General features: G+C 34.3%; 5 protein-coding genes across 7 annotated transcripts; 3 read left to right on the top strand and 2 right to left on the bottom strand.

The window, feature by feature from the left end:
- Positions 1–4,262: 4,262 nt before the first annotated feature.
- On the top strand, positions 4,263–5,405 carry LOC120069430 (ethylene-responsive transcription factor ERF105). Its single transcript, XM_039021178.1, has one exon. It carries the CDS (start codon positions 4,343–4,345, stop codon positions 5,075–5,077), a length of 735 nt encoding a protein of 244 aa, XP_038877106.1. The 5' UTR covers positions 4,263–4,342; the 3' UTR covers positions 5,078–5,405.
- Positions 5,406–11,798: 6,393 nt separating this feature from the next.
- Positions 11,799–12,536, top strand: LOC120069431 (ethylene-responsive transcription factor ERF106). Its single transcript, XM_039021179.1, has one exon. It carries the CDS (start codon positions 11,836–11,838, stop codon positions 12,334–12,336), a length of 501 nt encoding a protein of 166 aa, XP_038877107.1. The 5' UTR covers positions 11,799–11,835; the 3' UTR covers positions 12,337–12,536.
- Positions 12,537–22,043: 9,507 nt separating this feature from the next.
- On the bottom strand, positions 22,044–27,264 carry LOC120069432 (lipid droplet phospholipase 1-like). 2 transcript variants are annotated; one of them, XM_039021180.1, is made up of 10 exons: positions 26,822–27,264; positions 26,432–26,499; positions 25,287–25,357; positions 24,967–25,206; positions 23,914–24,077; positions 23,777–23,832; positions 23,637–23,689; positions 23,435–23,534; positions 23,224–23,321; positions 22,044–22,548 (listed from the first exon to the last, which is right to left on the bottom strand). In XM_039021180.1, exons 1-10 carry the CDS (start codon positions 26,956–26,958, stop codon positions 22,477–22,479), a joined length of 1,059 nt encoding a protein of 352 aa, XP_038877108.1. In that variant the 5' UTR covers positions 26,959–27,264; the 3' UTR covers positions 22,044–22,476. The 2 variants fall into 2 exon arrangements, with proteins under 2 accessions (XP_038877108.1, XP_038877110.1); XM_039021182.1 differs by having other exon boundaries at positions 26,432–26,558; positions 26,822–26,961.
- A 2,404-nt stretch (positions 27,265–29,668) lies between these two features.
- Positions 29,669–36,325, bottom strand: LOC120069443 (WD repeat-containing protein WRAP73). Of its 2 annotated transcripts, none has more exons than XM_039021201.1 (6): positions 35,530–36,325; positions 34,094–34,582; positions 31,654–31,875; positions 31,494–31,566; positions 30,928–31,038; positions 29,669–30,412 (listed from the first exon to the last, which is right to left on the bottom strand). In XM_039021201.1, the coding sequence occupies exons 1-6, from the start codon at positions 35,644–35,646 to the stop codon at positions 30,045–30,047; spliced, it is 1,380 nt and encodes a 459-aa protein (XP_038877129.1). In that variant the 5' UTR covers positions 35,647–36,325; the 3' UTR covers positions 29,669–30,044. The 2 variants fall into 2 exon arrangements, with proteins under 2 accessions (XP_038877129.1, XP_038877130.1); XM_039021202.1 differs by having other exon boundaries at positions 30,928–31,035; positions 35,530–36,320.
- A 2,914-nt stretch (positions 36,326–39,239) lies between these two features.
- Positions 39,240–40,981, top strand: LOC120069440 (F-box protein At5g07610-like). The gene has a single exon (XM_039021199.1). The coding sequence runs from the start codon at positions 39,515–39,517 to the stop codon at positions 40,721–40,723; it is 1,209 nt and encodes a 402-aa protein (XP_038877127.1). The 5' UTR covers positions 39,240–39,514; the 3' UTR covers positions 40,724–40,981.
- Positions 40,982–53,917: the final 12,936 nt, after the last annotated feature.

Raw genomic sequence — 53,917 nt, 5'->3', positions numbered from 1 at the left:
TTTTATGTATAAAACTGACTATTTCGTTAATTGCTGACCTAGGTAACTTAATCTTAATCCTGAGCTAACTATGAACTCCTGTTCACTCGGAATTATCCTTAGATTTGCATAGGTGAGGGCAGCTCATTATCGTTGGCCCAATAAACCTCCCATTTTAGGGGTAAGATCAGGTGGATAGCTGGGAACATAGGGTGCAAGACAAAATTCACTCCTACCTGTTATAGGGATAGTAGATAGGTTGTTCCCTTTAGTACTGAATCCAGGTTTTGAACAAGGGCCCCACCTTCTCCTTGGCTCGAGAGGAGTTCGGTTTATAGGTTGGACCTTTAACCAATTGTTCATTAGAGGATCAGTGGAACTTAAGGAACAAGATGTAGTCTTGGGGGTAAAACAGTTTTTATGACCTAGCCGAGATTACGAACAACCTGTGAAGGATTAGTTTACTGATCATAGTTATATCATATGCACACAAATATATCTATAGTGAGGGGAGTGCAACTACGGGACTATAGAGGAATGACCCGTGAGTTAACGAATGTTGATTAGCTCCGTCTAAAGAGTTTAGTTAGCTAATCTCGGATCGTTGGAGCCCATGATCTATAGGTTCATTAGGTTCCCATACTAGCTCATATGGAATAAACTTAGAACAGTATGATAGAATAATTCGAATTGTTCGAATTAGGTGAAGAGAGAGAAACCGACAAGTATATGTGATATAATGGTCGATTTTTCAGTTTAAAGATACAGCTTTAATATTTAAATATGATTTAAATATCAAGAATATGAATACATTCATATTCGGAAGCCCGAAAATAATGGAAATGGTCAAAGATGTAAAAAGTCAAAGAGTTGACTTTTGACTTTGAAAAGTCAAACTTTGACCAACCTTATATTCAAATGTGATTTGAATTTCGAGAAAACGAATACGGATTCATGCTAGAGAGGTCCAAATTAGTCAACACGAAAAAAATCATAAAAAGTCAAAACGTTGACTTTTCGGTCAAAGTTTGACTTTGACAAAATGACTATTTTACCTTTTGACTAAAGCTGGTGGGAAAATCCAAACTTTTGTTGGATAATTCCACTAACAAGATAGTGGGCAAGGTGTTGGCTTATAGTAGAGACATTAAACCCACTTAGATAGTAGATTCTAGGTGTTGGGTTTTTATGAATTAGTTTCATGCAATTGTTGCATGACTTTTTTCTATAAATTTGGACTTTCAAATTGGATGAAAAAATTTTGCTATTTTTGCCAAAATTGTTTTCTAAATTTGGGCTGGAAAAATCACTATTTTTTTTAAGTGAAATTCAAGACCCAAACCCAACCCAAAATTTCATTTCTTTTTCCATCTCTTTCTTTCTCTCGAGTTCTTCATCCATCGGGTCCCATAACCCGATTTTGAGTCCAGAGGATAGTAGGTCAGCTCTAGTGGTGGTCCAGAAGAGTTCGAGTCGAGATTCAGCGAGGAAAAGCGTTTTTCAAGAGCTACAAAGTTTTTATTCTATCCCTATTAATTTATTGTTTTCCCTTCATTTGCATGCCAATTTCCTTTTAATTAGATCCATAGAGTGTAATTAGATCCTTATTCCGCTGCGTATATCTCGTTTTTCATCAATTATATGTTCGTATGTTGATGATATGCTCATCTTTGGAATAAACATAAAGATGATACATAATACCAAATTGTTATTGTCTTCCTATTTCGAAATGAAAGATTTAGGGGAAGCTGACGTAATACTTTGTGTGAAGATAAGAAAAACTGAAAAATGGTTTTTCTCTATGTCAATCACACTACATTGAAAAATTACTAAAGAAGTTTGAATATTTTGATGATCCTCCTATAAGAACTCCTCATGATGCTAGTATAAGTCTTAAGAAAAATAAAGATAATTATGTATCTTAGTATCAATATGCAAAGATTATAGGTAGTGTTATTTTTTTTTTTATGAACTATACTAGACCTGATATTGCATATGTTGTGAGTAGATTGAGTAGATATACACATAATTCTGATAAAGATCATTGGAGCACTCTTTGTCGTTTGTTAAGATATCTTAAGGGAACCATGAACTACTGTTTTCATTTTAATAAATTTCCTACTGTATTAAAAGATTATTGTGATGCAAACTGGGTATCTGATAATGACGAGGCCAATTCTACAAGTAGATATGTATTCTTACTTCGAGGAAGTGCAATATCATGGAAGTATGCAAAACAAACTTGCATAGCTATATCCATTATGGAATCTGAATTTATTGCTCTAGAACTAGCAAGACGAGGGGCTGAATGGATTAGAAGCCTATTAGGGGATGCACCATTGTGGGGGGCATCAACACCAGTCTCTGTGCACTGTGATTCACAAGCTGGCATAGGTCTTGCCAAGAATAGCGTATATAATGAAAAAAGGAGACATATATGTCTTAGACATGGAGCTGTGAAAAAATTGTTAAAGGAAGGAATTATTTCCTTGGAATTTGTGAGGTTTAAGAAAATTTTGGCTGGTCCTTTGACTAAAGGCCTAGCAAGGAAAATAATTTTAGAATCATAAGTAAACATGGGGCTTAAACTCTTATATGATTCTATAGTCCTTTGTCTAGGTGGTTTATTGTGATAGACTTGATGATCTATAGCCCTTTGTTTGGGTGGTTTGTTGCTGCAGAGTTGATGATCCATAGTCCGTTATGTGAGTGGTCCTAGGATGGACTTGATATATAATAATAACATCTTTTAATGATCCATAGCTCTTTCTTTGAGTGGTCCTGATGTGGACTTGATGGATAATGATGAAATCTTCATAGCTTAGTGTTGGAGTGGTTTGTCTTTGACAGATTTGATGAAGTTGGTCCTGACACGGACTAAATGACTAAGTCATCATAGCTTATTTTGAGTAGTTTTTCTCTAACAAACTTGATGAAGCATTTAAGGTGATAGTGAAGGTGTGACCACCTTCTATGAAAGAGTTTAAAGGTCTCTCTCTAAAACTTTCACGGTGATCTGAGATTTTTGTGTATGGTCATAATAAGCACACTTTATATTGTAGAATCGAGTGAAGGACTAAGAGTAAAACGTGTTGTGTGGGTCTCAACCAATATTATTGAAAGTTCAAGAGGTAATTCGCTCTCTCTAATAAGGTTGTTGCCCTACTTCACTATACATCAATTCAAATCATTAGACATTGATGTTTAATTTTGATCTCCGTTATTTCCTCAAAATAGTTTTTTCAAATAATCTTTTATATTGTTTACTTAACTTTTCTGTAACAATCATTTGGGGGGAATATTAGAAATGACTTTTAAACTTAGGCCCATAGGAAAAGTTAAAGGAGTGAAAAGTTTTATCCGACATGGATAGATTTAGAATTTCCTAGGGGTATAAATACCAAGGCACTCTGGATGAGAATCCAAAGGGTGTTGTTTGTGGAAGTATAACCTTTCACCACATGTGCAACTCGCTTTTTTTTTTATTATTATTATTAAATATTTTTATTAGTATTTTGTTGACCGTTCATTCATGTTTTTTTATCATTCGTTTGTGATCCTTTGTTTCAAACCGTTTGTGTCTTCTTTCCACTGCTATTTAACACAGATCAAACTTGAGAGAGGAGGCACAACAACTCAATTTCCTTCTTCTACTTTCTACTAGATTCTTCTTCAGTTTTGAGCATTCTTCTCATCGGTTCTAATTCATTTTCCGACGAGTGCACATCTGAATTTGGAAACTGTGTTAGCTTTGGGAAGCACCCGACATAGCGATTAACACATAGGTTGTGTCGTAATTATTCTCAAGAATATTTTTAAAAATTTTAAAAAATTAAAAGTATCTTTTACACAAATTATAAAGTTGGAAGGCATTTTTTATAATTTAATCATAAAATAAACACCCTTGTATTTCTTTTAAAATATTTTACTTATAATGTAACATGCGTCTACGTAACGAAGTCTATCTTCCTCAAATCTAAAAAAGTTCAAACAATTAATAATTAAAACAGTAGATTTTCTCACTTTTTTTAAAATTATAAATTAACTAGGAAATTAAATCATCCCATTGGACAAAAAAGTGAATTTCCATTTTCTTTTTCAACGGGGCAAAAAAAAAAAGAAAAAAGCCTAGAAGATCCACATCCCGTCGAAGTTTCCTCGAAATCATAAATCAATGGACCCCATATCAAAATTACGCTTTTACCCTTCAAACCCTTTCCTCTCCCTTTCGTCGAATCTCCTCAGAAACCCCCATTTTCAGATCCTTTATAAACTATCTTTCTTCACTCCCAATTTTCCACTCAAATTCTTAATCCAATCTTCTTCTTTCTTCTAATTCTTCATCGAACTTCATCACCCATTAATGAATTCAATGGATGACGCTTCCACTCTTGATCTGATCAGGCAACATCTTCTCAACGATTTCAACTCCATTGAAGCTTTTGCTTCAAATCTCAACCTCGAAAACAATAATGGAACAGAATCTCAAATCTCCGCCGCCCCTTCAAAGGTTGGTCCACGGCGGCCGTCGCTCAACGTAGCGATTCCACCTAAGAGCTACTCTGTCGAATCGGCTTCCGGGACGGCGATTGAGCCTAAATCCGATGTGGGTATGAACCGGCATTACAGAGGGGTGCGCCGACGGCCGTGGGGGAAGTTCGCAGCGGAGATTCGTGACCCCAATAAGCGTGGGGCTCGTGTTTGGCTTGGAACTTATGATACTGCCATTGAAGCTGCGAAAGCTTATGACAGAGCTGCTTTCAAGATGAGGGGAAGTAAAGCGATTTTGAATTTTCCTCTTGAGGCTGGGAAGGAGGTAGAGGAGCCGCTGTCGACGGTGGAGATTGGCCGGAAAAGGAGGAGGGAAAGTGATATTATGGAAATAGACAACAAGGCGGTGAAGAAAGAGGAGTCCTCGGAAACACAGGAGTCATTGGCAACAGAGGAGATCGGAGTTCCGGCGACCATTTGTCCGTTAACGCCGTCTTGTTGGGCGACGGTATGGGATAATGATGTGAAGGGGATTTTCAGCGTGCCGCCGTTGTCGCCGTTATCGCCTTATCCGTTAATGGGATATCCTCAATGCACAGTCATATAAAATATAAGTTTGTGAAAAATGAAAAATCGATGAATTTCGTAAAAAAAAAGAAAAAAAAATTCAAATCGGTAAACTTTGTGATGGTGAAGATGAGCCTTATCCAAGTTGACGAGAAGAATTTAAAATTAAAAAAAAGAAAAGAAAAGAAAAGAAAAAGAGCAATATATTTTGAAGGGGTTTGAAGTTTGGGAATTAATATGATTTGTTTGTTCATTTATTGAAATGTAAAATTTTGAATTTTCTTTATGGAAACCATCAAACATCATGGAGATGTGTTGAAAGGTCAAATGGTTATTATGAAAATTAGGTAATGAACTTATTTGGTCTATGACTTTGCTTAAGTTTATGCTATGATTTTGGTTGTTGCTTGGATTATCTTATAAGAATGTAACTAAATTGGTTAATAATGTTGTATTTAAAAATGATATAGAGTAATGAGTGGAACGATAATGTCTTTAGAAATAAAAAAATGCATTATATTTGAAATGCAAACAAAGTCTCACATCGACTAGAGAATGAAATGATCATAATTATACAAGTAAGAATAAGTGAGACCATTTGAGACCGTTAGGAACATTCTTGTAGCACATTCAAATGTATATAGAGAGTGAAGAATGCAAGTTCATAATTTTTACAATAAGGTATATTTTGATCAGAGTGATTAATTATGAAGTTTTTTTCCCCATTTTTTTCATATAGAATGTTAATTGAATAGCGTTAAATTTAATATGCGAGTATGACTTTTGATTAATCAAGGTAGTTAATTTCTATCTTACGTACAAGTGCAAAGAAGTATATACAACATATTTATTGGACTGCCTTGAATTTGTTAGATGAGTGCACTATATAAATTCTCTAACCCTAGAGTCGTCATTTGTTATGTATTTTGTAATCATTCTCTCCAATAAAATTGTTCTTCTTTTGTCCCATGAACGTAGTTAACAAACTGTTAGCAAACCATGGAAATATGTGTCGATTATCTATTCTTTTTATGTTTTCTGCATTATTTAATTGTCGATTTCGTAACACTATCTATGTGATGTATGACATATTTGGATTAATTTTCTAAATACTTTTAAATACTTTTTTTTCAGAAAAAAATACTTTTAATCAATTCAATCAAACTTGTATTATCTCGATCACTGCATTACTAATTTAGACATTAACCGGATAATTAAAAGCATAAGCTTAAGATAGATACTTACGTTAGGGCAGGATTGGTCAAATTGTCATGGTAAGAAGTAAAAAGTCTTAAATTGGATGTACGTGAACGTAAGTATGTAGGCGGCTTTCTCTAATCAAAGCTTATTACGTAAATTATCTTGGAAAATATTTAATTTGTTTATAAAATTACATTTTTAGCCCCCTTGGTTTTGACAATATAATAGTTACATTTACTAATTGAATTTTTAAAATATACTTTTTTAATTTTTTGAGTTTATAATAACTGAGATTTAATTAAACTATATGCCATAAATTAAAATGTGTATGATAAATCTATGTAGGGCTCGATCTCCTCTTCAATTTTAAAAATTTTCTTTTTATGTATAAAATATATGTTGCTTGTCGTCAATCCCAAATCTGAAGCATTGTGTCATAGAAATCGATCTAGCACGTACAGGGAGAAGAGCCTAACTACCCGTCTATCCACTTTTGCAAGTCCCTTGGAGAGCTATCACATTTATACCATCTTCCCAACCTTTCAACAACTCTCAAGTGTGAACATGCTTTAATTTGGGTCATGGATCTAGGTAGTATGGATCAATCCCAACATAAAATTGTGTGTGTATATATATATATTGAAAAATATTCTTTTGCTTTCGTGGTTGTTTAGCAGTATCCCTCCATTTAATCTTTGCAATATGGAGTTCAAATCTTCGTAAAAGTACGTTGTTGGTGTTAGATGATATGATACTAAATTTGCCTCTATCCATCAGTTTAAACCTTTGGATTAATCGATATTTTAATCTAGTATCAAAGCAGGTGGTCCAGTATGGCCTTGTATTCAAATCCTTGCAAACATTATTTCCTCCCAACTAATTAATATTGATTTCTCAATGATACTCAATTTCTCTCTAGAGCAGAAATGATACTCAATTTTATAACTTTCAAGAACAGATTATTTTATATATAATCAACGTAACTTTAAATCTTCTTTTTAAAAAAATATAAATTCATCCTTAAAACATCTGCAATATAAAATAAAAAAAATCAATTAGGTTTTGTACCTTCCAAAAAAAATTGAAACAATAATAATTTTTATTAGTTTTTTTTTAAAAAAATATTATTGTTCGACAAAAAATTTATGGATCCACCACTAGACAACATGAATTAATACAACGACCATGATGGACCCTACATGAAAATACTAGGTTAGTAGAGCATTGTATAGATACCCATAGTTTAGGGTTTGTTGCAAGTTGAGAGAGTTGCTTTGTGTCTTGTTGTTTGTCAACTTAACTTCTAAAACCAAAACCCTCACAACTTGCATGACATAGACATTGTCCCCAACAATAATATCCTTTTCATTTCTCTTACCTTTTTCTTCTTCTTTTGGTCCACTCCATACCCTACCTTTTCCCCCCCTTACTAATTCAATTTCACAATCTCTCTCTTTGATGGAAGTATATCCAAACCATCCTTTCTAATACCTAACTTTTTTGTGTATCATATTTCTATGATCAACCTATCCACTCTAGTGCTACTTTATAAACTTCCAATTTTATTATTACATTAATCATTTTCGGTTTTCATGCATTTGTGTCTCTTCCGTTCTTAAACAACAGAGTTTTATAAAGTTTAAGAATGTTGAATAATTCGGTCTCTGGCATATTCAAACAACTTTTTTTTTCTTCAAAATTAATGAATTCATTAGACATAAATTAGAAGTTTAATTTGTGTCTAATAGAACAGTAGAGTTGGTGAAGTTTGTAAAAAATTGAATAGTTTGAAGACTTACTGGACATAAAATAAAGTTCATAGACTAATTAGATCTAATATTTAAAATTTATGAACTTATTAAATATAACATTGAAAGTTCGAAGATGTGTTTGACACTTTCTAAGATTAAGAATCTACTTGATACAAATTTAAATGTTCAAAAACTAAATTTTGTAATTATGAGAAGTCGAAGAATCGAAATTTTAGTACATATTTCTATCCGTTGAGTTATGTTGGTACTAGACCACCAAAATTGGATTAAATTAGTGCTCTTTTTCGTTTTTCTATTAAAACAATATTTTAAAATCTAACCCAAGTTCATATTTTTCAACTTCACCAATATGACAGGTTAGATATTTTCATCATTAAAACAAAATGTCATATTCTTAAATAGTGGTGGAAATTTATTTACTTTACAGCCAAGGACAGGAATGTCTAGGTGAGTTTTAATTTAATTTTATTTTTTTAAAACTACTATTAAAGTAGAGAACAAAATTGAGCTTAATACAAAATAAAAATATCTTGGACACTCTTTGAATATATTTTCCTCCAAATTATTCAATAGGGGTCTTAATGGGATATATTTTGGATAACATTAAGTGAAATTTATTATAAGATGGGACTAGATTGACTTTTTCTTAGGAGACATAGGCCCCATAGAAAGTAAATACCCCATCAAATCAAATCCAATTGTTAGACCTCTGCAAAATGATGAAATGTAATGAAGGTAAAGACAACTATTAAGATTATATTAACTCCAATAAAAATGTAGATATTTCGTTTTGTGAAAATATTAATAGAAACATCAATAAATATTGATCTCGTTTGATATTTATGAGAAAGATTATAAGTATAAGAAGTTCATAAAATATATTTCAATTCACTAACAAATAAAGATCTTATCATGCTAAAAGATTCAAATCTAGTTCTATCTCTAGAAATTGGACCAATATTTTCCTTATTGATTGGGTGATTTAGTGGTTAAATATTTTGTTCATAATAAATATATTCAAATCAACGTTAGTGATATTTTTGTCATACTTTTTCGATAATTTTTTCGTAATATAATAGAAATATCGATTCATCTTTGATATAATATTGAAAATCATCATTAAAATGAGAGAAGTCAAAAAGGATGATGGAGATATTAAGATGAAAGAGATAAGGTTGAAGTGGTATTTTTGTCTAATTACACACCAAGTTTTGGGGTGGAAGACGTGTGCTGCTGCTTGTAAATGCAGTGGATATTTGATATTAAATAATATGAGCAACTTGGCTTGTTATTAATGGAAGGTGAGTCCCACGTTTTGGACAACTTTTGTCTTGCAGTGATTTCCCAATCTTTTAAAAACAATATATTTACAAATCACACTGTTTGGAAGTTTGTATTTTGGTGATATGAGTAAACTAGCTAGAAGCTATATGAGTTCTTTTTAAGAAAAATATATATACTTCGGGAGTTGTATCATTTGAAATTTGAAATTTTTTTGTTCTGTCTAGATTTTAGCATCAACAATATATATCAATAGAAGTTACTTGTCATTCAAAATTAAACAAGTGATTTTAAACTTTTAGGAACTATTTGGGATACTGAGATGATATAAGATGTAAGAAGTTTTGATGTCTGGGGAGTTTTGATCGAGTATGAGTGAATATGTTCAAGCATTGAGATGATATACAATACACGGAAAGAAAATGACGGTGAGATACAAAACACGTTCCGAAAATGGGTCCACAAACAATTAAAGTCGGTGAGATGGGATAATAGGCCTCCAAACACTGAGCTGATATAGGATGTAGGGATATAGTCTTAATGTGTCTTTTGTTGAACTATATTCGAGAATAAAGCCTTGAGTACTTGAACATATCACGTCATGGTCTATGTAATTTCTATTCTATAACATGTTCCAAACTTTATGTAAGATGATCGGTTGAGAAATGATCCATACATTATCACGTAACTTCATTAGATTTGTATTTCTAGATTAGTTAGGCTTGCCTCTTCACCACCTAATTTTATGACCTCAACATGAGTCAGCCTAGCTACCACCTTGTTCTATGATCTCATGACCTAAAAACAAGTGGATTAAATCAAAATATTTCATTATCTATCTCACAAATTAATTTTTTAGGCCTTAGCTCATCAACTTTATTTGAGTAGATTGAGATACTCATCACCTCAACTCTTCGTGTAAGCTATCACTTGAAAAAAATTATTGAATACGACAAATCCAATGTAACAACCTCATGATGATTGATGGATGAAAAAAAAAAATTGAAAATCAATCTTACATCTAATAATTACTTTATAAAATTTGAAATATTTCTTCATAATTTCTCTTTCATCTATTTAATAATGAAAGATCCTTTCATGACCACGTTTTCAAATAATTTCTCATGTGACTTGATCTACTATAGGAGACTCAATGGAAGTCACAATATTTCATTATTGAGGACAACCCTCAATGGAAGCCACACCTCTTGGCTCAACTCTCACCATCTCATTGCTTCACTTTCTATACTACTTTTCCACCATTTCAAAAAAGGGTCACAAAAATCAAATATACAAACTCGAGAGTCATCAAATAATTTTTTTTTTTTTTTTTTTTTTTTGAAACATAGACTTAATAATAACTTTATTGAATAATTTGTAGTTTTTTTAAATTAAGCATGTTTTCTCTCCATTTCTTATAATGATTTACATTTTTTTTAAGTACAGTAGTTGAATACTTAACTAAATTCCAAAAATAAAAATAATTTTTTAAAAATTACTTTTTATAGTTCTCAAAATTTGTTTTGTTTTTTAATTATTTGTAAAAAATAGATAACAAAAGAATAAATTTGAAAGTGAAAATAGTGGCTACATATTTAATTTTTTTTAAAAAAATAACAAAATGATTATCAAATATAACCTAAACTTTTAATTTCATATTTTTAATAGGTATCACAAATTTCAATTTCATGTCCCTATTCAAGTTAAAAGGAGTAAATAAATACTAAATTAAAATGTAAAACTTTATTGGACTCAAGCTAATGATTTTATTAAATACAATCCTCAAATACTAAACTTAATACTTTAACTCATAAACATATTCACCCATTCTATATTTTAACATTTTTATATTTTTATCGACAAAATTCTTATCAATAAAAAAATTTCAAAAAAATTTATATTTTATAGCAAAAATTCTAAAAGTTCTTTGTATTTTTTGAATTTTTTCTATAAAATATAAATATTTTTTATTTAAAAAAAGGCCCCTTTTTAATAAAAAATGTGAGAATATAGATTTTTTTTAATGTCTGTGTCAACTTATACACAACTCAACTAATCTTAGGAGACGATCTGTATAACTCTACAGTATTTTCGTATCAAAGAAACTCGTAAGATAATAAATCTTGAATCTAGAACTTCTCTTTTGTCAACATCATGCTCCCTGTTTACCATTATATCAACTCAGGATGGTTGAGAATATAGAGATTTAAACTTTCAACTTCAATGAAAAGAATCCTACCTCGTATATTAATTATAATCAAAACAAACTTAATTCAAGAAACATATAATATGTGTTAGTCACCAAGAGATCCATTACGTCTCCTACCATTGTAGTAACAAAAATCGTACTATATTTAAACATCTCTATGATAGCTAACCAAAATACAAAAACGTGTTCCAAATTCCAAATTTACCCTTTTTTAATGTGAACTAATGGGATTCCGTGTAAACGTGTCCATAGACCCCATTGTAATTTCCATTTCCCTCCACTATAAATCCTTCCCAAACCCTTCCCCAATTTTTCAATCTCACAAAAAAGGAAAAAATGGAACTACCAGAAGAAGAAGAAGACGATTTCTCGCCATTAAAGCTCATTCAACAACATCTTCTCCAAGACTCTGATTCCTTCTTCACATTCCTGGATTTCGAAATCCACTCACCGCCGCCGATCAAACTCGAATTCGAAGGTTTCGAGTACTTGAAACCGTCGGAAGAGGAAGAGCCTCCGATTCAGAGTCCGAAGAGCCAGCCGGAACAACAGTCGCCGCGATCGACTACAAGTTCCGACGGCGGGAGGCGTTACAGAGGGGTTCGGCGGCGGCCCTGGGGGAAGTTCGCGGCGGAGATTCGAGATCCGAGTAGGAAAGGGAGTAGGGTTTGGTTGGGGACTTTTGATTCGGATGTCGATGCGGCTAGGGCTTACGATTCTGCTGCTTTTAAGATAAGAGGAAGAAAGGCTAAGTTAAATTTTCCTTTGGATGCCGGAAAGTCTGACCCGCCGCCGGGGAATGGCCGGAGGAAGAGACGAGAGATTACAGTTAATTGAAGAAGGTGAAAAAAATATATAAATATCGTTGAGAATTTCAAAATTTAATCACTAGGAAAAAAGAGTAACACTAAATCTTTGGCCAATGTTCATGTGGGCTAACAGCCTTATTTTTAATATGAGTATGCATTTGTATAAAAATGGTATGTTAAATTACAATTTTTTTTTGTTTGATTTAATTTTAATTTTAAATTTTTCAAGTGGATATCTAAGCTAATTGCAAGGTTAATATTTTTAGGATAATAACAACTGTATGGTATTATTTTAAAAAAATTACAAATATAATAAATTTTATTAGTTATTGCTAATAGACTCTTACCAATAATATAATATAATTTATTATTGTTAGATTTTTAAATTTTGTTATATTTATAATTTTTTCTTTTTTTTTTACATTATGCTAATATTTTTTAATTTGATTATATATTTGCAACTGTAATATCCATTAATTATCGATTTTAATATCAAAAGTTTGATTCAGATATTTGAAACAAATACTCCACATGGTTGAACGAGAAAGAAATAGAGGTCTCTAATCCCTTACCCATTTTTTTTTCCTTTTTAAAAGCCTTACCCATTGACTAAAAATACCAAGGAAAAACAAAAGTCTAAATTTGGTCCCCCTTGTTTTATTCACCCAAAAATTCAGTCATTCATCTCTATTTTTACATTGCAATTTAACACTAAAACAAATCATTCATGCAAAAAGTAAAATTAAAAAAAAAATGATCAATTTTTATACTTTTAATTTTATCAAAATATATCTCAAACGAAATAAATGTTCTAATTTTACCCACAAACTTTAAATGTGTTACTATTTTAACCTTCGAATATTTTTTCAGGTAAAACATCACTAAAAAGAATATTCTCATATATTTTCAATAAATTATAAAACATATGTGTGATGCAAAATTAATAAAATTTTAAAGAAAAACGTCATTGGAGTTGGCCTAAAAAATGTCAATACAATTAAATTCGAGTTGAATTTTGTAAATTTTGACAAAGTCATTCTATGATTCATTTGTATATTAATAAAATGAGTTCAAATTTTAAATCTGAGGAACAGAACAGGAAAAAGAAAAACAAACCAAAAAAAAAAAAAAAAACAAATTTATCGACATGAAATTCAATTAGATCTCCATAATTCTATTTGTAACTTTGCATTTTTCTGGTTTGTTTAAATTACACTGAAATTTTTCAAAATCATATATTTGAGTAATTTAGGTTTAAAATAAATTAGCGACGAACACGAGTGAAATTAGCCTGTCGAAATAGGCTTTAGTTGTGATATCCCCAACGATAACGATATTTGAAATGTCCATAATGACATTTGTAATATCATTTATTATCTGAAGAGGGAATTTGAAACTCACCACAACCAAAGGTATTAATGAGGAGCATTATTAGATAATTATTATATTTGAGTTTAATATTTGTTTAAATGTTAATTTGAATTAATTAGCATTTTATAATTAATTAGTTAGAGATGGATTTTCCTTAGTTGGTTATGGATTTAGTCTAATACCTCTCACTTGCTACATCAATTGCTGGCAATAATATTTCATCGGAAATTTGAATTACATGCCTGAAGCCTATCGTTTTTGTCAAAGCATTGCATTCACCATTGGCATGGAGCTTGACCCATTGATAACTTGTAGAAATACAAGTTATTGTTTTCTCAAAATTGAAATAATTAGGATTATTAATTATGTAAACACACTCTTGTTAAAGGAAAACGTATGAAATTTTATATATGTGATAAACTCATACAAAAGTATCATCATAAGTGAAAAATTACTTCATTAACATACTTTAATGCAGGAATCAGAAAAATTTACTAAGTGTTGCGGATAATGCCAATGCAAGAGGTATTCGTCCAAACTACTCGACGCATGGAAGATACGTTTGGTTTGTGCAATCTACGTCAAATCATCAGCTTCTAGGCATGGGCATCTGACTGACGGCGTTTGATTGAAGCAGAATGACAGATGACTGTCTCAGTGTATGGAATTTAATGCAATCACATCACAAAGTGACTAAATGATTACCTATATAAAGGGAAGGTACCTGCAAGAGAAAGAGTTAGACAGTTAGACAGTAGACAGTTAGCAAGTAGTTAGTCATTCTTCACCTCTATCATCCAAAGAATAAGAGGGATGAACACCATTTTCCATCGTTGATAACGAGGTGCTGCCAGAGAGAAGCTTGAGAGAGACATTTCCTTCAACTCTTCAACCAAGTTGGCCACAATAAGCATTAAAAACAAGCCAAAGAAGATAAGAGATTGAACTTTGCGATTTGACTACTTCCTTTTTCTTGGCACTCTCATTTACCATTCCACTTGATTGAACTAAGATTGTTTGTATCATAATTCAATCTCATTTTCGACTATTCTTCACATCTTCATCTATTTATTTTCTAAGTTATTTGTGCTTGTGAACTTTCTGACTTGATGAATGCATAAAGCTTATGCTTGAATTCATCTGATCAGTTGATTGAAGTGAAAAAGCAGTTAAGTCACTCAAGAGAGTGGTTAATTGTTGAATACATCAAACTAGGGCGTGAAGTGATTTTAAAGAGAAAATTTTTCAAGTCTTTTGTCTGATTTTTGTAACTAACGCACGCACCCTAGAGATAGGATTAAGTGTCTCATTTGCATCGAGAGATGTTGAACATGAATTAAAAAACAGATTTCCAACGCATCACACATACACTTAGATTTTAGCAGACATCTGTACCATCTCCATATATATTGTCATTGTGCTCATATAGGCTTATTGTTCCCACTAGGAAATCAACGCATACCATCTACGCTTAAGTCATTCATCCACGAATCCTTTTTCCCTCTTTGAACTTTTGTATCCTTACATGCCAACATTTAGTGTAAATATACAACGCCTATCAAATAATTAGGAAACCTCTGTAAAGGTTTAAAGACCAACTCTGCGTTAGTATACTCTAGAGTTCCTGCGTTCAACCCTGGGCTTACCAGGACACTTAGGTTAGATTTATACTTGGGTTTATCTTAAGAAGACTTGTATGCACTAGCAAGATGCACACACACATAACTCTATCAACATTCAATGCATAGAGTTCTTGATCATCGTTCATCATCATTCATCATCATTCATCTACATCATTATAAACATGATCGAGAATTAAAGAGCGAACAAGTTTTTGGCACAGTTGTTGAGGATTCTAGCAACGTAGCTAACCAAAATTTGGATATTGTGTATTTTTGCAAAAACTTTCAGTCGAAGGTGTATCAAAAGTTATGCCTGGACTTGTAAATGTTTTATGAGCGGAGAGAACACTCCTGAACTTAGATACGATCACGAGATTGAAAGAACTTTCGGACAGAGAAATAAATCAAATTGACATCAAAGTTTAAGGGAACAACAAATGGCAAACGACCAGAATAATCAAAATTTGGCTCAACAGCTCGATAATGTTGCAATAAATCAAATCCTTATGGTGAACAACACGCGTCCAATGCGTGAATATGCATCACCAATGTTGTATGATTTTTTGCCTGGGATCATTTATCCAACGCTTGATGGGACCAGACTTGAAATGAAATTTGTCATGTTATAAAGGTTACAGACTGCAGGACAGTTTGGCAGAGCCTGCGGCGAAAACCCTCATGCTCACATAAAACACTTCCTGGAAACTTGTAATTCATTCGTGATTCTTGGAATCATGTCCAAAGCAATCAGATTATCCTTGTTTCCATATTTACTCTAAGATGACGCCAAACAATGGGCAAGCTCCTTGGAGCCAGGCGAAATAACAACATGGGACAAGTTAGTAGAGAAGTTCATGCAAAAATACTTCCCTCCCATAGTCAATGCAAGGAGGCGTCGGGAGATTATGAACTTTGAGCAAGGAGAATCTGAAACACTCAGTGACGCATGGGAGAGGTTCAAAAGATTAGTAAAAAATTGTCCTACGAATTGCCGCTAACTGTACTGATAAAGTCCTTCTTTGGAGGATTGAATAGACCATCCCAGATGGCAACAAACGCAGCCGCCGCAGGCGGCATTATGGAAAAATCTTATAATGAGGCCAAGGAAATTTGGGATAGGATTTCCAAACACAACATGGATTGGGTTGATGATGCTTATGACTCTAGAACAGACAATAGGAGGCGACAACAGAATGTGATCAATACCAACACATTAGCTACACTTTCAGCACAAGTGGCCGTAATGACAAACTTACTGAAAATTTTATCTATGAACAATGTAGCCCAAACATAGAGTGTGCAACAAATCGACGCATTTGGACAACCCATGATAAGTTGTATGGGTTGCGGAGAGCCGCAAATCTAGAACGATTGCCCTTAAAATCTGCAATCAGTCTGTTTCGTAAAGAATAATCCATTCTCCAATATATATAAGCCTGGATGGAAAAATAATCCAAATTTTTCTTGGGATGATCACCAACATGATCCACATCATTCTGAAACGCACCAGCAACATAGGCAAAGGCCACCGCCTGGATTCCAGCCCATGCAACAACAATCACAACATAAATCTTTTAACTAAGGTGGCAATGGGGGAGTTTGTTGGGGTTGATGCCCTAAATCTCGTGTTTCATTTACTTTTATTTTTATTTATTTTTTCTGCAAATTTAATAGGTTATTTACATATTCTTCCTCAGTATTGAAATTGGTTAGTTTGAGATGTTCAAATGTTGTGTATATATTTTACTGTAACTTTTCAAGATTTTACTATTATTTCATTTCTTTTTTTGTGATTTCTATATTTTTTTTATGTATATTGAGGTATATATTCTGTATACATTGTTCAATTTGTGTATTCTATTATTTTTTTTTATGTATACTAAGATATATACTAATTTTGTTGTTATATTTGTTTGTATACTGATATGTATATATGATATATGTATTATTTTAAAAATATGTTTGTATATATGATTTTTATATACTTCCTTTTATAGGAACTATTTCTATTCAAATTTTACATACTGAGGTATATATTGAATTTTTTGTTATATTTGTTTGTATACTAATATATATATAATTTTAAAAATTTGTTTGTATATATGATTTTTTATGTACTTCCTTTTATAGGAAATCCTATTGTTCAAATTTTATATACTGAGGTATATACTGATTGAAGGAACCAGTGAAAGTCCGCAGCGGAAGCGGAGATCGATCCCAAATTCCAATTTTTACAAAATAATCAATTTTACATAAACATACAGAAAAATATTATGCATTTAACTAAAATTACAACATGCTAATAGAAATTGAGAAAATGAGATTAGGAGAACTAACCCTTGAAGATCTAATCTTCTTCGTGTGATTCCTCTTCTCCATAATCGATTAACTGCAACATGCTCAAAACTCTAATTGGCCACTACCACGAAAGTTTCCTATGTATTCTCTAAGATGAGAATCCAAGGAGTTATATGGGCTCTTAGTTTTTTGAAGAGAGGGGGATTGAGAAGAGAATTGAGAAGGTGAGAGTTCTTTTTTGAAAAACCAAATTTTTGCAGAGATCGTTCTCTATATTCTCTACCTCTCAATTTTGTGAAGAAGAAAGCAACCAATAACCACTACCACCACTCACATAGTGAGCCGAGAGAAATTAGGGGAGGGAAGTTATTTATCTCCCATTAATTCAAATTAAATTATAACAAAATAAATTAATTTCAATTTATATATATATATATATATATAATAACTACCTTAATATATATATATATATAACTATAGATTATATGACATTAATTATATAATCTATGATTTAATATTGTATCACATATAATATAACCTATAGTTTTACTTCTTCCATCAATGGTATTTAATATAAATCCCCATTTATATTAAATATAATTATATGAATCCAATTCACGTAATCAATATTTGAATTATATTTCAAATATTCATTTCTTTTCAAATAAACTTTAGTATAATGTATCAAATACATTATAGTAATTATATCATATATAATTAAATTAAATTAATTATATCACATATAATTAATTCCTTAAATTAATTTGAATAATTCATAGTAATCTAAAACTGATTCTTATTTAATCCCTATTGAACTAAAGAGGGGATCTCATGGATCTATAACTTGAAGCTCTAATGGTACTTGAATAATTAATTAAACTCCTTTAATTAATTATTCAACATCCACTAATTGTCGGGCACTCCACTAAAGAACAACAACTGCACTCTTTGCACCTAGGCAATAATGCGATGACCCTTCATAAATTACTCGTAAGTACAACTAGGCCGAAATTACCGTTTTGCTCATGTAGTTACTTTTAACTCTTTAAGTATCATTGATCCCTCTAATGAACAATAAATCATAGTCCAACTATGACCAAACCCCTCTCGGGCCAGGAGAGGGGATGGCGTCACATTGTTCAAGCCCCAAAATCAACCCTTAAAGGAACAATTTATCTAATTTCTCCGACATTAAGGAAGGAGTGAATTTCATCTTATGTAGCTGTGTTCCCAACTCCCCAATTAGACGAATCTCCAAAATGGTGGGCTTGTTGAGTTGGCGATCTAACCACTTTCACCTATACAAATCAAAGGACCGCCTTTATAGGTAGGAGTTCACGACTCACTCAGGATTCAGGCCATGTCACCTATGGTCATCCTGGTGAAATGTAAGTCTCAATTATGAATGGTGTTATATAATGAGACTAGTCATTTCGTGGTCCGGACTTACAAACTCCTTTGTATAGAATACCTCCACTCACATTTCTCCACATGAATGATCGGGATCATATCATTTGTAGAACTTTACAACAATTGTAACGACTACAAAGCGGGTTGTACTCTTAATGTCACCAGAATAAGATATTAAGCCTTATCCATCTACTACAAACTATTTAGGTCATCACTTAAACATGATCCACTTGTATGTCTCTACATACATGTTTAAGTTACATATGATAATCTTGGATGTTAGTTTATTGGTTTGTGGGTTTAATGCTACTAAATGTCAAGTAAAACATCTCATATTTTATTAAAGAAATAAAATGTTTGTACAATACAATTAAAAATTATAGGACCCTCGAGATTTAGGGCATCAACCCCAACAATATTGATTTTGTTGTTATTTTTGTTTGTATACTTATATATATATATATGATTGACGAATTATTTTAAAAATTAGTTTTCAATTATGATTTTTTATGTTCTGCCTTGTATAGGAAATCTTACTATTCAAAATTTATATACTGAGGTATATATTGAATTTTATTGTTATAATTGTTGCTATACTGAGATATATCTATGATATAGAAGTTTTTTAAATAATCATTTTGCATTTATGATTTATTATGTACCACATTTTATAGCTACTCTTATTGTTCCAATTTTACGGTTGTTTCAACGAGAGAGATAATTACATTAATTATAAAGCAGCTAAAATAGATTTTCATCATCAAATGTCCTTTGACAGTTAGTAGTCGACAAGATAAATACTCTAGGCAGTCATGGTAACTTTGAGATATTTGCGCGTGTTCGATCAAAGGATTTTATGAAGAAGGATTTGAAACTTAGAGAAGATAATGACGTTAAATGATTGTTCTGCCTGATTTCCATTGGTGTTGAAAATTTTTGCTCATTGATTAATGTTTTTTCAAATAACCTATCAATAGTCTTGAATAATATATTTCCCAATGAAGCTATGAGTAATATTAATGATGATGAAGGTTGTTATTACGAAACAATTGATTTGTCAAAGATTTCCCCTAATTTCCAAGTTAAGATTTATGATATGTTTCCTTTCAAAGATGTGTTGTTGAATGTTATGCGAGCTATATGAAACTATTAAATCAAATAAGCAAGTTTTGGTACTAAGTTGTCTTGTCAATAAATGTAAATGGTCGCTTCGTACTCATTCAATTGGAGATGATGGGAATTCTACATGGATAATTACAAGTTTTGATCATGAGCATTATGCTCTTTGGATATTGTGTTGACTGGCCATAGACAAGCATCATTTTCTGTTATTAAGGAGTGCATCAAGAAGATTAGTATTGATGATAGTCATTTAATCACGCCTAAGACTATAATGAATTATATTCAAATTGAGCATGGATTGGACATAACTTACGAAAAGGCTTGGCATGTTCAAGAAGCTTCTGAGAATGAAATTCGAGATTATACAATTGTTTGTCCAGTTTATTAACAATAAACATCGGTAATTATTTCGTTTATATATCATAATATGTTATGGAATTAAACATCAGTACATATTCGTCTATTCCTTTGTATATAGAAAATAAACATTTATACAGTATGTAGCAAATAAGCAACAAAACAATTCTACTATCACTTACATAGTATATAGCAAATAAACTTCAGAACAGTCCTATGATATTAAAAAGTCTTTTATATTTTTTTTTATCATATTCATTTGTGAATTTATTTAATAGAGAGGTACAAAACAATATGTTTACTATTCAAATGTCTATATATAGTTAACAAACATCAGTCGATATATCTCCTGAATTAACTTATGTATATATTTCGTCAAATATCAGTCTATACAAACATGTTGAGATGATGTATTAATAAACATGAGTTGGCAAACAACAAATATTCCACATTATCTATATCTACTTCAGGAAAAGTTTTTGTCTGTGCAGTTTATTATCAATAAACATCAGTATATTTTATTTCGTTTATATATCCTAATAAACATTTGTATAGTACATAGCAAATAGGCAACAGAACAATCCTATGATAATCTACTAGTAGTTTATGAAGTATAAAGTATATGGCAAATATAGACCAGTGCAAAATTCCCATTATTCGAATATCATAGAGAAGTAGTTATATTCCATAGTATATAGTAATATCATAGAAGGATATACCGTTTTAAGTTTTCTTCATAGAAAGTAAAATTTATGTACAATAAAGATATCTCTTTTGATATGGAATATACCGTTGATAGGAAATATGTTATACATTGAAGTTGATTGCTTCGTCTCCCTAATTTGGTCGTCAATTGCAGTAAGTCCCCGCTTTTGTTTCTATCAATAGTGGAGATTCAAAGTAAACCTCCGTTGGTTGTCAATAGTCTCAGCAAAAGATGGACACGTTGGCCATCGATTCTCTGTTGGCTTACTGGTTGAACGTTGGTAGCCGAATGAAGAACGAAAGAGAATGGTTGCCAAATAAAGAAGAAAAACCCTCGTTTGTGATATCAATTCAAAATAAACCTTTGTCGGGATTCAATAACCAATGTTAAAGATAACCCTTGGCCTTGTCATTGATCGTTGGTCGCTGAACAAAGAAGAAGGAAGAAGCCCTGGTCTGTCGTTGGAACCCTCGTATGTCGTCGATTGAAACTAAAATGGGGGGAGGAGAGAAAGTGAAAAGATGTGGAGGAGAAGTTTCATCGGAAATAGGAAATTTTTGGAAAAAAAAAAGAAGATTAAAATCATTAAGGATGTGTGTGTCTTTAGAATACAAACCCCCAACTGATATGTCAAATATTGGACGAAAGGAATATATACTATCACACTACTAAAACTGCCCTCTCTATCTAATACGTATGATTCAAGTCTCACCAATTGTAAAATAATTAATGAAAAAATGTTGATTAAAAAAATAACAATTAATGAAAAAATTAAACATTTTTATTACAACAAATATGGGGAACAGATATGGGGTAAGGGAATTTCAACCCCTGGCTACGAGGAAAAGATTTCATGCCAATTATACTTATTGTTGGCAAAAACTAGAATTGAAATAAATAAATAAATTTCTGGAATATTACCCATTACAATCTCTCTGTAATCTCTTTGCTTTCAAATATGAATATCCAAAAAATTCATATTTGATTTTTGCTATTGAGAAAGAAGTCATTCAGATGCCTTCTCATCTGATCTCCCTCAATACATTTTGCCCATCCTTCTGAAGCAATGAAAGGGGAAAAATAAAGTTATCAAGATTGGCAACATCAGGGAAACTCGAACTGAGATTCGTACTGAAAGAACTCGATCAGTGCTCTCTCGATCGATTCTGAGCTCCAGGACGTAAGAGAAAGCAAGTAAGCCATCAATGTGTAGCAAGTATGCTTTGAATTATCAGAGGTCAAATTTCAATCTCTATGGGAAAAAGCATGCAGCAGTGTGAATCTACAGTAGAAATTTATCTAGCATGTGACGAATGACATCAACGCCTTCTTTGTGCTTGCTTCCGCCTTTAGCCTGTGTCCATTTTTGTAAACATTTTTTTAAAGATTAGGAATGCAATTGAGTACACCAATTGTAACTTAAGGAGGATTAAGTAAACCCAAACATCATCACAAATTGATATTAATAGTTCAAAGTTCGATTCATTAGAAAACAATGCAGCTTGAAATCTGAGAAAATGTTCCGCAAGCATGGTTTACAATCAAAAGTATGTTCAAACAAACAACTAAAACTCGCATCCTAGCATAGGGCTATTAGTGATTTGATCGGAGAGTTCCTCCCCATCTACCTTTTTAAGAGAATGGGTGTTTTCTATGGCTAGTCAGAGTGTGTGATGTTCTTTGGGTTCTATGGGAACGAAATAACAAGATCACGATGTTTAGGTGGTTAGAGAGGGACTCTTTTGAAGTTTGGTCCCCTGTTAGATATCATGTTTCTCATTGGACTTCGATTTCGGTAACTGTTCTATAAGTTCTATTTAATATAACTCGAGTCCCTTCTTTCAGAGGGGTTCTTCTTTCTTTTGTGGGCTTGGTTTTTGCATGCGCTTGTATTCTTTTATTTTTATCTCAATAAAAGTTATCGAATTCTATAAATAATAAATAAACAAAACTAACTAAATATCAACCGTACACTTCTATGTAAAATGACTCATTCTTATTTTAACCAAGGGAAGACTGTTGAACCTACTTGAATGACACTATGAGCAGCAAACCTCTGCCAGCTTTTATGAAAGCTCACATCTACTTTTTCCCATGAAGCACACGACAAGCCCGTTACGAGTTCATCTGCAAAACGAGTTTCAGCAGTAGATTTAAATGAAAAATTAATAAATAAATAGAAAACAAACAAAATAAAAGGTTATTACAATTATTCTACATAGAAAATGAAAGCAAAATACCTTCCAGCTTGTTGAAGATATTTTCTCCCAGTTTAGGACAAGCTTTGCAATATTCTTCATAAACAATATGGGGGTACTTACAATTCACAAACTTTTCCCACTGATGAAAGAAATTTTAGGATAAATGAATGGTGGGAAATGACAGATGCAAGTCAATAATATCAATAAAAATATCGACACAAAATTTAATGAAAGAAAGTACCCTTGGGAGCTCAGAGTCACATCTTATTGACGATGTTGCCCAACCAACGAAATCTTGGTGGATTAATAAAGGGAAACAACAATTATACAGTTGGAGAATATTAGATGATATAGGTATTTTCAACTATAAAGAAAGGATACTGTCGTAGCTGACATTGGAATAGACCACCCGCCGATGAAATGAGCACAATGCTGACCTACATCACGTTGAGGATAAGTGTACCAAATGGAATGGAACAGAATAACAAGATAGGAGAAACTTAAGGAAAGTGACTTACATGAATAAACATTCATCATTATCTTCTACCATGCGCTGAAGCAAGGGAGACTTCCCCTCAACATCGTCGGTCAGAAAAAGATGGCGGCCGGTCCTTCCGAAAATGCAATGAACGAGACAACTGGCAGCTTTCTCAAAAGCAGATACACCGAAAAGAAATGGCACCTGACAATTGATAATAACAATGGAGTTGAAAAGGCGACTTGATCTGTCCATATGAGTTCAAAACTATGACGAAATCCATATAAACCAAGTGTTTTCTCAAATATAGATAGATCTTATAATGATGTTTACATTAGAATATGAAGCCAATTTAGGTGATCATAGGGAGCACAATTGAACTTTCCATTCTTTTCTTTTATGAAATCATCAGCTTTCATCGAGAAAAAATGAAAGAATACATGAGTGTACAAAACCCAGTCCACAAAAACACCAATCCCTACAGAAAGGGGCTCCAACTTTGCAGAATAACACCTATAGGATACGAATGGTCTTTGATACCGAAGCCCACAAAGAAACGCGAAAGTGGACAAGGGACTAAACTTCACTAGGGTCCTTATCCACCCGTCTAAAACTCCTACCATTCCACTCACCCCACAAGATCCACTAGATCGCACACATCCCAGCTAACCACGAAATTGAACCTTTCATTCTATATACAATTACAAGAGTCCTTTTTCCTTCTTTTTTTTTTTTAATCCAATGAGTATCTAGATCAGTTTGCCCACACCTCAATTAATCTCACTGGACAACACGTTTGACCCCACGACATTTGGATGCTAGTAAAACTCATAGAATATTAAATTCTAGGTAAGTAGCCACCATGAATTGAACTCATTCCCTCTAAGTTCTTTATTATACACATGGTCCTTATTAGTGTACTTTTTAATAGAGAGGAAATTGGTTGTACAGTTTAAAACCACAGAAATCAGACTCATGCCATAGGGACTACAATGGTGAGAAAATAATTGTTTTTTTTTTTTTAAAAAAAAAAAAAACATCAGGGCATGCTTTTGATGGGAATGGAACAAGAAAACATAGAGAAATCCGATACCTGCTTACTCCCCCTTGAACCAAGATGTGGTGTAGCAACAGTAATGAAATTCGAAGCTTCTAGGCCATATATTGTACCTCTTCTTTCCTCCTCACATTCACTGGAAGACATGTCGCCATTTTCTTTCATAGGTGGTCTATATAGCTTCCCTATTGCATACCTCGCTACTAAACCCCCGACCGAGTGAGCAACAAAAGAAATTTTGCGTAGGCTTGGATTTCGGTGTATCAACTCAACAACCTGTATGCCGAAATAATTCAATAATATAAATGACAATATATTCTATCGACTTGGAACAAATTTCAAGACTTTCAGCTAACCTCTTTTGCCAATCGCTCACCCATCACATCGATGCCATCGAGAGTTAATGTAGCTACATTTCGCTCACTACCTGAAAGGAAAAAGTTGTAAACAATTAGCCAAAAGCCCTTTTGCCACAAATTAAGGGAAATGAATTCAGAAAAACAAATCAAAAACGAAAAGGGAAAGAAAAACAAAGTTCACGAAATGTTCTACAATCATAATCTGCAGGTAGCAAGATTTAGCTAATGCATATCTAATTTGGACCAAAAGTAAAAGCTATTCTTTAACACCTAAGACCATAAATTGCTCAATACAGATGAAGATAGCCAACAAGCCCTGATAATGTAACTTTTGTAGAAAGCCACGGCAGTAGTTCATCATCTCCAAGAATGTCGGAAACTTGGTTTCTTTGAATAATGTTCTCGACAAGGAGATTTTGGCTTGGTTCTCACTCAATACAAGGCAATAATAAATAACGTCCATATATTTGATATAATTCAAACAAACAAGAAGACAAACAAGTAACAGGACATAAGACTTGTAAGGAAATAAAGAGAAGGAAAGAAACAAGACAAGTTACAAAGAGAGACCAATATTAAAAACAGAGGAACATGTAACATATAATAGTAAAAAAAAAGGTTTAATAAAACACATTTGGTCTGAGGAAGACAACAGTTTAGTCCATGAAGAATGAGTAGAAATTAATATTAATTAGGGAAGAAATAACATTACAAGAGTTTGAACACAAGACCTTTTGCTCTAATACTATATCATCGATTGACCCAAAAGTTTAAGCTGTTATATCAATACTCTAACACTAACGATTTAATCCATGTAGTTTAAATTTTGTACAGTTTAATCCATAAACTTTAATTTATAACAAATTTATACTTTAAAATTTGTAATGATGTAGTCATTATCCTGAAAAACATTGGTAAGATTTAATGAGATTGTTTACATTCATAGATCAATAAAATAATTAGAAACCAAATGTGTTTATAAACTACAAAACTAAGTCAATAAATAATAAAATTGATACTTGTGTTAATCAAACTTGTCTAGATAATGACTAAATCATTACGAATTTTATAATGTAGGGGCTAATTTGTTACAAAATTAGAAGTATGGAAGTATTAGGAAACTTTTGAACAATGATACTTACAATGAACAATGATTTTGTCGGGAAACATTTGAACGAACAGTTCTGCTGCAAATTTCCAATCCGTTGCTCTGCAAAGAAGAAAGACTTCATATAGAGAATTCAACAAGAAGGTCTCTGTTCTTGCATTCTGCAGAATGGAAAATTAAGGTCCATTTGGATTGACTTGAGGAAAAAACGTTATTTAAACACTATTAACAAAAAAAATGGTTGACAATACACTCCAAACTACAATCCTATACTCACATCACGCCCATTTTAATACTATTTAGAAGTCTGTTACTCAAATGAATCAAAGAAAACAAAATAACCCAAGTCTAGCCAATCTACCATTGAAGTGCTTAAAATTTCAGTGAAATAATCAAATATCTAAACAAAAACCAGCTAACAAACCTTCCAAGGATTCCATGGACCATCACGACGAGATGATCAACAGAGGAAGACTCAGAGACCTTGTTACTCCAAACATCGCGACCCCCACTCGTGATTTCGGCAGAGCAAACCCCATTTTCGACGACGGCGTTTTCCATACAAAACCCACCTTCAAGAAACACTGCCTGGGGGTTTTGCGGTTCGAGGGTCGGTCGAAGATTTGAGAAATTTGAGGCTGTTTATAGGAATTTTTGGATTTTTAGGAAAATTGAGATGTGGAGCCCCGTTGGAAAAGACGGTGGTAATGGATATGATTGAAAAGGGATGAACGAAGGGAAGATTTTGGTCATCAAATATGCCGACAAGACGATAAGTTTGTGCTTACCGCCATTTTCCGGCGGCATCTTTGTTCATACACAGTTGGAGTAACAGATTTGTCATAAATGGATTGGATAATGATAATAAAATTATATAGCTTTTGCTGCTCCCGATGTGGTTTAAATATTGACATAAACGAAATAGGGAGGTATTAATTTCACGAAAATACTCTAAATTAATTAATAAATATTTTATGATTTTTTAGAAAACTAAAGGGCATGGGATTTATATCATATTTTTATTATTGACATTTTGTTATTTACTTTTAATATTTTATAGATTTTTCTACTTTATAATGAAAATATTGATTCACCCATCATCTCGACTCAAAGTCATGGAAACGTGAAAATATAGATATGTCGATGAAATACTATATATATCTATAAATATTTGTCCAAAAAAATGTATATCTACAAAATTTATTTTATTATCATAATATTAAATTTCTATCGACATGTTATATTTCCATATTTCTATAGGTTCAATATCAACATAAAAGATGAATCGATATTTCAATTATATCGTAGAAAAAATCCACAAATCACAAAAAATAAGTAGTAAAATGTCATTAATATAAATATAATATAAACAATAGACATGTTAACTTGTTTAAAAATCATAAAATGTTTATTTACTAATTTAAATTTATTTTTCAATTTTTTTTTTTACAATCTCTCTACAAAATATCCATTCAAATGGACATTTTATTGATACTTTCATTAAAAAATTTTGTAAAATTAAGACTTTGATATTTTCATCGACATCGAACATTTTAAACATCGGTTCTTATTAGTGTAGGTGTAGATGGATGTAGCCAAGAAAGTGCTTCAAAAAGTTCATAAATAACCAAAATGAGTATGGCGTGATAGACAATAAATTTGTTATATCGATTTCGATGTCAAATGTTTAATTCTCTACTCTACATATTGTCAGAAAAAAAAGATATAATGTTTTTTTTTTTCTTTTGAGTATAATAGTAATGGGATGATTTGACATTTTAATTGCTAGTTGAGTTTTTTTAACTCAGACCAGAAAAATGTAATGTTAAGTCCACTCAAATGGGTCATTTTTAGCCTAACTCGGACGATAAAGGGCTTAATTTATAGTAGCTTTACGTTCTTCAAAATTACAACATTTTGTAAGAAATCAAAGTAGTGATAGCCAAATCAACGTGAATTTGTTTAGTAATTAATATGTAATCTTACGTTTGTGGTAAGAGGTAAAACAAAGGAAAGAATTTTTGGAGTTTTTTGTTTTGTAGGTGAAGTTATAAAAAAATGCTTTTAAACTTTAGAGTAATTTTCAATAATTATTCCCTTAGATTTAAACATTTTCTATAGTCTTTGAAATTTGTTTTCAAGATAATATTCTTGTTCTTAGACTTCAAAATTATTACAAATAGAAAAATTTTCAAGAATGAAAATTGATATTAACATATAAAAAGTAGAGGTATATCGAAAACGCCTTGGGATAGCAAGCAAGTTTGTTGAAAGAGGGGTAGGCATGAGAGACTGGAATACGGAACTATCAACACCGTATGCATAAAGGACTAGAGCTTCACAGAGTGATCATCGAGCCAGGTCAGAATCCTCGACTCAAGGTGATGAAAAGAGAGTAATTTGATTATCTCAACAAAGAGAGACCCTGGAACCAGCTCTTCATAAAACAAAGTCAACAATAATCATTAAAAGCATTTAAATAATCAAATTTTACACATTAACTATCATGTCAATTTATATAAATGATGTTGTATGACTTTAAATTTTACACTGCATCAACTTCTTAATTTAGCGAGACAAGAAAAGGAAAAAATAACTCTAAGGATACTTTTTGCATTTCTTTTCTGTACCAATTTTAAAATATGACATTCAAATCAATGGTTTAAATCATATTTTGATCCTGAACTTTGAAACTTATGATATTTTAGTCCATAAACGTTCAAAAACATATGTTTTAGTCCTTGAACTTTTAAAACCGTTATTTTGATCTCGGTTGTTAAGATTTGTTAACTTTATAAAGATAAAATTGCATCTAATATGAGTTAAGTAAGACGAAGGTGAAGTAAAATATCAACAACGAATGCATTAAAATAGTGAACGACCAAGGTCTTGAACGCAAAATGACTCTGGAAATCTCCTATAGAAAATCACTTTACCACCTAATTCAAAATTGAAACCCTAGATTGTTTAGTGTGGCTTACTTATTTGGCAGCTTAATCATTCAAAAATAAGTCATCTCACCATTATATTTAAGAGTTAATAAAATCTTAATTGCAAGGATCAAAGTACTTTTTAAAAATTCAAGAATTATAATGGACCTTTTTTAAAGTTTAAGAACAAAAATAAAACAAGATTCAAAATTCAAGAACCAAAATAGAGTTTAAACCTAGATCATATCATAGTAGAAAAATAATAACAAAAACTATGTATATATATATATTTCATACCAAATAAACTTTTCATCAATTTAAAAGGTCAATAAAATAAATTAGAAGGGGAAAATTTTACAAACATGCAGAAATTAGAGCAAAATGTACACCGTGAGACAATGTTAAATTGTTCTGATTCTGAACATCTACAGGTACAACATTACTCGACTTTTAATACTCTTAATCTTCCCTAATAGTACAACTCCAATATGAGAAATCCTACAAAACCTAAGCTAAAATTGTATCTCAGTTACAACAAATGTGGGGTTCATCTTCATACTAATTACATCTTCCAAATTCTGATATAAACCTGTATCTAAATTATTCCAAAAGGAGAGATCCTCTACTCAATCAAAACCTCTTGATTTCTACATTTCGACTCTAAAGCTAAGAAATGACCATTTTAGAAGGAAAGGACCATTTTAGAAGGAAAGACCATTACTCCTCTGAACTATAGTCACTGGATTCTGGTAGAACAGGCACAGCAGCACAACAGAATGACTCTTTGTCCTTCAGGAGAAGACAGCTACCGTCTGAATTCCATTTCAGGTCGGTTATTGCGAATTCCGATAGAGGGACGTTTACGCAATAAGCACCTGCGGGGGTCCACATGTACAAATGCGGGCTACTGGTGCAGAGAATAAGGCGTGTGCATGTCGGGTCCCAAGCTGCGGCTCGGATAGGATCTTTCTGCACCAAGATGGCTGCCAATTCTAGATGGTGAATGTCCCAAATCCAAAGAGCAGTCGGCATGCTGTCGTTGCGTGTACAGATGTATTGGCTGTCTTTGCTCCATAGCATGAGACCTGTTATATAAACTAACGGTAAAACCATATTTGGGAGACAGATAATAGAAAACACCAAAGGGATGTTCAAACTCCTGCTTGCAAAGGAATGCTAATGACATACAACTTATTGTCAACAATGAACAGATAATCCGAATTGCATTAATGTTTCATATATCTGATACCGTAACTATGAGGAAGCTATTTGATGTACCCTCTCTTTTCCCCACTAAATTGCACAACTAGTAAGATTCGATTTTAAATGGAACATGGATTTAGATTAGTTGGCGGTTCATGATTGTAACTTGATTTTGGTAGGGTATATCTTTAGTAATTTTTACTGCAATTTACAATATACTCCATGCCAAGTATACAACAAAAACACACAATACTATGCGAGGTTTTACTTTCGAACCATATAGAACACAACCTCATACAGTCCAGAAACATTATACCAGAATAAATTTTAAATACTATTTGAAACAGAAGAAGATGATGCAGCACGCATTCTCATTTGGCAGGAACAATGGGTTTACCAATGCCTTGCTTAGGGTTTGGTTTGTCTGCAAGGGGTTTCTGGAATGGCAAAGTAACAGGTACTTCTGTAACTTCATATCTGACCCTGAAGTGTCCTTCGGTAGAGTCTTCTTGAAAATAAGAAAAACGTACAGATAAAACAATTAGCAATGAAGTAGTTCGGATGTTAAAAAATTGAATAGTATAAAATCAAAGACGAGAGACTAATTGATGGGCTGATTTCACACATCATGCTTTGATTTCAAAACCTTGTGAAAGGTGATAGACTAACAATTTAGGAGACAAGTCAATGGCCAAGTTTATGATATTTCTTGGCCTTTGGTGGCGAGTACCCAATTCAGAAAAAAGATGGCTTCATTAAGATGGCTTCAATATGAAGGTAACAGATACACAACTACAAGTTTACGAACAAGTGAAAATTGAGCTAGGATGGATGGTGAAAGAAAACCGATGATCTTACATTTTGAACAGTCTTTCTTATCTGGCAAGAAAAAGATAAACACCTTACGCTAGCAATTTATAGACATTAAATTCATGCAAGGCCAATTCAGAAAAGAACATTTACCAGAATTCCCTTGGATAAATTCATCATTGAGACATAATTCCGACATATTAAGCTGCAATGGTTCATCCACCTCCTAAACATGAAAGGGAAAAAACACGGGCTTTCTTTTTTATGAGAAAAGGTTCATAGACCGGTAACTGGAAAGACAAAATGATATTACCTTAAAAATAGCAGTGCAACTAGGACCACGAACGGTAGATACATGAATAAACTCAGCAAAAGTCTTCCATGTCAGATGATTTAAAACTCTCAACATCTGATCATAACTACCAACAGCTAAAAACTGTCCACAAGGTGACCATGAAACACTTTTTACACCAAGTCCACTTTCATATGCTTGATACTTAAATAGACACCTTCCATCTGGAGAGTAAATTAAAACCTGCACAAACCAACCCAAGCTTTACATATTTTTGTCTTTATTTAATTCAGTATTGAAAATAATCAGCCACGTGCCGTGTATTGTTTTAAAACATGACTTCTCAAGGATGAAGGGCTTCTCTAGACTTCAAAATTATTTTTGAATTTTGGCTTTACACCATAATTGTCAGGATTTATGATTTTTAAGCACACTAGAAGACCCCAATTGGAATTAATAGGAAAACAAATCAAACTGACAAAAGAGGGAGGAGAGAGTACAACATGAGGATCCTACAAAGTAGTTTTCTACTGAAGAATATCAAACGAAGGCTTGTTCTCAGAAATGCTATGGCTACTAGTTAACCAAATTACAAGAAGAAATTAATAACATTGGAAGAATAACAGCTAAATTCTTAAGAACACACCAAAAAACTGCACAATGATCAATAATCTCTAGTTTTCCGTCCATATTATCTTGCTTGCATTGAAATATATGTTGATTTCTCACGGTCCACAAACCCTGTCAAATTGTTTGATGTCCTTGAACCACAATAGAATAGCTCTTCTTTTCAAGCATGACCACGTAGCAGGATGAGAATTTCAGTTTAGTGCCCAAATGAAAAATACCCGTGAGAATCAAAGCCTTGAAACATATAGATTGTAGAATGATAAAAAGAACAAAAGATGAAGACACTCCCTTGCTTTCACACATAGAATGCAACAACTTGGGCTAATTGTCGAATACATATGGCACGCTCTTTGAACTCTTTTAGCCATACTTAATCCTTCCATGAAGAGTTGAAGACTAATCAGGCTGATACTCATCTTCCTAGAAAACTTTGTTTTCCACACAAAATAGATAAGGTTCTTCAGTAATGACGGAGCAATGAATCATTTAAGAAGGGATTTAACAAAAAAATCCAACCATATCAAGTGACCAAAAAATCTTGCCTTTTGTACCACTAATTAAAACATTCTCATTCAACAGTAAAAATCACACAAAATTTACTCCACTCCTCATTCCTATGATTTCTTCCAAGCATAAAATAACATTTCATGACCTTAAATCTTCTTCCCAAGCTTCAAGAACCTACAAGTCTTTCTTACTAAAACTTTCAAAAACTCCAGGAAACCCACGGCCAAAGTTTGATTGCCCACCCAATTGTCATTCCAAGAAGATGTGACCATGTCATTGCCAGCCATTATGAAGAAAAACTTTCAAAAATAGCTTTGAACTTTAAGTTGGTCGTGTAAGTTCTGTCTACACTTTTGGGGTATCTTCAGCATCTTCTCGACTATCTTGATATTATGATGGAAGCGCTCTTGTGATATCAATCGATTTATTGAGTAGAAAATAGGTACAAGTAGAGGGAGCTCGAGCTCCCTAACTCGCTCAAGACTCATTTGGGTACAAAATATACCAAAAACATACTTAAGCGGAACGTACCCTCTCATATTCTTCTCTCTCACACCATACACATTCATTCATCAGCCATATAACAAAGTTACTAAACTATGCTAGGTCACACACTATTACAGTTCTCACAGAAAGATAAGCAGACACCCCCCCCCCCCCCCCCCCCCCCCCCCCCCCCCAAGGAAAGAGAGTTTGATTGTTTGGCAGACCAAGCTTTTCACGTGCCTCTGGTATATATGGTTGGAAAAAATAGGGGTTTAGAGAGGTTTAAAAGGGTCCTGATTCTCGAGAAGATGTGTGGAACTTGACGTATATATATTCATCTCTTTAGGTCCATGTAACTAACTCATTCTGCAATCTTCATGCACCCTTTTGGTCTAATAGTTTTATTATTTTCTTTTAACAGCTCTTTTCTTCAAATGGCCACTGTTATTTATGACCAATTATATTCGCCCATCTTTATAAAATATGTTCTCTAATCAGGAAAAGATGGAACAAAGAGAAGTTGTTTTGAGGGTTTAAAACGGTCAAGATTATCAAGAAGATGTGTGCAACTTGGAATTCTTATTCATCTCTTTAGGTCCATGTAACTAAGCCATTGTGTAATCTTCACGGACCCTTATGGTGTAGTAGTTGTATTATTTTCATGTAATAGCTCCTTTATGACCAACCATATTCATTCATCTCTATAAAATAAAGAAGGATGATGAGAAAGAAGAATGCCAAAAGTGGTCTTTTACATAAATTACATCGATCAGTTTCACAAGATGTATGCACCAGGAGTATAAAGGAAATATTTAAAACTAAAACAGGAAGATATCACCTTATATTCAAGAGGCGAGTCCCAGACCACAACAGAACTATCATCTGGCGACCATTCAATATCTGCCAAATCCAGAGTATCAACAGCAAAAACACCCATGATCTCCCATGTATGACAAGAAATGAGATTAATGTAATCCTTGCAATCTTTTCGAGTGCAAACTGCTGCAAATTTTCCATCCTTGGTAAATGAAACTCCCTTGGAAGTATGCTTTGGCCACTGCACATGTACACATGCTGTATTTACCAAAGACCAGACTGTTAACCGTAGTTGAAAATCTGATGTGGTCAATATGTGACGGCTGTCTGGGCTCCACCTAGCATATGCAATGCCCGCTGGACCATCATCTATCTTGCACGTCCATTCAGGCTGTGTCAATGACCATGCCTGTATCATTGGTTTTTTATATAGACCACAAAGAATGTATTCAGAATCAAGGGCCCATTCGATGTAGCTTATCTTGTCCAGACAGGAAAACAAGTGCACAACCTGCATTGCATCGTTTAGGTTATATTCTCATTTTCATCTGCAAAACTACGTCTACCTCACAACCAAGCTACTGCTCAAGTTTCCATTGGATTTTCCCTCCCCCCAGAACAGAAAATAAAAGCAAGAACAAAGTTTATTTTTGCGTCACTTTATCTGTCATTGTAAAAAATAAAAACTGGCATCAAGTTTTACATGTATCATGCAAATCTATTTTCTACTGATGCTAATAAGATAGGCATACTTCTAAACCTTCCTTTCTCCTATTAATATTTATGACATTTTAACCAAAAATTTCGACTCTTAAGACAATAGTACATAAAAATTTAGAAGTAGCACAAGAGTATTCATACCCTGCATTTTGAGAAGAGCAAAGCACTTACAAATAGGTCGAGAGAGTGAGAGAAAGAGAGATTATCCAGTATGTCAATGTAACTCGATTAGAATGCTTATCAGTTCCAATAAATCATACTGGGTTCTTACATTCTCATAGTTTTGCATTTTCTTTTACCAATTCCGTCTTATAAGTCCCAAAATGGCTACATCCTTCCTGATCTCCGACAAATCTATTTAGCAACAGATCGGAAGCTACTCTGGTTAATGGTTTTGCTAAAAATTGAAACAGAAAAATAAGATGTTCTATTGATCTTCGCTGTAAAATGATTACAGCTTCTAGATGGATTTATCCAAAATCAAAACTCATAAGAAAAACACGCGAATCAGCTCACTTCAGTTCAATTTATCCTACTTGGTTAAACACACCAACAAATGGACAATCCAGCAATGCTGCTTAACAGAGATACCAAGAAATTCTCAGTTCCAAATACCCTAATCGCTTAGTTATCCATCAGCGAAATGTTGAGATCACAATTTAAGTGAAATTTTCCAAATAATTGATTCGAGAAGAGTGAGAGAGAGAGAGAGAGAGAGAGAGAGAGAGAGAGAGAAACCTTGAAGGAGAGAGTGTCGCGAACAACGAGACGATAATCGACGGCCACAGCAATGAAACGGGAGTTGGGAGAGAAACAGCAAGGTCCAGTCTGCTTGTAAGACTCAGTGAACTCCATAGCTTCTGGAGGGAAGGACGAAGCTCCAAGAAGATAATGGCGAAATGGTGTTGAATGGGAGAGAGTTTTCGAGTCTCTACATTTGAATTGCGATAAAAAAGTGACAACAATTGGATCAAAATCTGGCGGAAACAAATCCACCAAAAGGAACAACTTTTCGGTGATTTTCAAAGGAGATTTCAAATATTTTCTGGCAAAACTATCCCCGAATTATGTTGGATTAGTATAAATTTTGGTTTGAAGTGTTATTTTGACGTCTGAAATTTTAAACACGTGATTTTTGTACGGATGACTCGAATGTCGAAATTTTTATAGTGATGATCTAAATTTAGTTATGCTAATTTTGAATCATCTCAATTCGAAAAATAATGAAAACTAGTTGTTTCCTTAAGTCACAAAGTACATAGATCGTGTTGTCTGTTTTTTTTTCCATCCCTCTTGCTCACGCCCCTCTCTCACATCCTCACAATCGTATTTCCCTTACCCCCTTCAAATATTAGAGCAGAGCAAATCTTTGTGCTCCTCACACTTACAATAAAACATTTGGAAGGCGGCTTGAAGTACGAGCACGAGAGTTCATCGAAACAGGTGATGAATGATTACCTAAAGCACGAGCATAAACGATCGTCAAAGCAAGTGATGAATGGTTGAATAGTGATCATGAGAGGGAGGGAAGAAGGTAGTGCAAGTGTGATGAGGAGAAAGGAGGGCAAGTGTGTGGGAAGAAGAAAGTAAAGATTGCAATCCTAAGTAAAATGTTAATATTCATCGTTTTCAAAATTCGAATCATTCGACATTAACATAATGCACAGTGGGGTCATCCATACAAAATAAAAATTCCTAAAATACACCCACAATGGTCAATGATGATCAACCCAAGTTTTTTTTTTTATTTAAAGAAAAAACTAACTTGTTCTCCCTAGTTCTTCTTTGGGTTTGCGGTGTATTATGCATCACAACTGGAGTAATTTGATTCCAAACATAATTAAATATTGCATCGCGATTTGAATAAATTGGAATCCAATTCTCCGTATGCTATTGTATCGACTTGCCATTTTTAGTATATAGTGACTGTGGATTTAAATAAAATCTAAATCTCTCAATCACGACCATTGAGGATGTTCAATGATCGTGATGCATTGTTTAATCGCGTTCAAAGATCGAATCCCACTCAAAATGCATAACTTATTGCAAATACAAAGTAACATTTGAGAGATTTTGTACGTTAGCAAGTGGATTGTGACATAAGCAAAATGTTAGTTTTCATTATTTTTAAAATATGGGTCAATCAATATTTAGGGGTGAAATTTGGATCACCTGTACAAAAATATTAATTCTAATGAGCAAAATACATCAATAATTGTGCTTTGGTGACACTTGCCAAATGAGAAGACAATATAGAAGGTAATGAAAAAGAGCGGAAGAAAAATGAAAAATAAAATTACAAAAATGGTGTATATATATATATGTAAATTATAAAAGTGTCACACATCAACCATCAATGTTATGTCTGTGTTAACCAATCAACAGTGGACTTGATTGAATGACCATTTAAAATTATTTTTCAAACTTCACAAACTAAGCTAAACTAACTTTGGCTAATTTATATAAATATCATTAAAAAAATCAAACTTATACACGTATACTTAATAGGTCCAATCAATTGCCACCATATACTAATTATTGTATAAGTTTACATTCTTAGTCCCTTGATAACTATTTTGGGGGCGATTTAGGCAAGAAATGGAGCTGTGAAATTATGGAGTTGTTTAATCGTAGGACTTAAAATGTAAAGAGTTAATAAGACATGAAATTTATATTTTTAGTCGTGGGATGCACAAATTCCTTAGGTTAAACAAGGATTGAAGTTAACTCCACCTAACTCAACTCCTTTGGCCAAACACTCTTGATTCATTACTTCTATCTAATGAGGTCCTTTAATTTGTTGTCTATGTTTAGAATTGTTTACAAAATCTACGTCAAAATTTTTGAAAACTTATATATATTAAAATATTTGTTTTTAGAATTGGGCAACAAATTCAAATGTTTCCTTACGAAAATGGAAACTATTGCATGGAAATTATGGAAAGGTAAGTACAATTTTTAAAAAATCAACAATAAAATGTTAGATAATGTTTGGTAAACATTTAGATTTTAGTTTTTGGTTTTGAAAAATAGGCTTATAACCAATATTTTTATATATAAATTTCTTTGTTATATTATTTATTTCAGTCAATATTTCAAAAATTAAGTCATAATTTGAAAACTAAAATAAAGAATATATCAATTGTTTCTATTTTTTTTAAGTTAAAATTATAATATAAAATTAGGAGAAAACATGCCTAAATTTTGAAAACAAAAAACTAAAGACAAACATGATTCCAAACAAGACCTTATTAATAAGGATCTAAACTTTCATAATTAATTCATTTTAACTACATCATCTACCAGTGATCCATAACTCTTATTTTATTCCAAATCAATTCAAAATTTCTTGAATGAAATATTTTTCTAAAAGAAATTACACTTAAAGCACTAAAAAATACATCACGTAGTTCTTTCTAAAGAAATGAGAAGGAAAAATTGCCCATATTAATGAATGGTTGTACTATCTACTTGAATTCAAGAAGTCTTACATGCTTGTGGGAAATATGCATGGACGAAAACTTGTTTGATAATCATTAGATTTAATTTTTGAAAACTGTGCTTATTTTTTCACAAATAGTATTTCATTTTCCTTAAAAAAACTTGACTCTTAATCAAATTCGAAGAATAAATAATAAATTGAAAACTAATCGTTTTTTAGTTTTGAAACAAAAAAAAAGCTACCACAGATAGATGAGCTTATGAGCATAACTTTTAAAAACTAAAAAACAAAATCTAAATGTTTATCAAACAATACCTGAAATTTTAACTAATCAAAATTTAGGGGTAGAAATTCATTTTCCCCCCAAACTCTTTTCTTCATTTTTTTTTTTGTTTAAGTGAGTATCAGCTGAGGGGTTAAACTCATTACCACTTACTAACATCAATTTCATAACTTATTAATTATTTATATTATTAAACAACTTCTCAACTAAAGATAGCATCAATTTCTTAATTTATTAATTCTTTACACCAATGGACCAAGACTAAACAACTTTTCAACTAAAGATAACATCAATTTCAAGATTTTGTCATAATTAATTATGGCTCATTTGTGGCGTTGAGTTAGTTATTATAGTAAGTTATAATAGTTTACATTAGCATGCGTCTGGAGTGTAGACTATTTTAGTCCGGGTAATAAATAGTAAACAGAATAACAAACACGGAAAGATGTAACAAAGAAGGGAAGAGAGGATGAGTATGAAATAATAAACATTGTAACAAATAGTAAATACTCTAACAAATAGAGATTTGAAATCTAATACGTAATTAATTATAAGTTATAATAGTTAGAAATCGATTATTATAATTGGAGTCTCAAACATGTCTCCTCTACCAATTTAAAATTAGTGGCCCAATGTCAGGCCCCTGGTCACCCGTTTTGGATTGTACTTGTGGGAATATTTAGATTCAAAACATCAGGTTGATTATGGAACCTTCTAGGCTACGAAAAAGTTTTTCATACCACGCTTCTACCCGTAATACCTAGATATTCTTAACAAGAGCTTCTCCACTAAAGACACAACTTCACTCTTTGTTCCAATCAATGCTCTACTTCTTGTAATGGAAGACATAAAGAAGTCAAATTGCAAAGCTTTCACAAGAAGGTTTGAATTAGTCTCATGGCTTCCTCTACAATTTTCCTTTCACCAATCCCATAATTTAAAACCTCCATTTTCATCATCACACACCACAATCCTTTTCATTCTCCTCATCACTCAAAATGCTCTGCTCCAAATCCCACAAACTCCACCGCACCTCCGCCGCTTCTCTCCCACCGTTAACAACCGCCGCCGAACCAGTTCTCAACAACGACGATCTCTTCATCGAAATCCTTCTTCGTTTACCCATCCAATCCCTTCTAACCTTCAAATCCGTCTCCAAACGATGGCTTTCCTTAATTTCCAATCCCGATTTCTCTCACCGTCGAACCACTTCTCATCCATCCACTCCTTCTGGTATCTTCTTCCCCCGTCCCCGCCCTAAATCCCCTGCATTTGATTTCCTCAATTTGACTGCAAATCCCTCTAGGGCTCCCTTCGAATCTCTCAATTTCACCGACGAGAAACACGGATTTGTAATCCTCCAATCCTGTAATGGCTTGTTCTTGTGCAGCAGTAATAATGGAAACTACTGGAGAAGAGATTATTATGTTCACAATCCAACGACGAATCACTTCACTAAGCTTCCCAAGCTTCAAGCCGGAACAGTTTTCGGTCTCACCTTAGCATTTGATCCTTCACGATCGTCAGATTACAAAGTGATTTCCGTTCGATACTCCGATTCCTTCACGAACACCTACCAAATCGAAATTTATTCCTCTCGAACTGGCCCATGGAGACCCGTCCAAGGCGTGTTTTCAGCTCCGTTTAGCATGAGATTCGATAACGGAGTGTACTGGAACAGAGCTGTTCATTGGATCAGCACTTGGGAAAACAGTCTTTACTTCGATCTGTATGAAGAGAAACTCCATGAATTGCCAATGCCTCGAGTACCGGATGGAAGGGAAGAGAGAAGAGTGAAGTATTTTGGGACTTGTGGTGGGAATCTTCATCTGATTGAAATTTACGATGCTCGAGATATGGAGTTGAATGTTTACGAAATGCAAGATGATCATTCTGGGTGGTTTGTGAAGTATCGTGTCGATCTTCATGGCGTTTCTGTTGCATTTCCAGAAATGATTCCATCGGTGATGGATGTGGATTTGGGTTTCTTCCCCAAATTCTCGGTGATGGCCATTGTTGACGGAATTGAGGAATCGTACATTGTTTTGAAGATTGATGGGATAATTGTGAGAGTGATTGTTGAGAGTGGAAGATTTGAGAGCTTGGGGAAGATTGAAAGTGGTGGAGGAACATCACAAGCCACTCTTACTCTTGGGTTTGGAGAGATTGATGCATATTTGTACATTGAGAGTCTTGCATGTGTTTAATTAAGAAGAATAGGAACAATGCGTCAATCATATGCAAGAAAATGAACGTGTTAATTAACATTATACAAACCCTAAACCTAAACAATTAAAATCCATCTACATGAATCAACGAGTTAAATTGTTTAGATTCAGGGTTTGTAAGAGGTTAATTAACACGTTCATAGATTAAATTCATGTAGATTGATGTCCTAAGTCTCTTGTATTCTCGTAGTTTGTAAACATTGTATAAACAAGTTGTTATTAATAAAATAATTGTTATTTTATAAGCATACACTCAATCCAATAAACTAAAGATTCTAGGTTATTTTATATAATTTAAACAAGCATATAGAGAAATACAGGTGAATCTTGTTTAAACAATAACCTAAACAGTCTATAGTAGATGGATAAGGCTGGGTACCTTGTCTTGGTGACACTACGGATACGACCCACTTTGTAGGTGTTACAAGTGTTGTAAAGCGCTACATATAATCTAATCCTAATCATTCACGTGAAGACATGTGAGCAGAGGTATCCTATATAAAGAGTTTGTATAAGACCAGACCATGAAATGATTAGTCTCATTATATAACGTCGTTAATAATAGAGACTTACATTTCACTAGGATAATCATAGGCGACATGACTTGAATCTTGAGTGAGTTGTGAACTCCTGCTCATGAAGGCGGTCCTTTGATTTGTATGGGTAAGAGTGGCCAGATTACCAACTCAATAAGCCTACTATTTTGGGGATTCATCTGACTGGGGAGCTGGGAACACAGCTACACAAGACGGAATTCACTCATTCTCTGATGACGGGGTAAGTAGATAAATTGCTCTTTTAATGGCTGATTCCAGGGCTTGAACATAGTGGCCACACCCTCTCCTGGCCCGAGAGGGACTTGGCCATAGTTGGACTATGACTTATTGTTCATTAAATGAATCAGTGGTACTTAAGTAGTTAGATATAACTATAGGGGCAAAATGGTAATTTTGGCCCAACTGTACTTATGAGCAATTTGTGAATGGTCATCAACTGTTGATTGGTTATATTCAATGGACACAGAAATATACCTATGAAGGAAATCTAAACAGAGATCTTCATGAGTAGCAGAAGTGGATCGTTCCAAATCCCATTCAGAATGAAACATAAACAATTACAGTCTTAAACAGAAACGAACAGATTATGCATAAACTGAAATTACCACATACTACAAGAAGATACAAGGGATAGAAGTTGCGTACCTTGAAGAACTTTTCTTCAAATATCCCTCGATTTTTTAGCAAATCGTTCAATCAGCACAAACAAAAACACAACAAACGAAACAGCCAACAACACGAACAACTAGATGCACCTCGAACCCAATCGAGTTCAACTCGATCCTCGAACTGAATTAGAACACCACCAAAAGTGTTATCTTGATATTCTTGGTGTGAGAATCCAGAAGTTGTGGACTCTGTATGATCTTGGATTGAGGAAAACAGGAGGTAGATGATTGAGTAAGTGAGAGATGAAGACTGTCTATCGCATAGACGATGTACTCGATCGTTTAGAAATGAAGCCTGGAAGCCTAGCATATAGACTTTGCTACCCTATTGTGTAGCAACGATCAAGCGAGTAACTGTCGTATAATCAACTCCTAGATCGATCGTGTATGCTCTCAATGCTATCGCTTAGTAAAAACACTTTTTACTTGATAGCCTTTTCCATGAGATTTTTCGAATGAATCAACAACTAAATTTGGAAAACAATTTTTCTTTTTATCTCACGGTTACCATAAAACTTTCAATAACCTCCCACCCAATTCGATTATTAGAGAAAAAGAATTAATTATCATATAATTAATATATTATAAATAAATATGACAACCAACTTATCATATTATATTTATAACCTATAGATTTTAATATTTCATCATATGAAATATATAAATCATAGTTTTTTTTCTATTTTATGGTATGTAATATAAATCATATTTATATTAATTCCTTCAATTAATGTATCTCTCACATCAATTATATCACATATAATTGAATTTTCTCTTGTTAATTTGAACACTTCAAATCAACCAAAAATCTTATTCTCAACTTAGTGAATTGTTCACGAGGTGTTTGCATCATGTCGCGTAGTGAATTGAGAGACTATACGATAGCTCACTTTTTACTATCCGATCGCTTACACACACACACTTATTTCTAAACGATCGCCTACCTTTCTATTATTTAGCGCCTGATCTTTACTAAACGATCGTATAGACGATCGCCTACCTTTTCCTACACGATCGTGTACTTCACTTAAATGATCACACTTTTTTTATATGATAGACTTAGCTTTCTCCCACTTGCTTGATCGTTGTATACGATCTTTATTCCTTCTCTCCTCTACCAAATCCGAACAGAGCCCACTCTTTGGATTCTCACACCGAGAATACTAAGGGTTCCAAGTGGTGGTGTCGTCCTCATTCTTTATCTGTTCGTATTGTGTCGTTCGTGGTAGACGACCAGGGTTTTGGTGAACAATAGCCTTCCGTTCGTGGAGAGAGCAATATTCTTTCTGTGAAGAGAGTCTTCAACTGGTAAGTTCTCGTGTTCTCTTGTTTGTTTATTTTTAAAGCATGCCGATAATTTAGTATTTTGATGCATATCTGTTTGTTTCAATGTAAATGTGGTAGTTTTGGCACAATACTTTTGGAAAGATCCGCTTCCGCTCAGAGGTACTCTTGTATAAGAGTTCCTTCAATTGGTATCAGAGCCAGGTTTTTGATATTTCAAATTCATTGATGCAAAGAATTGCATTTACATTCTCGGTGAGTAAAAACATGTCTACTCTCTGTTTTAAGCGTTAAATCATTTGTGGATGTGTGGATTAATGGAGTTTTTGGGATCAAGCCTCCGTTTGTTAAAGTCTTTTACATTTCGAGTTAATTTAAAGGCCCCTACATTTTTGGGCATTATTAATTGCTACCGAGTCTGTAATTTCAAAGTAGTTTAAGTTTGTAAGTTGTTCGTGAAGAAGCTTTGTAGCAAGGGTATTGTTCTTCGAGGATGAAGATGACCAAGTGTTGCTCGGGTCGTGTAGAAAATGGGTTAGACGATCGCTGAGTATCGAATACTCAAGAGTTATTTTACGCGTGCGTACTAGACGATCGTATAGCTCAGTAAGCTTCATCGCTTAGTTACTGATATACTATCGTGGAGTAAATCGTTTACCTTTTTCTATTAAGCGATTGTCTAGACGATCAGGCTTCGCAGCTTCGTTGTCGTCTAAGCAATCGTTTAGCATTCACATGTTTTCGTCTTGTGCACTACACGATCATTTACCTGGAGGCGTTTACTAAACGTTGAGAGCTTCGCCCGGCGGTTCAAGACCTGGTTCGCCTGTGAACCGGTTTGCTCAGTGGAAAAATGTAAGATAGAATTTTTTATTCTGGTTTTAGAGGTGGTTCATCCCGATCCATTAATCTGTGTTATTATACATGAGATGTATGTTTTATTTATATGTTATATGGTATGCCATATAGAAAAATCCCACCTTAGGTTATGCATTGGTCATGCATCATCTCTTTATTATAAGTGTTATGGTTTAGAGAAGCATGATTTAAATTACGTAAGAGCATGCTCATGCATCATATAATATAAGAGTTATATTTATGCATGCATAAAGCATTGACATGCATTGTCTTTATATTATAATTGTTATAATATACGGGTGTATGGAAAGCATGTGCGCTTGGTTGTTACTTGTATATAAAAGTTATGTATAGTAATGACCGGAAATTGCATGAAGCATGACACATAGATTAAATTTATAAGTGTTATAAATACCTCGTTGTATGGCAATGTATGTTTTAGTTGTTTCTTTTATAATGGCTATACAAAAATTAGAACTAAAATCAATAAGAAAGACATGCATGCCAACTTAGGTTTAAATAGGGGTTTTAAAATGTTTAAAACTTGGATGACATAGACCTAAGATCACAGTTCTAATATGATTGGAAACCTTAGGCTTTAATCTTTTAATCAGTTTAATAGGATTAATTTGACTAATAAAAGGTTAAAGTATAGCAAATCTATCTATAAAGGACCTTTTGTCTAAGGCGGGTTCTGTCTAAGCTGGGGTATTTAAGGTGACGAAAACGTAACACCCCTATGTTAGGAGGTACCAATGCGCAGCGAAAGAAACCAGGATCCATAAGCACTCTAATTCATTAATTTTAGCAGAAAAGAAAATATGCTTTAACAGAAATAAATGGGTTTCATGACATACCTTTGAAGTACTTCCTTTAAGTTTTGATTTAGCTGCAAATCTCCGCATAACCTTGTTGTAGACCACCCCAAGATCTTTCCTACTATCCTCTTGGAGCTCAAGATTGAGTAGTGGGACTCAAAATAAGCTGGAATTAAGGGAATTTGGAGAAGCTTACATCAACAACTAAGTAGAAGAACACCATTTTTCTCTCAATTTTTTCTCAAAATTTTGTTCGGTTGCCATCCCTTCAAAACACTCCAAATTCTTCAATATATTGCAGACATTCATGCAAAGAAGTTTGTTGCGTGAGATGCAACTCATACTTGAAATTAATGAAGAGTTAAAAGTGGGTTGTTGGTGAGCTATTTCATGAAGAAAATGGAAAATCAATTTTTCCAACTTTGTGTTTTTCTTTACTTTTTCAATTTTATCAAAATTGATTTCATAAACCAATTTTATTTAATAAAACTGAAAATATTATTAATTTTACAAAATTAATTTCATAAATTAATTTTCTTTATAAAATTAATAAATAATATTTTAAACAATTTTAAATAATTCTAATTAATTTAACATCAAATATTAAATTAATTTTTAACACAATTCCATCTTCAAAATATTTAAATCATATTTAAATATTATTTCTCCAAATTCATTTAATTCAAATTTGAACATTTCAAATTAACTTATCATGTTATTCTAGAGCTTATCCATTTACGAGCTAGTAGGGGGACCTCGCGGACCTACAGATTCATGGGCTCTAACGATTCGAGATTAATCGACTAAACTCATTAGATCGATCTAACCCCAATTCGTTAACTAATGGGTGATTCCACTAAAGCCCATAGTTGAACTCCCCTCACTGTAGATATATTATGTCCACTCGATATAACCATGATTAGTAAGTTAACCCTTCACAGATTGCTCGTAATAACAGCTGGGTCGAATCTCTGTTTTACCTCAGAAATTACCTCTTGTTTCTTAAGTTCCACTGATCCTCTAATGAACAATTGATTTGTGATCCAATCAACAAATCGAATCCCTCTTAGGCCAATGACAGGATGAGGCCTCTTGTTCAAGACCCAGAATCAGCACTTAAAGGGAACAACTTCTCTACTAATTCTAATCGGCTAGGAGTGAATTCCCTCTTGCACCCTATATTCCCAACTATTCATCCGATCTTATCCCCAAAATGGTAAGCTTATTGAGTAAAGGCAATTGGTCAACTCTCACCGTTTGCAAATCAAAGGACAATCCCGAACAAACAGGAGTTCATAGTTAGCTCAGGATTAAGATTAAGTTACCTAAGTCATCGCTTTGAAATAGTTAGTCTTAAACAGTAAACAGCGTTATAAAGTAAGAGTGACTGGTTTCGTGGTCCGATCTTGCACAAAACTCGTTTGCACAAGACACCCCCACTCCCTATGTCTCAACATGAACGAATTAGGATCACTTCGTTTGTAGCACTTTACAACTCTTTGTAACAACTACAGAGTAGGCCGCATCGAATAGTGTTACCAGAATAAGGTACCCAACCTTATTCATATACTATAGATCATTTTGACTATTTACTCGAACTTGATCCACTTATATGTCTCCACATAAATTTCGAGTTTCACATAATAGTCAAGGGACTTAGGTTTATTGGATTTCTAAAAAACAATATATTCAATAACAACTTTATTGAATTCTCAGAATAAGTTCGAATGTTTACAAACCACGAGTTTTAGGACATAAAACCCAACAACTTACCTGGAAAGGTGAATTAGATAAATTTGATGCATGCATGCAAGCTTAAGAACAGTCCATTAAAGAGTTTAATGTGACTACTTGAATTTGTTTTATTTCAAAGACAAAAGTTGTTTTTGAGCGGACTTAAAAATGACTTAGACTAAAATCAGTAGCCAAATTGTCTAGGTTAATGAACCCCTAGGTAATACATTCAGTGGGAGGCACTTGGGGCAAATGATGCTTCTTTTAAAACTTTCGCATTTCTCCCTTATTGTCCCCACTATGAGATCTACCCTCGGCCTCATGGCACCCTGGGAGTGTCCCCCTAAAGGATGGTGTTTGGGTAGGTCAATATCAAGGTGGATGGAGAGAATGTCCATAGTAAGTGGGAGCAGGGAGTGCGACAACATATCCCACGGTCTCTCTCGTTGGATTGAATAAAGTTTCTGCACATTGCCTCGAGGCACCCTAGGAGTGTCCCCTTATAGGATGGCAGTTTTACGCGTTTCTTTATTTGATCTCTCGCAAGAGGATAAGGTTACTTAATCTCTTGTCTTAATCTGCTTCTTCCCTACGGTGGCTCATTAGGGCGGGACTCTGGGGCCGAAAACGAGGGGTCACACTTACATGGAATTATTAAGGGTTAACAATTATGAACCAAATAAATGGTGGCTGTTAGGTTCAGTTCCAAGAGTTGGTTCTGCCTAATGGTTGAGATTGTCTCATTCCAGTGAAGGGGCCTCTGATCACCTCACCGATGACGTTTGTCTTTCCTCGCTGGGGCATCATTGAAAAATAGAAGTCTTAATCACTTAGGGTTCTTGGAAACTGTTTTGCTAAAACTAATTGGTTAAAATATGGTTTAGCAAAGTCTTATAAAAGTTTGTTCATTTTTTAGCAACGGTTTTAAAATGGCTACAACCATGATTGCTTTGTTAAGCGCCGAAAAACTTACTGGCAACAACTATTCAAGTTGGAAACATATGATCACGACGACACTCATTATCGAGGATCTGATGTTTTCCCTTACAGAGGTCTGTCCTCCTATTCCAGCCCCAAATGCTGCTCGAAATGTTCGAGAGGTGTACGAGTGATGGACACGGGCAAACGAGAAGGTCTGAGCCTATATCTTTGCTAGTTTGAGTGACGCGTTGGCCAAGAAGCATGAGCCATGGTCTCAGTGCGTGAGATCATAGAGTCCTTGCGAGGGATGTTCGAACAACCGTCTGGACAGCTTAAGCACGGGGCTCTAAAATACATCTTCACTCCAAAATGGAGAAAGGTACCTCTGTTCGTGAACATGTGCTTAATGATGACGAAAATTAGATATTATCCATCAAAGACTTGACGACTAAAATTAGAAGAACGTAATATGCGATGCATATTCTTAATGTATATGTTGATTATCATGCGTCGGTGGTCATGCATTAGACTTACAATATGCGTTAACAAATATATGCGATGACCATGCGTTCCTGTCACAAGTTTTCTTGCGCTCACACCAAATATAACGCGAACGCAAGTTCCTCGATTGATCCGAGGTCGAACTCAGGGATTTGTAGCTAGATGTGGTAATGTGTATACGGAGATTGAATAAAAGAATGATGGGGGATTTATGCTACAACTGCTCCTACTCCTAACTAACAGACAATGCAATGAGAAGTATGAATGAGAGGTAGAGACACGACAACTGTTGACGTGAAGTAAATGGATGGAAAATAGATAAAACGTGAGGATGTCTTCATTGCAACCCTTAAGATTGACCGCAAAGGCAACCTCAGCCAACACAAATTATGCGATCATGCTACACACACTAGAGCCTAAATGTAGGACGTATGCGATGTGTATGTAAAAAGGTCGGGTTGACCGCATACAGCCATCATATCCTACTTCTTGGACGCATGCAATATCCTCTCCGTAGGGTGCATACATTGTGTGATAGCAAACGGAGCTTATTCCTAAGTTTCCCATTCTTCCTTATGCGTTCCAATCCATTCTCTCGAGTCTTAGATTTGGATTTTAGACTACTCTTCCAAGTATGCCTAAATGATGAATGATGTGCTCATAAGACAAGGTAACCGCATGAACTTGGCTGACGTAAGATTATTCCTATCTCTAGTGAATACATGCTTACACTGCTTAATGCGACCAACTATTTACCCCCTCGGGCAGTTAGTTGTTGTTGGCTTTACTCATAGACAAGTGTTGCGTCTACCTATAGATAGGACGTTGCGACAGCTTCACACTAAGAAAAATAGGTTTTCTCACACACTCGCACAACGCACACCTTCCGGAGGTTTTGCTAACTCTTCATATCTCTAATCCACATGACTAAGTATGCGATACTCAAGCAATCTCACTAAGTGATGCAATGAAAGTTAAGGATGCTAAGTAAAAAAAGATGGAGATGGAATCGAAAGAAACATAGAAATGCATTGAACGCACAATGTATTAATTTCTTAATCCAAAATGTAATACAATACAATATAAGAAAAGAAGAGAAAATGAAAGGAGCAGCTAGAAGCAATGTCTTCCTTCTAGCAGATGTGTGTCAAGGCTGCCGGTGGTGCCATGCATGGGTGGTGAAGCTGACTCTCTCGAGATCTAACTTCGACGAAGGTTCCGGTCGTCACACGAAATGGATGAAGGAGATGAAGAACTCTCAAGCTTTCTTCTAACACATTTGTCTGGATCACAAGGATTCGCCCGAAGGCCGAAACTTGGATGATTTGAAATTATGCTCGGCGGCTTCTATTTATAGAGCTTGATCGCCAACAACATTAATGGATCAACTCTTATTTTGATATTAGTGGCGCGTTGGTCCTTTTCTAAGTCTCTTCTGCTAACGGCGGGGTAGGTGAAATGTTCAACATCATCTTTTGGTTTTCCCGAGATATGCGTTGATGCCTTCATTCCACCAACCTTGTGTTCATCCCATTATTATGGTTATCGTGTAGCCGCAATCGTGCAGTGACCACATTCGCTTAATACTGCAACTTCTACACGATGATCGCAATCGTTTGACGATCGCAACTCCTATGCGATGGACGCATGCGGTTGATCATCGCAACACCCATGCGTTGATCGTATGCGTTCGCCTTTGTGATGGAGAGTTTCTCCGCATACGATCGTCTGTGCGATAGCCCAACTTCCGCGTTTGCGTCCACTTCCTGCGTTAGCTACAAAAATGGACAATTGAATGCATAATAATGGGTTAGCCGAGATTCTCGATGCTGAACACCACAAACTCATTTTCTCATGAATTCCTAACATAGTTGCTGCATATTCTGCTTAACAGCCCTCATAATTCTAAATAAAAGACCTAAGATGACATGCATTTTTGCATGTCATCACTTAACATGATGGTCTACTTTAACGTGGTGGAGAAGAATTGGTCTAGAATCGATGAGGGCAGTCAGGTTAGCATAATCCTGCATTCATTGCCGGAGAGCTTCCTCCACTTTGTTAGCAATGTGATTCTTAACAAAGTGAAATATACCCTTACAACCCTCCTCAACGAGTTGCAGACATACCAATCTTTATAGAAAAGTAAGGAGAACTCTTAAACAAGAGTATCCATGAGCGAAAGTGGATCTTTCCGATTTCATTATAACAGAATTACCACACATATATTTTAACAAACAGATATGCATTGTAACACTAATTACTAGCATGCTTTAACAAATAAAATACAAAAGACCGAGAGACTTACCAGTTGAAGATAATCTTCAATCAAACTCGGTCCAGTGGAACGAACTCCTCTTGCTCCTTATCATTCAGCAAGCAGTCGCCTAGCAGCACCACGGTCGTCTACACGAACAGCAATGCACGAACAAATAGGAACCGGGGATGACACCAACAGTTGAAGCCCTCAGTATTCTCGGAGTGAGAATTCAAAGGGTGGACATTGATGGAATTGGTAGAGGGAAGGAGGAAAAGTGATCGTGTAGAACGAACAAGCAAGTGGGAGATAGTAGAAGACTATCGTATAGTCGGGTGCTTGTCGTTTAGATCGGGGTACACGATCGTGTAGGTTTAGCTAAGTGATCGTCTATCAAATGATAAGTGATCGTTTAGGTTTGCTTGGCGCGCTAAGCGGTCGTATAGAAAACGTAAGCGATCGTTTAAAAATCGAGGGTGATCATTTAGTACGTGGGTGTGCGGTCGTTTAGGAAGACGGGCACTATCTTATAGGCTCTTAACGCTAAGCGATCATATAGACTCACACCGTGAGCGATTTTTCTTGCGTGTCTTACAAAATGAAAACAATTTTCATTTTATTCTTCAATTACGAGAATTAAATTCGAACTTACCACTTGCGAACGATTCCGGAGAAATACTTGGCTAATTATCTCATAACCGCCTAATTAATTAAATAATGAATATAATCATATTATATTCTTAACCTATAGTTTAATATCATATATTAACTATAGTGTTTTCTCTTTTACTTGATATAAATCATATTTATATCTAATTTTCTCTAAAATAATGTATCTCATCCATTTAGTCGATCATATCATATATAATTAACCAGTTCAATATTATCATATATAATCAAACTCCTTCTTGTCAATTTGAACATTTCAAACTGACCCAAAAACTGATTCTCAACTTTATCCAAGCTACCAAGGGGACCTTATGAACCTATGGCTCGAAGCTCCAACGATACGTGAATAGCTGACTAAACTCTTTAGCCATGAAATCCACCATCCGTTAACTGCCAGGCATTCCACTAAAGACCAACAGCTGAACTTTCTTACGACAGATATATTTTTGTGTCCATCGGATATAACCAATCATGAGTACGATAACCCTTCACAGATGCTCGTAAGTACAGCTGGGCCAGATTACCGTTTTGCCCCTGTAGTTACATCTCACTCCTTAAGTACTATGATCCCTCTAATGAACAATCCAACATAGTCCAACTATGTTTGAACACCTCTCGGGCCAAGAGAAGGTGTATGGCGCCAAATTGTTCAAGCCCTGGAATCAACCCTTAAGGGAGCTATCTATCTACTTACCCCTGCTTCGGGGAAGAAGTGAATTCCATCTTGTGTAGCTAAGTTCCTAACTCTCAAATTAGACGAATCCCTAAAGTGGTAGGTTTGAGTTAGCGACCTGGCCACTCGTACCCATGCAAATTAAAGAACCACCCTCAATGGCAGAAGTTCCCATATCACTCAGGATTGAGGTCATGTTACCTATGGTCATCCTAGTGAAGTGAAGTCTCTGTCATGAACGGTGTTATATAACAAGACGTTAACACTTCGTGGTCAGGTCTTATACAAACTCTTTGTATAGGATGCCCCCGCTCGCATGTCTCCTACACGAATGATTAGGATCAAACCATCTGTGACAAGTTACAACACTTGTTACTATTCCACAAAGCGAGCCGCATTCGTAGCGTTGCCAGGATAAGGTTTCCCTCCTATATCCATATACTACAGACCATTTTGGTTATCATTTAAGACATGATCCACTTGTATGTCACCATATACATGCTTAAGTTACATATAGACAACCAAGGATTTTGGGTTATTGGTTTGTGGTAAAGCAAATAAAACATTCAATTGAACAAAATCAAGAAGTGAAGTAAAATATCATATATTATACATCACAAGCGTTCGTACTAACTGTTTATAAACTACAGGACACGAGACTTTAGGGCATCAACCTCAACAATCTCCCACTTGTCCTAAAGTGAAGTGGGGTGTACAAAAACTAGTACAAAACAATAAACTAGGGCATAAAATCCCAGTACAAGAAAATCTCCCACTTGCCCTAGTCCAACTGTGGGCAATCCTATAGACTCATGCTCTCAAGGTGACCCTCAAACACTGTAGCCGTTAGAGCCTTCGTAAACGGTAAGCAACATTGTGCTCCGAAGCAATCTTTGTAACGATCACGTCCCCTCGATGCACTATCTCGCGGATCAGGTGATACTTCCGCTCTATGTGTTTGTCGTACCTGTGACTCCTAGGCTTCTTGGAGTTCGCTACTGCCCCACTATTATCACAATAGAGGGTAATGAGCCTAGACATATTTAGAATAACTTCCAGTTCTGTCAAGAACTTCCCGAGCTAGACGACCTCCTTAGTAACTTTGCAAGTCGCTACGTACTCTGCCTTCATAGTGGAGTCGGCAATGCACCCTCACTTAGTGCTTCGCCACACTACAGCTCCTCCGTTAAGAGTAAAGACTGACCCTGAAGTGGACTTGCGAGAGTCCCTATCAGTCTGAAAGTCAGAATCTGTGTATCCAGTAAGGATCAAATCCCTAGATCCATACACGAGCATATAGTCCCTCGTTCTCCAAAGATACTTGAGGATGTTCTTCACTACTGTCCAGTGACCCTGACCTGGGTTAGACTGATGCCTACTGACTATGCCCATAACGTAGTAGATGTCTGGTCAAGTACAGAGCCTCGCATACATCAAACTGCCAATGACAGATGCATATAGGACCCATCTCATTTCCTCAACCTCTTGAGGCGTCTCAGGACACGTGTCCTTAGAAAAAGTGACTTCATGCCTGAACGGTAGTAGGCCCTTCTTGGAGTCGTGCATCGAGTACTTGAGCAACATCTTGTCAATGTACGAGTACTTAGAGACAGTGCTAGCACTTTGTTCTTACGATCTCGAAAGATCTGTATACCCAGAACAAACTGAGTCTCTCCTAAATATTTCATTTTGAATTGGGTCGCTAGCCAGTTCTTAACTGTAGTCAGTAGACTTACATCATTCTCAATTAGTATATATCGTCTACATACAACACTAAGAATACTACTGAAGCATTGACGATCTTCTTATCGACACAAGGTTCATCAACGTTCTGGTCAAAGCCATACAACTTGATTGCAGTATCAAACCGAATGTTCTAAGATTGAGACGCCTGTTTCAGCTAATAAATCGACCGATTCAGTTTGCAAACATTTTTCTCTTGACATTGGGCAATGAATCCCTCGAGTTGCACCATGTAAATGGTCTCCTTAAGATTGCCATTTAGAAAGGCTGTCTTGGCGTCCATTTTCCAGATCTCATAATTATAATAAGCTGCAATGGACAAGAGGATGCGGATCGACTTTAACATGGCAACAGGCGAGAAAGTCTCCTCATAGTCGACTCCTTCTACCTGGGTATAACCCTTTGCCACAAGTCGAGCCTTGAAGGTTTGCACCTTTCCATCAACACCCCATTTGCGCTTGTAGATCCATTTACAACCTATAGGTCTTAC

This window comes from Benincasa hispida, unplaced genomic scaffold (assembly GCF_009727055.1).
Source record: "Benincasa hispida cultivar B227 unplaced genomic scaffold, ASM972705v1 Contig395, whole genome shotgun sequence".
NCBI classification, from domain to species: Eukaryota; Viridiplantae; Streptophyta; class Magnoliopsida; order Cucurbitales; family Cucurbitaceae; genus Benincasa; species Benincasa hispida.
The sequence above is the reverse complement of the archived record's forward strand: the minus strand, read 5'-3'. Positions and strand labels throughout refer to the sequence as shown.

Excerpts from the sequence above, each read along its gene's own strand:
- LOC120069430 (XM_039021178.1), top strand. The coding sequence starts at position 4,343 with ATGAATTCAATGGATGACGCTTCCACTCTTGATCTGATCAGGCAACAT.
- LOC120069431 (XM_039021179.1), top strand. The coding sequence starts at position 11,836 with ATGGAACTACCAGAAGAAGAAGAAGACGATTTCTCGCCATTAAAGCTC.
- LOC120069440 (XM_039021199.1), top strand. The coding sequence starts at position 39,515 with ATGCTCTGCTCCAAATCCCACAAACTCCACCGCACCTCCGCCGCTTCT.
- LOC120069432 (XM_039021180.1), bottom strand. The coding sequence starts at position 26,958 with ATGGAAAACGCCGTCGTCGAAAATGGGGTTTGCTCTGCCGAAATCACG. Across the intron at positions 26,500-26,821 it reads GTCCATGGAATCCTTGGAAG|AGCAACGGATTGGAAATTTG; the intron begins GTTTGTTAGCTG and ends TCTTCTTTGCAG. Across the intron at positions 22,549-23,223 it reads CTGCTCATAGTGTCATTCAA|GCTAAAGGCGGAAGCAAGCA; the intron begins GTAGGTTCAACA and ends AAATGGACACAG.
- LOC120069443 (XM_039021201.1), bottom strand. The coding sequence starts at position 35,646 with ATGGAGTTCACTGAGTCTTACAAGCAGACTGGACCTTGCTGTTTCTCT. Across the intron at positions 34,583-35,529 it reads GCGACACTCTCTCCTTCAAG|GTTGTGCACTTGTTTTCCTG; the intron begins GTTTCTCTCTCT and ends GATGCAATGCAG. Across the intron at positions 31,039-31,493 it reads ATTTATCCAAGGGAATTCTG|AAGACTCTACCGAAGGACAC; the intron begins GTAAATGTTCTT and ends CTTATTTTCAAG.